Source organism: Medicago truncatula, chromosome 5 (genome assembly GCF_003473485.1).
Source record: "Medicago truncatula cultivar Jemalong A17 chromosome 5, MtrunA17r5.0-ANR, whole genome shotgun sequence".
NCBI classification, from domain to species: domain Eukaryota; kingdom Viridiplantae; phylum Streptophyta; class Magnoliopsida; order Fabales; family Fabaceae; genus Medicago; species Medicago truncatula.
In genome coordinates, this window is record NC_053046.1 from 26,786,388 (window position 1) to 26,858,476 (window position 72,089).

The following is a 72,089-nucleotide window of genomic DNA, read 5'->3' on the forward strand; positions in this document are numbered from 1 at the left end:
TCCTTTGGGAAACAAGACGGTTCCATATGATTATGGTGCAGCTGATAAGAAATCAGACTCTGGAAAAGCTCCAAAGTTCAATGGAGATCCTGAAGAGTTCTCTTGGTGGAAAACCAACATGTACAGCTACATCATGGGATTGGATGATGAGCTGTGGGATATTCTTGAAGATGGAGTTGATGATCTGGACCTGGATGAGGAAGGAACTGCTATTGACAGAAAGATACACACTCCTGCTCAAAAAAAGTTATACAAAAAGCATCACAAGATCAGAGGAATCATTGTTGCTTCTATACCGCGCACTGAATATATGAAGATGAGTGATAAATCTACTGCTAAGGCAATGTTTGCTTCACTCTGTGCAAACTACGAAGGTAGCAAGAAGGTTAAAGAAGCAAAGGTACTTATGCTAGTTCATCAGTATGAGCTGTTCAAAATGAAGGATGATGAGAGTATAGAAGAGATGTACTCAAGATTTCAAACTTTAGTATCTGGACTACAAATACTGAAGAAGAGTTATGTTGCTTCTGATCATGTGAGCAAGATATTGAGAAGCTTGCCTTCTAGATGGAGACCTAAAGTGACTGCCATTGAGGAAGCTAAGGATCTAAACACTTTGAGTGTTGAATATCTTGTCAGTTCCCTCAAGGTTCATGAAATGAGCCTGAATGAGCATGAATCCTCAAAGAAGAATAAATCTATTGCTCTACCATCTAAAGGAAAGCCATCTAAATCATACAAGGCTAGTGAATCTGAAGCAGAATCTCCAGACGGAGATTCTGATGAAGATCAATCTATAAAGATGGTCATGCTTTCCAACAAGCTTGAATATCTAGCAAAGAAGCAGAAAAAGTTTTTGAGCAAGAGAGGTAGCTATAAGAACTTCAAAAAGGAAGATCAGAAGGGATGCTTCAACTGCAAGAAGCCTAGTCATTTCATTGCTGAATGCCCTGATCTTCAGAAGGAAAAGTCAAAGAGTAGAACAAAGAAACCAAGTTTCAGCTCAAGCAAATTCAGAAAGCAGAGCAAGAAGAGTTTGATGGCAACCTGGGAAGATCTGGATAGTGAGTCTGGTTCTGAGAAAGAAGAAGCAGATGATGATGCAAAAGCAGCCATGGGGTTAGTGGCAACAGTGTCATCAGAAGCTGTATCAGAATCTGAATCAGATTCAGAAGATGAAAATGAGGTATATTCCAAAATTCCCAGACAAGAACTCGTTGAGTCTCTCAAGGAACTTTTATCATTGTTTGAACACAGAACCAATGAGTTGGTTGATTTAAAAGAAAAATATGTTGATTTAATGAAACAACAAGAATCAACTCTATTGGAACTGAAAGCTTCTGAAGAAGAACTCAGAGGGTTCGACTTCATATATACCACATATGAAGACAGACTCAAGATTCTTTGTCAGAAGCTACAGGAAAAGTGTGATAAAGGTTCTGAAAACAAACATGAAATTGCTTTAGAAGATTTCATAATGACTGGTATTGATAGAAGCAAGATAGCCTCCATGATTTACAGCATCTACAAGAACAATGATAAAGGGATGGGATACTCTGAAGGGAAACCTAAAGAGTATAGTCTCAAAAACTATTGTGATTGTATCAAGGATGGATTGAAATCCACCTTTGTGCCTGAAGGTGCTTGATGAGATAAAACCGCAAGTGCACGGTCTTACCGAAGTAGTATGAAAAGAGTATCGTTCCGACAGGGAGTAGTTTAATTCAATTAACCTTTGAAAATGATTAGAGGAGAAAAGGATTGTAAGTTGGGATTTTCAAGCGTTTGAAAGATAATAATAAAAGGAGCCTTGGGATCGTTGGTTTCATCCAAATAACAAGTCCTTCACAAACCAAACTAAAAGCTTATAATGTTATGTTAGACCTAATTTCTCAAGACAGTTTCTCTTATGTTCCTCTAGCAACCAAGCCTATTTCGGTGACTTGATTACTATTAGATTCTGGTTCCTCTAACAACCAAGCCTATTTCGCTGACTTGATTATTATTAGTTCCCTTGAAGATCAAAACTATATGTCTCAAAGACTGCAAAGACTATTTCGCTGCCTTTGCAATCCTTGTCTAAATTCACTTGTTCGAATATCAAAGCTCCACTTTCGTTTGATGAATTGATATTTGGAATAATGGATAAAAAATTATCAAACCCTCCACTTTCGTTTCCACAGTTTGATAATGGTTGATCCATGTTTAAGCGGTGAATTTAGATAAGAAATTAGGGTTACATAAGATTAAGGCTTAGAGCTTGGCTTGATTAGGATTATGTCATTTAGACTTATCCAACAATCCCAAGACAAGGAGAAGTCTACTCACTCATGTTCATCGTAGACATGGGGGAGAAGAGAGAAAGCATAAAGATAAATGACATGAAAATAAAGGAAAAGAAAAGAACTTTAATTAGAAAAGCAATTGTCACTTATTGAATTCCAAGTAAAGATGAATATTTGTGATGGATGGCTACTCTATTTATAGCATACATTCGACTTAAAATCTAAGCAATTACATTCGGGCTAAAAATAGAGTAGCTTAAAATCTAAGCAAAAGCAGCAAAAGACACTCTGGAGGGTGGCACGGCCGTGCCAATGCTAGCACGGGCCGTGCCAAGCTTCTGACTTTGGGGAGACATATTTTTGTCTCTCAATCTTCATATTTTCAAATTCAATCAGCTCCAAGTCCCTTTCTTTTGCTCCAAGACTCAATCCATCCAATATTCATTCCTGAAATAAAATAAAATGCAATTTGTAGTAAACTATTCTAAAAAGGAAATAATACTAATATAAAATAAAATAAAATCTAGGCTTAATTGCACTTTTCCCCCCTATCTTTTGCCAATTGTGTGATTTTGCACCCCCTTTTTTTTTTTGAGCGATTTTGCACCCCATCTTTTTGCCCCCTTTCTGATTTTGCACCCCATCTTTGTGTTCAATTGCACTTTTGCCCCTTATCATTTTGCTAATTGTGCGATTTTGCACCCTCACTTATATTTTTTGAGCGATTTTGCACCCTATCTTTTGCCCATTTTCCCCTCTTTTAATGATGATTTTGAACAAAACACAGTTGGCAAAAGATAGGGTGCAAAATCGCTCAAAAAAAAAGAGGGGGTGCAAAATCGCACAATTAACAAAAGATAGGGGGGAAAAGTGCAATTAAGCCTAAAATCTAAATAAAACTAAACTAAAAAGCATATAAAAATAAGCAATAAATGACTCATCAAACTCCCCCACACTTGAATCTTTGCTTGTCCTCAAGCAAAAGGCATGGACATGGCAGCAACAAAAAAGGATTAATATATGACAATTCAAATAAAAGCTTATGTCTCCCTCGAGGTTTCATTTCAATGTACACTAATCACAACTTCAAGTATTCCTTGTGAACTTATTCAACCCAACAACAAGTCTTAAATGAGCGTACGTGTGTGTAGTCCAACCCTTTTCTTGCTCCTGTATAAGATAGATATTGTGAGGAACAGGTCCTAACCTTAACACTAAAGTGACCGAGAAAAATCTTTTCTTCATTTCATATAAGAGAGATGGGAGTTAGCTCAGACAATTTAGATACTTGGGGGCTTGTAGATGCCTAGGGGCTATCATTTCACATTGGAAGTCTGCGAGGGGGTATCCTTTCCTCCAAGTTTCCATGATCACCCTAAGTAGTGCTACAACTTATTCATCTTCACTTAAGAAGTTCCTCTTTTTAGAGGGTTTAATTTAAGCACAATTTGTTTGAGAAGTCATCACCACATTTAGGAAGTCAGAGAGGGGGTATCCTTTCCTCCACATGCTGGTGATATTCTTCTGCCCCATTTTGATTTACACATTACAGCACATTATAATTATTCCCACACAAACTTATACTACTTTTACTTTGAATATTTTTAAAGGTCCAGGTTACCATTAAAGTTAGAACGTGTTCCTTAAAATACTTATTCATACACTTACTCAAGAATTGCAACTAGGTGCTTTTCTCATTGGAGAATTTTCACGATAAAACTTGATGTGGGTATAGCAAGAACACTTACAACACAAGAAATCACTTTCATGTACAAGAAACGACCATTGAAGAGACAACAAAAATTTATGTCATAATAAAACAATAAAAACAAGCTGCTTATTCTTGCCTTTTACAATAAAACAAAACAAAAGAATAAAGTTTAAGGGAGTTTGGAAACACAACGACTAAAGACACTTTATTAGGCTCCCCCCACACTTAGGAGAAGCATTGTCCTCAATGATTCAAGATAGAAGAAAAAAGAAGAAGGAGAGGAAGAAGAAGAAGAAGAAGAAGGAGGAGGAGAAAGAAGGGAAGAAAGGAAGAGGAAAGCTCACATTTTTATCATTGAGGTCCATAGGGAGGACCTTGGAGGTGAAAGTGGTGCATCATGTTCCGAAGCATTTGGTTATTTTCTTCGGATATGCGGTTGCCCCGTTGGACATCATTCCTTAGTCCCATTAATTCAACACCTTGCCTTTGTTACTCGGTGCTTATCCTCCCGACCTCAATATGCATCCATGCCCATCTTGCATTTTCATTTGTTTCACCTTCATCATGGTCATGGTGCTTCTCATCATTGTGCAATTGTGCACCTTCCTCTTCTTGGTGCAATTGTGCACCTTCCATGTCTTCATTGTTCTGTTCTACATGCACCTGTGGGTCATCATTAACATACAACAAATTTTCTTCCACCTCGGTGTTAGTCCGAGATGGGTTAGGCAGTAATATCAAAGTGGGCACGTTGAGTTTGAGTGTATAAACAAAGGGGATTCGAGGTTTTATGAAATTCATAGAGATAAGGGTGTCTATGTTTAGCCTATTGTTTCCCTCAATCTTGTTTATCTCTTGGTCTTCACTCACTCCTAGTTTCCTAGCTATGTATGTTATGATACCACCAACTACTATTTCTCCCCTACTATCGGACCTATTTCCTATATGGGAAAGGTAGTCAAGCAAGTAAAAACAAGTGTTGACGGGGTGGTTGTGCAGCATAGCCCAAAGCATGAAGAGTTCATCACTCCTAGTGTTCCCTAATTCACTCCTTCCCCAAATAGTACAAGCCATAACCCTTTGAAGGTACCTAAGTACAGGGTTGTGAATGTTGCTAGCTTTGTTGGCACCTGTGTTAAACTGGTCAAGACCGGTAATTCGCTCCCAAAAGGCGGCGGGTTGATAGTCAACCGGCTTTAAATTTTGATTCCAAGAGTCGTGGATGAACCCCGCGTTTGCGAAGCCCATCTCATCACAGAAGTGTTGAAGAGACATCTCATAATCAATATTCATAAGCCGGAAAGAAACTCTATGGTTAGGGTTATCAAAATTCAACCTATCTTTCGTAAAGACAATATAACTTAAATATTCGTAGGTGAAATTCTCATACCCTCTCATAGGTCTCAACATATCAACCCATCCTAACCTTTCTAGCAGATTAAACACATTGTCTTTAAGTCCTAGCTTATTCAAGTCATGGTTATCAGGGTACCTGCAAGGATGTAAAGGTTTAGAGATTAGAATTTGTACCTATCTCTTTGCTTGTTGTCCCTGAAGGTGATGCCATGATTCTTGGCTTGTGTGTTCTTCTTTGGGGGAGGGCCCCCTGATGAGCTTGCAACTTCTTTTCCACTTCTCTTTGAAGCCATTGCCTTGACCTTGCTTTTGGTGTGGTGGCAGTGATGGTTTGTCTTTGGGTTGTTTTTGTGGAAAAGGTTGGTTTAGTGGTGTGGTGAAGGTTTAAGTGAGTTTTAGGGGTTGGGTTATGGAGATTGGTGGAGAATTTCTGGTTTTTGGGTTAGGTTAAGGAGGGTTACAAATTTGGGCGATGTTGGTTTGGATGGATGAAAGTTGTTTTTAAATGGGGGTTTATGAGTGGAATGGTGTTTGTGATTGATTGGGTGGAGAAATTTTGTGAATTGGTGAGGTTTTGGGGTAGAAATGGAGGTTTAAGGTTTTGTGGTTATGGAGGTTTTAGAGAGAAGTTTGAAGGTGGAGAGATGTTTGTGGTTGAGAGTGAAGGAAGAAGAAGGCCAAAAGATGTGCATATGCAAACCTGATGGTCGGGCACGACCGTGCCAACCTTAGCACGGGCCGTGCCAACTTCCTGGAATGTGGGGGGGTTTGGCTTTGCAGGATCTGGCACGGCCGTGCCAGTGAGAGCATGGGCCGTGCCAAGGTTCTGGATAGATTGCCTTAAAAATTTTCCGTTTTCTTGAATCATACTCGGACAATTACCTACAAAATAATTAAAAACAAAACAAAAAAACAAAACAAAAGCAGGTAAATGCGTGGGTTGCCTCCCACGAAGCGCTTCTTTATAGTCATTAGCTTGACGTTAAAGAAAGCGTCCATTAGAAAGGGTCAAAGATATTGTATTGTGTAGATGACGCTAAAAAGCGTTCTTTCACATCATGTTCTTTGACCATATTGCAATAATAAAGGGCGGGACCTTCCGTAATATTTTCGAACTCAAATCCTACCATGTCGTCACTTACTTGAAAAACCATCCTACCACTTTTAACATCAACTATAGCACCCGCAGTGGCGAGGAAGGGTCTTCCTAGAATCATAGGGCAATCATGGTCTTCCTCGATGTCAACAACCACAAAGTCAGTTGGGATGTATATCCCTTCTATCTAACGGGGATGTCTTCAACATATCCAACTATGGGGATAACAGAACTATCGGCTAACTTTAATGTCATCTCGGTAGGTTTCAACTCTCCTATTCCCATCTTTTTAAAGAGGGATAGAGGCAACAAACTAACACTGGCTCCTAAGTCGCACAAGGCTTTGTCTACGGTTTCTTTCCCAATCACACAAGGGATGGCAAAACTACCTGGATCTCTAAGCTTTTGGGGTTGCTTCTTGATGATTGCACTACTTTCCCTAGTTAAAGCTATTGTCTCTTTGTGATCTATAGCCTTTTTCTTTGAAAAAATTTCTTTTATAAACTTGGCATATAGAGGCATTCAAGACAAAGCTTCCGCAAGGGGAATCTTAATGCAAATTTTTTAAAGTGTGTTGACGAACTTATCGAATTGAGCCTCCAATTTAAGTTTAGTAAGCCTTGATGGGTTAAGGGCTTTGTTCTTATCAAGCGGTTTCTCACTTTCTATCACACTTTTCTTACCAAAAATACTAACACTCTCTCCCTTAATTCTTTTGGATTTAGCAATTGTCTCTTCCAGCTTACTACCCCCCCAAGAAATGGCATTGACATGAGCTTTGGGGTTTGTTTCGGGTTGACCGGGAAATACTCCCGATGTTTGGGAAGAGGTGGCTACTTGTTGAGCCTCTTGGGAGATTTGGGTTTCGAGCATTTTGGTGTGTGTGGCGATAGAATCAACCTTGGTAGTGAGTTTGGAGAGAGAGTCGTTCAGAAATCTTGTTTGGTTTTTTAGTTCTTGGAGCTGTTTATTCTGATTCATCATGCAATTTTCCAATAGAATTTCCAAACTAGACCTCTGAGCCACCCTCTGGTTGTTTGTATAGCGAGGTGGTGCTACTTGCCCATAGGAACCTTGAGGGTTTTTATAAAAGTTTTGATTTGGCCTCGTTCCTTGGTTGTATTGAGCATAGTTTAATTGCTCAATACTGTTAGTAGCACTACCTAACTGACAATCAACACCAATATGACCAAATATACCACAGATTTCACAAGGAGGAGATGTAGGAGAAGGTGTGACTACATTAACATTAAGTTTTTCAAATTTTTCAGTTAAGGCATCAACCTTAGCAGCGAGGTGATCATAATCGGAGACCTCGTACATACCTGCCTCCTTTTTGGAGGGTGTAGAGGCGGTGATGGCCCTTTCGTTGGTCCATTGATAGTGATTTTGAGCCATGTCTTCAATCAATGCGTAAGCCTCCGTATAATTCTTGTTCATTAGCGCTCCACCTGCAGCTGCATCAACAGACATCTTAGTGGTATATGTTAGGCCATTATAAAAAGTGTGGACTATGAGCCACTTTTCCAAACCATGGTGGGGACAAAGTCTAAGCATTTCCTTGAAACGCTCCCACGCATCATAGAGAGACTCCCCATCATTTTGGTTGAACCGCGTGATTTGGTCTCTTAGTTTGGCGGTTTTAGAAGGGGGAAAGAATCGGGCAAGGAATGCTCGCCTCATTTGATCCCATGAAGTGATGGAACCGACTTCTAGGGAATGGAACCAAGCGCTAGCTCTATCCCTTAAGGAAAAGGGAAAGAGATGACGTCTTACGGCTTCTTGGTTCTCTTTTATAGTGCCACTGAGTCTAAGGAAGGAAGAAATATGGAGATTTGGATCCTCAGTGGGTGATCCAGAAAACTGATTTTGCTGCACCAAATTGAGTAGTGCAGGCTTGATTTCGAAGTTGTTACCCTCAACCGTTGGATACACGATAATAGCTTGTGGCTCTTCCGTTGAAGGAGTAGCATACTCTTTGAGAGTGCGTTCAGCCATAGCAGTATTATTTTGTGCCTCTCTCTTTTTCTTATGCAAATATCTTTCGATCTCAGGAATAAATTCTCCGAGACTTTTACTTCTTCGCATAAGAAATCGAGAACCCAAGAAGGAGTTCTAATCACAAAGAAAAAGTTAATTAAATTAGTTTACTCCCCGGCAGCGGCGCCAAAAACTTGATGAGATAAAACCACAAATGCACGGTCTTACCGAAGTAGTATGAAAAGAGTATCGTTCCGACAGGGAGTAGTTTAATTCAATTAACCTTCGAAAATGATTAGAGGAGAAAAGGATTGTAAGTTGGGGTTTTCAAGCGTTTGAAAGATAATAATAAAAGGAGCATTGGGATCGTTGGTTTCATCTAAATAACAAGTCCTTCACAAACCAAACCAAAAGCTTATAATGTTATGTTAGACCTAATTTCTCAAGACAGTTTCTCCTATGTTCCTCTAGCAACCAAGCCTATTTTGCTGACTTGATTACTATTAGATTCTGGTTCCTCTAACAACCAAGCCTATTTCGCTGACTTGATTATTATTAGTTCCCTTGAAGATCGAAACTATATGTCTCAAAGATTGCAAAGACTATTTCGCTGCCTTTGCAATCCTTGTCTAAATTCACTTGTTCGAATATCAAAGCTCCACTTTCGTTTTATGAATTGATATTTGGAATAATGTATAAACAATTATCAAACCCTCCACTTTCGTTTCCACAGTTTGATAATGGTTGATCCATGTTTAAGCGGTGAATTTAGATAAGAAATTAGGGTTACATAAGATTAAGGCTTGATTAGGATTATGTCATTTAGACTTATCCAACAATCCCAAGACAAGGAGAAGTCTACTCACTCATGTTCATCGTAGACATGGGGGAGAAGAGAGAAAGCATAAAGGTAAATGATAAGAAAATAAAGGAAAAGAAAAGAACTTTAATTAGAAAAGCAATTGTCACTTATTGAATTCCAAGTAAAGATGAATATTTGTGATGGATGGCTCCTCTATTTATAACATACATTCGACTTAAAATCTAAGCAATTACATTCGGGCTAAAAATAGAGTAGCTTAAAATCTAAGCAAAAGCAGCAAAAGACACTCTGGAGGGTGGCACGGCCGTGCCAATGCTAGCACGGGCCGTGCCAAGCTTCTGACTTTGGGGAGACATATTTTTGTCTCTCAATCTTCATATTTTCGCATTCAATCAGCTCCAAGTCCCTTTCTTTTGCTCCAAGACTCAATCCATCCAATATTCATTCCTGAAATAAAATAAAATACAATTTGTAGTAAACTATTCTAAAAAGGAAATAATACTAATATAAAATAAAATAAAATCTAAATAAAACTAAACTAAAAAACATATAAAAATAAGCAATAAATGACTCATCAGTGTTGAAGCTAAAACTGTTGTTCAGTCAGAACCTAAAGCTTCTAGTTCTAAGGCTAAGATTACATCAAAGCCAGAAAACTCCAAGACCAAGGTTATTGCAAAGTCTGATCCTAAGACTACAAAGATCAAAATTCTGAAAAGGTCAGAACCTGTTCCTCAGAGTCTGATCAAACCAGAACCTGGAATCCTGAAGTCAAAGGGTCAGAAGAACAAAACAGTTGCTGCTTCTGAGAAAACAATACCTAAAGGTGTTAAAACTAAAGTGTTGAATGATCAGAAGCTACTTAGCATTCAGCCCAAGGTACAAGGGAGGAAAAGTAAAACCTCCAGAACTAACCCCAAAGGACCCATGAAGATATGCGTACCTAAGTTTGAATTAATCAATACTGTAGGAGTGCCTAAGGGCAAAAGAGAAACAAAGGTCCTGGTACCTGGACAACGGATGCTCAACCCACATGACAGGAGAGAAAGAAGGATGAGGGAAGTTTGTGTTTGAGAATGAGGGAAGAAGAAGAAAAGTGAAAAAAAAATGGTAAAAGAGGGTCTGGGACCATGGCACGGCCGTGCCACTACAGGCACGGGCCGTGCCAACTCTCTGGAAGTTGGTGAACTATGGCTAGGTTACAGGCACGGCCGTGCCATCACTAGCACTGGCTGTGCCAAGCTTCTGGACATGCAAAGCTCAATTTTCTTAATTTTTTCGCATCATATTTGGACAAATACCTACAAAACAAATTAAAACAACACAAAACAAACAAAATAAAAGCAATTAAACTCGTGGGTTGCCTCCCACAAAGCGCTCTTTTAGAGTCATTAGCTTGACGATTAGAAGGTTTCTCTACCCAATACCCAATCTTTCCCAAAGGGATAGTGGCATCAAACTGACATTCTCTCCCAAATCACACATGGTTTTCTCAATGACCTATCGGACCTAAACCAAATCACACATGGTTATAAAACATTATAAAATTAAGTCTATTACTCATATCACACGTGGTTTTCAGTCTATTACTCTCCCAAATCACACATGGTTTTCTCAAGTCATATGTATGTGTGAAACAGAAGATCAGATACCCACATAACACAAACCCTAACGTTTATTTGAATAAAACTAACAGAAAGGACTAAATATAGCAACATTGAGAAGCTTAGAGGACCGAAATAAATCAATTTTTAGTTAGAGGACCAATCCGATACCAATTAAATAGTTAGAGGACCAAAAAGGTAATTAAATCTAATTTATATGGGTAATGCTTCACAAGAATATCCCAAAATATGGGGAGAGAGGGAAATATTTATAACTTATGTTGAGATAGGTTAAAAAATTGCTTCATAAACATTATAAAACAAAAGACTGAAAAGTCTTGCATGTCTGCGTGCGTGTACATCCATACGAGTTTACATAGATCAATAATTTTGTTGCAATCACTTTGTTTGTCATTTCTGTTAGCAAGGGTTAGTTTTTATCCCTTAAGTCTTTACTTTCTGCTTGCATAAATAGCTTTGTTTTTTTTCTTCTTGAATCTTCATTCTGTTATATTACTCATATCAGTCAATAAAATAGAAATTTCATAAGACCACTTTTTGAATGATCAACATAACTATAAAAATGTATCTTTAAGAAAGAGCAATTTCTTGAAAATATAGTAGTCATCTCATATCTCATAAACATCAAAGAAAGCAATACAAATAGCTCAATCCCGTTTCATAAATTACCAGCTTGTGCATTCCACTCAAATACAAATGAGTTTAGAAACTCGGTTTGAACTTGAAATTTAACTCATTGTTGCGTTAAGTGAATGAATTGAATGCTTAGTGTATGAATATGGTACTGAAATTTCTGATTGTATCTAGCTTCTCAAAATCATCAGAAGAAAGTTTGATGTGAACTCAGAATGCAGATCTAGCTACTAAATCTTAACCCTGCAAGCGAAGAAGATATTTTCAAATTTTGAACCTGTAATCCCCGTGTAATAAGACAACATGCATGTGTTATTTATATTGTTTGTTCGGAAGAGGCTTCTGCACTTGAAACCTGAAATCTTTAATGATTATGCATGTAAAACTGAAAGCGCATGGGCCGGGTTGCCACACTATCCTTTAGGTTCGATTCTCCCCCACCAATAACTGTATATTGGATGCAATAGGAGTTACCGGCGAATCCCCTTCAGGATACTATGAGTTCCTTGACGTTTATTGCACAACCATACCAAGCGTATCTCCAAACAATATTTTACAGATTTCTAGCAATTCACTAATACATTAGAGAATTGATGGATGATTTAGAGTAAGAGAATGGTGAAGAAATATGTTGTTAACCATTACTTAGTAAGTTAAGTTTTCGCTCATTCCCAAATAGTATGGTAAAAAGAAACTTCGGTACCGTTGATAAAGAAACTTGTAAAATGACACATTAAGAAGGCCTTGTGTCATTTATCCCTTTTCATGAGAAAGTCAAGCCCTTAAACTCCATGAAGTGGCCAAACATCATTCTCACATAGGTAGACTATATCAGGAAACATGATTCTAAATAATGCTACCAAAATAGTTATAGATCTAACTTGAAATTTTACATATATCAATCCCACAAATATGGCATATAGCCTAACAAATAATATATAATTCTTCATATAACTTCTTATAATTGTATTTTTTTCTTCTTTCAAGCTGCTACTCATTCTTATTTCAAGCTTCACAACGAGAAGAAACACAATTTTCAAAATATATACCCATTAAACTCGTATCGATAAAGTGTCCCTTCAAAAAATAAGAATGATCTTGAGAATATAGTTTTTTTGTTTTTTTTTGTTTTATGCAAATGGAGAAGTTAGAGGCTAGTGTGGTGGAAACACCATATTAGTGTGGTCCTCGTACCATATTAAAGTGAGCTTAGTACCATAATACAATGATATCAATACCATGTTTGTCTGCTGCCACGTAGGATTAATGAAGTGATCGTGCCATGATTGGATCGTAACGTGGCACGATGATGGGCTTTTCTGAAACCAAAAAATTCGTTCTATATAAAGCTAGATGCAGCCAAGGATTAGGGCACCGATTATTATTGCAATTTTGAGCATAGAAGACACCAGGAGACCAAAGAACAAGCCCTGAATCTCATACCAACTCATAGTTGGTCCGGATTTATGTATGTTTACTCTTGTTTATGCTTATGATTGTTTAGTTATGAGTGGTTAAACTCTTAGTTTGATTGAGCCATGATGAACCTATTGTAATATATGAATCAGTAGTTGATACTCTCTTTGTTATTAATATTATTCAATCTTTATTTAGAAATACTTGTGTTCATTGCTTTTTATATGATTGTTTTATATGACTAATAACCCTAGCTTCTTGCAATCACATAAATTGATTTTAGGAATTGAATGACTATTAACCCTAGCTTTTAATCCTAAAATACTAGCTCTGTTTAATTCATCATAGGAACCTAGAGATAGGAAAATGAGGCTTATGATATATGAATTAACGTTCTGTTGTCGCTTCCGCGATTATTCATTCGATTTAAGAGATTAAAAGGTTATAACTTAGGAAAGGGTTTTGAGTCATATAGTTAATTTGTCGTAAAGATTGAATAGTGATTAAGAATAAAGGGAGGTAAACTACTCATATAGGGCAATAGCGGATTCACCAGCTTAAGCGGATTCACCAGCTTAAGCGTTCATCTCCAATTCATCTTTCAAACCAACTTTTATTTACTTTTTTTTCCAGTCAAATTTACTGCCTAGGGCAAACAAAATAACCTTTACACATCCTAACGAATAACGTACGTGCTATAATTAAAATTAATACAGTCCTTTTGGAACGATATTTATTACTACTTCGATAGTTTTGGTACACTTGTCAAATATCTATCAACATACATAGTGTATAATTTCGAAACTTATAAAGTTGAGGAATCAACACATATGAATTTGTGACGACAATGAGCTTGACAATGAAATGTCAGAGCTAGTTGAGAGTCTTGCAGGTTTACAAATTTTTGAAGATGTCTATACAAGCATCTGGGCAAGCTTCTGAAGTCTAAGAACCTGATGATGCATCTGATGTACCAAAAGCTGATGTACCCTCTGAAGCACATCCAGATGATGAATGAGCTTAGATATGATAAAAAGTTGATCCAATTTTAAAGAAACAATGTCTGAGATCTTGTTGACAAGCCACATCAAAAGAACATTATTGGAACAAAATGGATTCTCTGAAACTAACCTAAGAAGCAAAATGGATCAGAACTTATGCATAGGTATGATAAGCTTCTTATTTCATCTAGAAGCTCCAAGGCCTTATAAATCTCAGAGTCTGATGGCATTCAGAAGCTATTTTAATCAGAGCATCTGAATGAGTGACTCTAATAAAGGTCACCATCTGAGACATCAGAACCTCTGAAGCATCAGACTCAGATTAACCGACTCAGATGTTTTATATAAGTGGAAAGGTTTTATAACTGCTTTATTAACACTTGTCCCACTTATTTGGAATGAAGTTTGGAAGTTCATCAGATGTGGATCTTAACTGTTGGGTATTAACCATTTTTGACAATGATTGTTTACTTTGAATGTGTCTCGTGTCCCCTGAAGCGTTAACTTTTGCCTTAGCTCAAAATTATATGTGAAATGTTTTGATAAAACTTTATATTCACTCTTTCACACACTTGACTCACATACCACACTTTAGTTCTCTAGCCTTCTCCGAAAAACAATCGCTTTAAAAAAACAAACCCTAAAAACCAAATCTCCATAATCATCATGGCTTCTTCATCTTCTCATTTTCCCATTCAGATAGGTTATGGTGAAAACATGATCATGAAGCCTATAATGATGCCTATTCCAGAAGATAAACTAAAAGTTTCTCCAGAATTAATTTTACGTATATCACATTGTATTATTATTGTATTGAATGCAATTAAATTGTTATGTTAACAAAATATATAAAATGCTTGTAACTATAGATATAATACCTTATGTATACATTATTTTTCTCTAAGGAGAAAACAATTAAATATATTACAAATTAATTTTCATTAAAAAAATATTAGTCATATTTTGTTAAGCTTTGAATATACACACATATTCAAAATTCATTACGTAGTAGTAATTAATATATCTATTACATGTAAACTATATAAATATTTTTTTTTATGAATCAAAAGCAATGGAAGACAACAAGAGACGTCAAGACATCCCTTCTAAATTGGCACCCCAAGAACGCCTCCACCTCTGCCACAATGCTCAAAAAAAATTTGAAAAAAAGGAAAACTATAAGCAGGGGGACCAAACCAGAACCCGCAAAATAGAAACAAAAAATCAGAAAGAAAAAAAAAATCTAAAGACCTAAGGATCGGAGTCCAACCCGGTCTCTAAAAAATTGTGACCATGCCCAATCCAAAAAAATAACTTCATTGAGAAATGGTATGAGGATCACCCTTGGAGAGGGTATTGTATGCCGACCTATTAAGGGCTTTATGTTGCTTCTTTGTCAAAATTAGCCTAAAAGGAGCATTATTTTCATCTTTTTGTTTCAAAACTTGTTTCAGCAAATCGAGATCTTTATGAAGTATAGGAAAAATATCACCAGTGTTTAACTTCACAATTTGCGTCACCGAAGTCGAACTCGCAGGAGAAGTGAAAGTGTTACTCCTCTCGGCAATCATCTCTTTCTCCAAAGGTGTGACACGTTCCAAAATAGGCATTTCTATTAGAGCAACCATATCAAAACAGGACCACACAATCTCTTCTGAAACATTCGCTAAAGCAACGTGAAAAGAAGTGTCTTCCTTTTGTGTATGTGTTTCCTGAACTACCTCGACTACGTCTACACTATTCTTCAAGTCAATAATTTTTGGAGACTCCTTGGGAACTTCTGCGATAGTCGCTGGAATAACAGCTCAGTCACGCTGTATTTGTTATGCACCAACAGATGTACCCACGGGACTTGTGGTTGGTGTCTCCTCTCATCAATATGTTATGCTGGTTACTCAAAATGAGTAAATGGTACATTAGTGCTTGCCTTATCTATTTCTCCGTCTGCAAAATCAGTCCCATGATATGCGTGCACTTCCTTCTGATGAGGATGAGGACTATCTAGTGTTGTAGCATCAAAAGCTTTGGATGAGCCAATATTGGATAGATTATCCTTTGATTTCCATCCTTGTGTAGACTGCGTCTAATAATGCTCAGTTTTTTCCCTTTGTCAACTAGATGAATCTTCTCTAGTTTGTCTGATCTGTTCGGATGTAACCACCAACAAGATTTTACACTATGGCCAATACTTTTACAATGAATGCAAAACTCAGGCAGTCCCTCGTATTCAATTTCTGCTGGAAATGCATAACCTTTATGTTCTGGAAAGGTCTAAGTCCACAAACACCTTGGCATAGTGACCAAACAACCTGTTCTTAGTAACATTATCGACTAACAACGGTGTCCCGATAGCTCTTGCTATTTCATACAATGTTCTCTCCACCCAATATTCCTGTGGTAATTCCCATAGTCGAATCCAAGCTTGAGTATGTGTGTGACGTTTTGTATGAGCATTAAATTCCTTCGTCCATTCAAATAGACGCATCACACTCGGCTTCAAATTGACCATGCCTAGTGCCCATACTTCCCGCAAGTCTTCATAGGTAGCAAAACATAACTCATAATACCCATGGCCTAGGGAACTCATAAACTATATAAATATAAAATTAGTCTATGTGTTTAAGACTCTTTCAAAATTACTATACGTTAATTACTTTTTAACATGAATCAAAAGTAATTTTTTTATTATAATATTTATTATTTATTTAAAAAAATTGTGTCATTGTTTCATGATTAATTGAATGATAATTTTTAAAAATCAACATACATTTTTGACAAATTATGACACTAAACTCTTCCAAAGTGAAACATCGGCAATTTTTTTCGCATAAACAATTTTTTACATACATTCTTCAAACAGTGTCCCGATTGCCTCTGCAATTTCATACAATGTTCTCTCTATTCTTGCGGTAATTCCCACAGTCGAATCCAAGCTTGAGTATGTGTCTGATATTGTGTATGAGCATTAAATTCTTTTGTCCATTACGCATCACACCCGACTTCAAATTGACCATGCCTAGTGCCCATACTGCTCGCAATTCTTCATAGGTAGCAAAAGAGAACTCATAATACCCACGGCTCAGGGAACTCATAAGTTATATAAATATAAAATCAATCTATGTGTTTAAGACTCTTTCAAAATTACTATACGTTGGTTAAAAAATTACTTTTTAACCTGAATCAAAAGTAATTTTTTATTATAATATTTACTATTTATTTTAAAATATTGTGTCATTGTTTCATGATTAATTGAATGATAATTTTGAAATTTAAAAAGCAAATTATGACACTAAACTCTTCCAAAGTGAAATATCGGCAATTTTTTTACATAAGTCAAGTGTATTTGGTCTAAATTTAGACTACATACATTTGACTTTCGAATTCATTTTAAAAAATAAAAAGGTGATGTCGTTTTTAGATGGAACTATTTAATACACAAAGAACAGTTTTGATTGATTACTGAAATTTCACTATTTTATTGGAACTTGGACCAGATACTTAGACCTAGTAAACATTAATGAATAATTCAGAATGTACATACAATAAAAAAAAACTATTAAGACATAAATTTTTTATTATAATTGACATTTATGAAATTTTATATTTTAAAAATTATTAAATAATGACAAACATTTGTTTGACTTAAAAATGACTAGTTTATTTTACTGTCTTCTTAAACATATTTCTCAGTCACATGACAATATATAATCTGTAAGACCGATATATTTTAAATTAGGAGGCATTAGTTTTACTATAGAAACCAATATATACTAAAATAAACTTAACATATATAAAGTCCATAAAAAAATTTTTTTTATTTTTTTTGAAAATTCCTTGTAACTAATATAGCCCGGGAGTGGTTATGGTGCATAAGGATTTCCTTATGCACCGTGCATAATTGCTTCCTACACCCCAAACCATTTTTGTCATACACCCCCCAAACCAAACAAAACCAAACGTAAACCAAAAGCCCAAAATCAAAATTTTGAATTGAAGAAAAACGTAAAAAACAAAAACCAGAACACGAAAACTTAACACAAAACCAAACGCTCACCATCGCCGAAAACCAAACGCTCACCGTCACCGATCAGTTGCTCACAACTCGCCGTCGCCGATCAGTTGCTCACCGTCATTTCAATTGCTCGTCGTCACTGTGTTAGAACCACCGTCACTGTGTTCATCGCCATCACCATCGCTGTCTTCATCGCCATCACCGTCACCGTAATCGTAACCGTCATTCACCATCCTTCACGCAAGCATTTTCATCATCATCACTGTGCTTAAACATCATTATCACCATTGAAACTCAACAAACAGCAAATGATGAAAACAAAACAGGTTTGAACTTATCTTGTGCTTTCAAGTAATTACAACGAGTTTTGAAAGTGTTTCTGTTAGTTGGAAATGGTTTTTGTTTAATTTGGAAAGTAATTGCATCTGTGTAACCCTAAGTTGACATTTTAATTTCGAATTGTGCTTAGGTATCAATTAAAATGTGTGGTTTGTTGGTTTTTATAGGTTTTTAAAATGGAAATTGAAATTGATTATAGGTTTAGAACACATTTGGAAATGTTGATTGATTATAGGTTTTGAAATGGTTTCATAAGTCCTATTTGAAAGCTTAAGTTGGAATTTCAGCTGTTTCGGGTATAATTTTTTGATGAACAACTTAGGAAAGATATATTAAATTGGTATCTGAGTAATTGTGAAATGATAAGCTGTTCTATTAATTTAAAAAGTGATTAAATGATGATTAAGCTGCTTTGGAAGTGCTTAAATGAGCAAAAAGTGAACTTCTGGTGCAAGGACTGAAATGGAAATTTTGTGCATGCTGGTTGATGGAGTATACCCAAACTTTCCATTAACTTATGCTCAAATTGGTGTGGGGGAGAGGATTTAGGTTGCATCATTGCATTTAACTTCGGGAAATTTAAGTTATCATCTCCATAAACCATTTCCTCAACAGATTTGTGATCATCTTTTCACAGTTCTCCCACTAACCAAGTCCATTTATCTTCTTAAAATGAATCTATATATTTATCATGCTTAGATTACAGGAATTTTACACAATTGAAAGATGATATGCCATAACATTAGGAACCCACTGAAGAGAATTGATAGGTACAGTTGAAGGAAAGGAACAATTTTATTGAATATTGAGAATAGGATGGTGACAAAACAAAACCAGACCAAAGTGTTGAATTTGGGTAAATCTAAATATACAGAACCACTGTCATTTTAGGCATGTCTAAGGGAAAATAACCATTATGTAGTAGAGTCATAAGTTCTAAGGGAAAATAACCATTATGTAGGTAGACTCATAAGTTCTAAGGGAAAAAGAAAAGAAAGAAGTTCTAGGTTGACATAACTTTTTTCTTTCTTTCATCATGTTGCATGTGCACTTTTATTTTAAGCTAAGCTTTTGTCCTCTTTTATTAGTCCCCTGCAATTTTAAACTGGATTTGTTATTTTAAGCCAAAACCAAAAACATCTGCTTTAACAAAATCAGAAAAAAAAAGATCTTAAGCCTACTGATATTATGGTTTTTCCAAAAGACTATTGCATTTTGTAGTTAACTCTGGTACTGGAGTAGCTCAAAGCCTAGCTTTCAGTTTCTTGATTCTTTACTGTTTGGAAACAAGTTACCTACTTCTATAATTGCAAAGACTACTCTTTCTTGATCCATTTTCCGGCTTAGCCTGTCTTATTAGGCCTATGGTCTAAATAAATAAAAAATATCTTTGACAAGAAATCTTAAGCTTAACTACTTCAATAAAATAAGCTTACGTATATCTTAGATTTGTAATGTCATGTTTTTTCTGCCTGCTAATTCGAGTTAGATTCACGTTGAAGTCACAATGCACTTTGTTAAATTCTCAAAACTATGCCAAAACCATTGTGATGTGGAAATGGTTTTGGTGAGTTGTACACCAAAACCATTAGATGTATTTAATGGTTTTCTTTGCTCATGCAGGTGAAAAAAACTAAAGAGCTAGAGCCATTGCCATAATTCAAAATTGGACTAACACAACTGGAAGAGGAGGAAAGGAATGTCACTGATGGTGATAAAAATAAGAAGCAAAAAACAAAAGAGGCTAAGGGCAAAGAAAAAAAACAGCACATAAAGATGAGTAAAAAAAAGAAACAAGCGAATGAAGAACAATTGGAGGAGGAGCGGAAAGAAGAGGCTAAAAGCAAAGAAAAGAATGATGGAAGTTCAGATGAGGAAAATGCAAAGCAAATAAATGTGATAAACATTTGTTTTTGGCCCAAGAATGTTCAATTTAATTTAATTTTATTAAAATTAGGGGTATGGAATACTGAAACCATACGTATGGTTTAATGGTTTTGAAAGTGTTCTATGTAAAACCAAGATAAGGGTGTAATGGTTTTAAATGAAATTATTATTGGTACATAGTTTTGAATATGTGATAGTTGATGTTGAATGACATTGTTGATTATTGATAATCATGTTGAGGTGTGATGGTGAATACTATGATTTAATTGTGTATGGGCATGTTTTCTTGATAATGCAAATGATGTGGAGATGAACAATATAATTGGGTGTCGTCCTATATATTGTGGAGAAAATTGTGTTTGTTGTCGCATTATCGAGTCCTTATACATGTCCATGCATCATAGTCGTGTTGAGATACGATGTTTTATTCGTTATAGGGCTTCGGCCTGGCAGAGATCTTTTGAGATCTAGTTTTGGACTTCGGTCTAGCTGAGATCTTTTGAGATCTGGATATGATGTTTTATTTGTTATAGGGCTTCGGCCTGGTAGAGATCTTTTGAGATTTGGATATGGGTGACGACCTTTTGGAGATTTGGTACCACATGTGTTATACCCTGATTTTGGACCTAAAAATACTCGTTCAAATTTCTTTTCTAACACTGATATTTGTCAATTCTCTGTTATTTTACTCTGAACCTTTACTCTCTTTTCAAGCGTATTTTACTGTCTCTGTCTCAAAGTACGTTCAAGCTCGATTTTCTTGCATAAAACTATTCAAAGTGTCTTTTCTTGCATTACAAGTCATTTAAAAACTCTCTGAAACATCGCATTACTTTTCGTGCGTTTTATTTCAAAAAATCATACAAAAGGGTATTTTGGTCATTTCCTGCAGTGGAACCCATTTTAGTCCCTGTGTTTGCCTCTGAGTCTTTTCAACTTGCCTGTACAAATCATTGTTGAGTCTTTGTTTAAAAATCATTTTAAAAATTGCATCTGAGTTAGTTTGGGTCAGTTTAGTCCCTAGGGACATTTTGGTCTTTTCCTGTCAAAATTTCGGCAGGGAGGTATTTTAAAATACCTCATTTTTGCAATTGGTTCATTTTAGTCCTTTGGTCAATTTTATTTTTGGTTTCACTTTACGTTTTTTCCAAATTACCAATTTTAGTCCAATTTTATTTTAATTACTTTTTTAGTCCCCGAAACAGTCCCTAAAATTTCATTTTAGTCCAATACTTTTAAAGATTGCATTTTTAGGTCCTTTTTCTTAATTACAGTCCAGCCCTCCAATTTTCTTATTTTTGCAGGAAAGTCCCTAAGTCCAAAACAGGTGTTCCTCTCCCATTGGTCCAGAATCACACATGGCAGCCTATAAAAGGCACATTCACTGCACAAGTCAGAAAAAGATCCACACAATTCAGGACACATCACCAAAAAACAAAATCACAGTTTCTCTCTCCATTCAGTTAGATCAAAACAGAAAATCATCAAGAACATTCACAAAAACCCTAACTTCCCAGAACCGAAAATCAACACAGAGTTCAAGCAAATTCGTCACAATTCTCAGAGGTTCAACACTGAATCCTCACCCTTGAATCGGCTCCTTCGCAATACAAGTGCGAATCCACCACTGTTGGTGAGGGACTCAAGCACGATCGCGAAGAAGACTTGAAGTTTGAGAGAACAGAGAAGAGGTGAAGAAGAAGAACGGAGCCGTGATGGAGCAACCGAACCGGATTTCTCCCTTTAAACCAAACCGAACCTGAGTTCGTGTAGATCGGAGCTGGATTCGCGCAAGAGAGGGAAAACGCGCTGGGTTTCGTGAAGAAATAGAGGTAGAATGTTATTCCATGTATAGATCTATTTTGCTTTTGTGTGTTTCATAAAGAAAAAGCTTCAACTTCAAACTCAGATCTACTCCGATTGAAATTCTTTTCCGAAAAACTAAGCTCAGATTCATGCATAGAAGAAAAAAGGATGTTTAAAAGTGTAAAAAAAATTTGAATCGGAGCAAATTTTTTTTTTCCGGCGGCGGTGCCGCCACCTCGCCGGAGAAGACGATCGGAATTCTAGAGAGAGGTCAGACTCTCTCTCTCTAGAATTCAAAGAAGAGAAAAGTTTTTTTTGTGGATTTTGTGTTTTTTTGTTGAATTCCCTTTTATAATACCTCGCTTTCCTACGCGCGCGCGTGTATACTATGGGATGCTCCCTCGCGTTGTGAGCCCTCAGATCCGGATCGTTCCAAGATCTGAGGGCTGCTGTGTATTTCTTTTCCTGATTGTATGTATGAGTGACCTTTGACGTTCATGTGACCTCAAGGCTAGACCGTCGGATCTCAGATCCGACGATCCGGGAGGTTCTTGGGTGCATTCATGTGTGTATAGTCATTTAAGGTCTTTTGTGTTCCTGTTTCTTTAAAAAACTCTTTGATTTGGATCATTTTGATCTAATGGCTGTGATGAGATCTTGAGGTTTAGATCTGGACCTCTGGATTCATCCAACGGTCCAGATTAAATTCTGCTGAGCCGAATTTTTTAATTGTCTTTATTTTTAAATACTATTTTTACACTTTTTTTTGACTCCTAAAAAAAACTTCCAGTATGCTTCTTAATGTATTTTTTAATATTTTTTTTTTGTGGTGTTTTACATGTCAAAAATGATCGAAATGTATGTGTATCTTTTTTTTGATAGTTTTTTCTTTCTCATGGAATTTTGTGCAATTTTTGCCATATGTTTGTTCATAATGTTTTGATATATGGTATGAGAAATTAATATGCAATCTTGTGATGAATATGCCTCTAATCATGTGTTTGTTTTGCTATTTTAAATGTGTTGTTAATTCCTTGTAGAAATAAAGTGTAAAATATTCCTAAGAATGTGTTATAACGCTTAGCTTGAATGTGTCCCTATTCTTCTCACATCATGGCTAAAAATCAAACCTCTTCAAAAAATTGCTATGGTGAGAAAATTATAGGTCATGTGTATGTCTAAGTGTTATAACAAATTATAGGTCATGTGTATGTCTAAGTGTTATAACAAATTTTAGGTATATTTTGCCCTTTTATTTCACTTCATTGCTCTTTTCTTTTTTGCTATCCTATTCAATTTTGTTTACCTTTTTTATGCCTTATATCACTAACCACTTCATTTCATGTTTCATTCATCCCATGAGCATCTCACCTCTTTCATCTCAATTTCTCATAGTTTAGACATTATTTTTCTTTTTTCTTTTTTTTTTTCTTTTTTTTTTTAATTTCTATGTTAAAATGTCATGTAATATTTTAGGTAGTTTAAATTCCCTTTTAATTTCTTGCAAGACCATAGAATGTAAACTAGGGCCAATGTAACGGACAATGGACTCTCTAATGATGTACACCGACACAAGCACCGACACGCACACACGTTGTATGCTTACCGCTTTAGATGTATGCTTAGGAAACGCGATACTTAGAAAAATATCAATTTTCCACAAAAACAAGCAAATTCCATTACTTGAAAATTTTTCCAAATAAACCTTGGAGTCAAAACTCCATTGAACTTTCTCTTTGCTTTCTTAATCAAAACCTCAACGAATTCTAACTTCTACTTAGACATTTTCTTTTTAATAATTGAACCAACTCTTCACTACTTTTTCTCATGCCTTTACGGCTTCTTTCTCTTCTTCAAAACCATTTTCCAAAAAAACTAAAATCAATCAAACACGCAAAAAACATTTTTTGAAAGAGAACTACATGGAGTTTGATCCCTTAAAAGGGTATGTAGGCATGAGGTCAAAACCTCTCCAAGTCCAATAAAATAAAACCTCAAACACTTTCTCCCCCCATTCTTAACATAAACAAACTTCCTTTTAATAAATATCATTAAAATAAAGCGTAGACATAAAACTAAGAAAACGGCTCCTATAGTCATTGCGGGTGCCTAACACCTTCCCGTAGTTAAAACGACCCCCGAACTTAGAATTTTTAAGGGTTTTCTCAATTTTGCCATTCCCAAGAAAAAAATAGAGAATATCAAAGATTGAAAGGTTCAAGCCTAATTAATGACTTGACACCCCAAAATCGTGATAACAGAAATGACGACTTCACTGGGGATTGTTTTAAGCGGGTCACGCCTAGTTTTTCGTAGTTTATGTTTACGCTTTGTTTTATTGCTTACATATGTGAATATTTGTTTATTTTCGTTTGACGTGTGGGGTCAGAATATCAAAAGTCCTATACCCGGGCTGAGTGAACTTATGAATAGGTAGAGATATAATCGACAATTCGATCCGAGGGTTGCCTCGCGTATTGGGTTATGCGATCAATCTCACATAGCTGAGGCATTTTGGAAGTAATATTGTCGGCGTGTGTTGTCATGCTTAGGCACTTTGCTTTCAATTGTTCAACGATGCTATGGACCGTAGTTACCAAACCCATCCCTGGCCTTTTTAGGACGTAGTGCGGTGGCTAAACCGAGTGTCGTCTCGAGTTTTAGTCGTCACGCGATACTACACTCAAACTAGACCTTCTTGCGAATAATCATGGAACGGACGTTGTCCCGTGCTACCATGATATACGTAAGAGAGGTTGCAGTTTGGGAACTTCATTAGAACCTTGGTTACTATTATCCTAAACCCTAGTTTACCGGACACCGTGTCCACCCGTGGCCCCTCGATTTTTGAACCTCAACCCTCCATGTGTTCTCTGTAATTGAAAAACGATCATGCATACATGCATTCATGCATAAATTTTTTTCCATGCATTCATCGAAGGATTGAACAAATTAAAAACTTTGTAAACATTACAGGTATGAGGAAGACTAAATCCTACAAGTTCAAGGAGGTTGATTTGGTTAGTTTGAGAGAATTGGCACTCAAGGTTAAGAATCAAACAAGTTTCCGACTCCGATATGGTGGTTTGCTTACTATTCTCCGGACTAATGTTGAAGAGAAGCTAGTGCACACTCTAGTGCAATTCTATGACCCGAGTTTCCGTTGCTTCACTTTCCCGGATTTCCAGTTAGTCCCTACTCTTGAGGCTTATTCCTACTTGCTAGATTCACCTATAGCTGAGAAGGCACCTTTCACCGGTCCCGGGACTTCTCTTACTCCTTTGGTTATTGCTAAGGATCTCTATCTCAAGACTTCCGACGTCTCCAATCATCTTATTACCAAGTCTCACATCCGAGGGTTCACTTCGAAGTATCTACTTGAGCGGGCTAATCTCAAAACCACTTGTCAGGACACGCTCGAGGCTATTCTTGCATTGCTTATCTATGGGCTCATTCTCTTTCTGAATCTCGACAACTTTGTGGATATGAATGCTATTGAGATTTTCCATTCCAAGAATCCGGTTCCTACCTTGCTAGCTGACACATACCATGCTATCCATGATCGAACCCTCAAAGGTCGTGGGTACATCTTTTGCTGCGTACCTCTCCTATATAGGTGGTTTATTTCTCACCTTCCGAGTTCTTTCCATGACAACTCGGAGAATTGGTCTTACTCACAGCGGAAAATTTGGTAGCTATGGAAGAGGAAAATGCTCAGCTCCGTACCGAGTTAGCTTCTTTGAGGGAAGAATTAGCTAAGGCCAATGATACCATGACTGCTCTGCTAGCCGCCCAGGAACAATCAGCTACCGCTATCCCTGTAGCCACGGCTATCCCTATAGCTACAAGTGTGATCCCAACTACATCTATTGATGCTCGCTTCGTTATGCCAACTGGGTTTCCGTATGGACTTCCACCGTTTTTCACTCCTAGTACTGCAGCAGGCACTTCTGGTACCGCTAACAATGGTCCGATTCCTGCAACAAACACTGTCTCCATCAATACCACTTTGCCTCAGACAACGGCAACTGTCACTGAGCCTCTTGTGCATGCCATATCTCAAGGTGTTAACATCAACGCACATCAACGAAGCATCCCCTTGATCAAAACCATGGAAGAAAGGATGGAGGAACTTGCTAAAGAACTCCGTCACGAAATCAAAGCTAACCGAGGGAACAGAGACTCTTTTAAGACTCATGATCTCTGCTTGGTACCAAAGGTGGACGTCCCCAAGAAGTTCAAGGTCCCGGAGTTCGACCGATACAATGGGCTGACTTGTCCCCAGAACCACATTATCAAGTATGTCCGAAAGATGGGTAACTACAAAGACAATGATTCACTCATGATTCACTGCTTCCAAGATAGCTTAATGGAAGATGCTGCAGAATGGTATACTAGCTTGAGCAAAGATGACGTTCATACCTTTGATGAATTAGCCGCTGCTTTCAAAAGCCACTATGGGTTTAATACCAGGTTGAAACCAAACAGGGAATTTCTTAGATCTCTCTCCCAAAAGAAAGATGAAAGCTTCCACGAGTATGCACAGAGATGGAGGGGGGCAGCTGCCCGCATCACTCCCGCTCTTGATGAAGAAGAGATGACTCAGACATTCCTGAAGACTCTGAAAAAGGATTATGTCGAAAGAATGATCATTGCTGCTCCAAATAACTTCTCTGAGATGGTCACCATGGGGACTCATCTGGAAGAAGCTGTCAGAGAAGGAATTATTGTATTCGAGAAAGTTGAATCCTCCGTGAATGCATCAAAGAGGTACGGTAACGGACATCATAAGAAGAAGGAAACAGAAGTAGGGATGGTATCCGCCGGAGCCGGTCAATCCATGGCTACTGTTGCTCCTATTAATGCTTCCCAATTGCCTCCGTCGTACCCATATGCGCCGTACTCTCAGCATCCTTTCTTTCCACCATTCTATCATCAGTATCCTTTGCCATCGGGTCAACCTCAGGTACTCGTTAACGCCGTCGTTCAGCAAATGCAACAACAGCCACCAGTTCAACAACAACAGCATCAACAAGCTAGACCTACCTTTTCTCCGATACCAATGTTGTATGCCGAGTTACTCCCGACTCTACTTCTCAGAGGGCACTGCACAACCAGACAGGGCAAGCCTCCACCTGATCCGTTACCTCCCAGGTTCCGTTCTGATCTCAAGTGTGATTTCCATCAAGGTGCTCTGGGTCATGATGTCGAAGGATGCTACGCTTTAAAGTACATTGTGAAGAAGCTCATTGATCAAGGAAAGTTAACTTTTGAGAACAATGTCCCTCATGTCCTCGACAATCCTCTTCCGAATCACGCTGCTGTAAACATGATTGAGGTATATGAGAAAGCCCCCAGACTTGATGTTCGTAATGTTGCAACTCCTCTGGTGCCTTTACACATCAAGCTATGCCAAGCCTTTTTGTTTGACCATGATCATGCCAGTTGCCCAGAATGCTTCTGTAATCCTTCGGGGTGCTACGTCGTTCAAGATGACATCCAGAGCTTGATGAACGACAATTATTTGACTGTCAGCGATGTCTGTGTGATTGTGCCAGTCTTTCATGATCCGCCCGTTAAGAGCACGCCTTCGAAAGAGAATGTTGAGCCTCTAGTGATAAGGTTGCCCGGACCAGTACCTTATACTTCAGAAAAGGCTATCCCTTACAAGTACAATGCTACCATGATTGAGAACGGAGTAGAAGTGCCTCTGGCATCCTTGGCCATGGTGAGCAACATCGCCGAAGGAACTTCAGCAGCCTTGAGAAGCGGAAGGGTCCGTCCACCGTTGTTCCAAAAGAAAGCAGCTACACCTACCACCCCACCCATTGACAAAGCAACTCTGACCGATGTTTCCCCTGTTACTAAGGATGCGAGCCTACCAAGCCAGTCTATAGAGGATTCCAATCTGGACGAGATTTTGAGGTTAATCAAGAGAAGTGACTACAAGATTGTAGATCAGCTGCTGCAAACCCCGTCAAAGATATCCATTTTGTCTCTGCTCCTGAGTTCTGAAGCTCACAGGAACACCCTTCTGAAAGTATTGGAACAAGCCTATGTGGATCACGAGGTCACTGTGGATCGCTTCGGCAGCATAGTGGGAAATATTACTGCTTGCAATAACCTATGGTTCAGTGAAGATGAGCTGCCTGAAGCAGGAAAATATCACAATCTGGCTTTGCATATTTCTGTGAATTGCAAGTCCGACATGCTATCGAACGTGCTAGTGGACACTGGCTCATCCCTGAATGTGATGCCTAAATCAACTCTGGATCAGTTGAGCTATCGAGAGACTCCTTTGAGAAGAAGTACTTTTCTGGTGAAAGCCTTTGACGGATCCCGTAAGAATGTTCTTGGGGAGATAGATCTGCCAATGACTATCGGTCCTGAAACCTTTCTGATCACATTCCAGGTCATGAACATCAATGCTTCTTATAGCTGTCTCCTGGGAAGACCATGGATACACGATGCTGGCGCAGTAACCTCTACCCTGCATCAGAAATTGAAGTTTGTAAAGAATGGAAAGCTTGTTACAGTCCATGGAGAAGAAGCATATTTGGTTAGCCAGCTATCGTCTTTCTCCTGCATTGAAGCTGGATCTGCTGAAGGAACTGCCTTTCAAGGTTTGACTATTGAAGGTACGGAACCTAAGAAGACTGGGACTGCTATGGCTTCTTTTAAAGACGCTCAGAAGGCTATTCAGGAAGGACAGGCTGCCGGCTGGGGCAAGTTAATCCAACTCCGTGAGAATAAGCACAAGGAAGGTCTCGGGTTTTCCCCAACATCAGGTGTCTCCACAGGAACTTTCCATAGCGCTAGGTTTGTCAATGCAATTACTGAAGAGGCGACTGGATTTGGTCCTAGGCCTGTGCTTGTTATACCAAGAGGCATTGCGAGAGATTGAGATGCCATCGACATTCCTTCAATCATGCATGTTTCCCAGTAATGTGTCTTGTTGCTTAAGTGTTTTGTTTTTCAAAATAACAATCCTCTCGCTCTGCCCGAAGCGACAGTGATATTTTCTGTAAGGGCATGTTTGTTTCGGCATCGCCGTTATTAATAAAAATTGTCGTTTCTTTCACGACTTATTATTTTTTTAGTGCTTTTTTTTTTCCTTGGAAATAATGGTAATGCCAGAAAAAACCAAAATATCTGTATTTTCTTATTAATTTAAAAAAAATCTGCATAAAAACCTCTTTCTAAAATCATCCAACCATTTTATGCAGATTGAGCTATAATAAACCCGTTGGGCACAGTAACCCTACGTTTCCTCCGAATTTTGAATTCCCGGTGTATGAAGCCGAAGATGAAGAAGGTGATGATATACCTTATGAGATCACTCGACTGCTCGAGCAAGAAAAGAAAGCCATTCAGCCTCACCAGGAAGAGATTGAGCTTATCAACATAGGTACCGAAGAGAACAAGCGAGAAATCAAGGTCGGTGCTGCTCTAGAGGAGGGGGTGATGAGTCATTTATATGTTATTTTAATATGCTTTTTAGTTTAGTTTTAATTAGATTTTATATAATTTTATATTAGTATTATTTCCTTTTTAGGATAGTTTACTTTAAAATGCAATTTATTATATTTCAGGGAAGAATATTGGATGGAGAGAGTCTTGGAGCAAAAGAAAGGGATTTGGAGCAGATTGGACACAAAAATATGAAGATTGGGAAACAAAATATATCTCCCACAAGTCAGAAGCTTGGCACGGCCCGTGCTAGCCTTGGCACGGCCGTGCCACCCTCCAGATGCCTTTTGCTGCTTTTGCTTTGACTCCAAGCTATTCTATTTTGGCGCACAATCTACCGAGGAATATTCTAGGAATATACTTGCTTAGATTTTAAGTCAATTGTGTACTATAAATAGAGTAGCTAGCCATCACTAAATATTCATCTTTACTTGGAATACAATAAGTGACAATTGCTTTTCTAAATAAAGTTCTTTTCCTTTCCTTTATTTTCCTGTCTTTTACTTTCATGCTTTCTCTCTTCTCCCCCATGTCTACGATGAACATGAGTGAGTAGACTTCTTCTTGTCTTGGGATTGTTGGATAAGTCTAAATGACATAATCCTAATCAAACCAAGCCCTAAGCCTTAATCTTATGTAACCCTAGTTTCTTATCTGAATTCACCGTCTTAACATGGATTAACCATTATCAAACTGTGGAAACGAAAGTGGAGGGTTTGATAATTGTTCGTCCATTATTCCAAATATCAATTCATAAAACGAAAGTGGAGCTTTGATATTCGAACAAGTGAATTCAGACAAGGATTGCAAAGTCAGCGAAATAGGCTTTGCAATCTTTGAGACATATAGTTTCGATATTCAAGGGAACTAATAACAATCAAGTCAGCGAAATAGGCTTGGTTGTTAGAGGAACCAAAATCCAATAGTAATCAAGTCAGCGAAATAGGCTTGGTTGCTAGAGGAACTTAAGAGAAACTGTCTTGAGAAATTAGGTCTAACATAACATTATAAGCTTATGGTTTTGGTTTGAGAAGGACTTGTTATTTAGATGAAATCAACGATCCCAAGGCTCTTTTATTATATTGCTTTTAACCGTTTAAAAACCCCCAATCTACAATCTCTTCTCTCTTCTAATCATCTCTAAAGGTTAATTAAATTGAACTACTCCCTGTCGGAACGATACTCTTTTATACTACTTTGGTAAGACCGTGCACTTGCGGTTTTATCTCATCAGGGGGTTAAAAGGAAGATTATCCAGCTCCTCCGAGAGTATCCGGATATTTTTGCATGGTCGTATGAAGATATGCCAGGTCTAGATCCTAAGATTGTGGAACATCGGATCCCCACAAAGTCTGAATGTCCTCCCGTCAGGCAGAAATTGAGAAGGACTCATTCAGATATGGCTCTCAAGATTAAGAGTGAGGTTCAAAAGCAGATTGATGCGAGTTTTCTCATGACAGTCGAGTATCCTGAATGGGTTGCCAATATTGTACCTGTGCCAAAGAAGGATGGTAAAGTCCGGATGTGTGTTGACTTCAGAGACTTGAACAAAGCCAGTCCAAAAGACAACTTCCCATTACCTCATATTGATGTGCTTGTTGACAATACTGCTCAGTCCAAGGTGTTCTCCTTCATGGACGGCTTCTCCGGTTACAATCAGATCAAAATGTCCCCTGAAGATAGAGAAAAGACATCTTTTATTACCCCATGGGGTACTTTCTGCTACAAAGTGATGCCATTCGGCCTAATAAATGCTGGTGCTACCTACCAAAGAGGAATGACTACTCTGTTTCATGACATGATTCACAAAGAAGTCGAAGTATATGTGGACGATATGATTGTAAAGTCAACAGATGAGGAGCAACATGTGGAATACTTGACAAAAATGTTCGAAAGGTTGAGAAAGTACAAGCTTCAATTGAACCCTAACAAATGTACGTTCGACGTCAGATCCGGAAAGTTACTAGGCTTCATTGTCAGCCAAAAGGGCATTGAAGTCGACCCTGATAAAGTCCGGGCCATCCGAGAAATGCCAGCCTCGCAGACCGAGAAACAAGTCAGAGGTTTCCTCGGACGATTGAATTACATCTCCCGATTCATATCTCACATGACTGCAACCTGCGGGCCAATCTTCAAGCTACTCAGGAAGAATCAGCCTATTGTATGGAACGATGACTGCCAAGGAGCTTTTGATAGCATCAAGAATTACCTGCTGGAACCACCTATCCTTGTCCCACCCGTGGAAGGAAGGCCTTTGATTATGTACTTGTCAGTGTTTGATGAATCCATGGGATGCGTACTTGGTCAACAAGATGAGACGGGAAAGAAAGAACATGCTATATACTATCTAAGCAAGAAGTTCACCGACTGTGAAACTCGGTATACAATGCTTGAGAAGACTTGTTGTGCTCTGGCCTGGGCCGCTAAACGCCTGCGTCATTTTTTGGTGAATCATACAACTTGGTTGATATCCAGAATGGATCCGATAAAGTATATCTTTGAGAAAGCTGCTGTTACTGGGAAGATTGCACGCTGGCAGATGCTCTTGTCTGAATATGATATTGTGTTCAAAACTCAAAAGGCAATCAAAGGTAGCATTCTTGCCGATCATCTTGCCTACCAACCTCTTGATGATTATCAACCAATTGAGTTCGATTTCCCCGATGAAGAGATCATGTATTTGAAATCAAAAGACTGCGAAGAACCGTTGATTGGTGAAGGTCCAGATCCCAATAGCAAGTGGGGTTTAGTCTTTGATGGTGCTGTCAATGCTTATGGTAAAGGAATCGGGGCAGTCATTGTATCCCCGCAGGGGCATCACATTCCTTTTACCGCTCGGATTCTGTTCGAATGTACAAACAATATGGCCGAGTACGAAGCATGTATCTTTGGGATCGAGGAAGCAATTGACATGAGAATCAAACACCTCGACATCTATGGAGATTCTGCACTCGTCATCAACCAGATAAAGGGTGAATGGGAGACCCACCATACCAAGCTGATTCCTTACCGTGATTACGCGAGACGTTTGCTGACATATTTTACAAAGGTTGAGTTGCACCATATTCCTCGGGATGAGAACCAAATGGCTGATGCTCTTGCTACTTTATCCTCCATGTTTCTAGTAAATCATTAGAATGATGTGCCAATAATCAAAGTACAACGCCTTGAAAGACCTTCTCATGTGCTTACTATTGAAGATATGATCAGTCGGGCTGATGAAAATGTGGTTGACAATAAACCCTGGTATTACGACATCAAGCAGTTCTTGCTAAGTCGTAAGTATCCACCGGGTGCTTCCAACAAAGACAAGAAGACCCTGAGAAGATTGGCTAGTAAATTCCTGCTAGATGGAGATATTCTGTACAAGAGAAACTACGACATGGTATTGTTAAGATGTGTTGATGAACACGAAGCAGAGCAGTTAATGCATGATGTACATGACGGTACCTTCGGGACCCATGCTACAGGGCATACTATGTCAAGGAAGTTGTTACGAGCAGGTTACTACTGGATGACCATGGAGCATGATTGCTACCAGCATGCCAGAAAGTGCCACAAATGTCAAATCTATGCTGATAAGATCCATGTGCCTCTGCACACTCTCAATGTTATTTCATCCCCATGGCCATTCTCAATGTGGGGCATCGACATGATTGGAAGAATTGAACCAAAGGCTTCAAATGGTCATCGTTTCATCTTAGTGGCAATTGACTACTTCACCAAGTGGGTTGAAGCAGCATCTTATACCAATGTGACTAAGCAAGTGGTAGCTAAGTTCATCAAGAACAACATCATATGTCGATATGGTGTTCCTAGCAAGATCATTACCGACAATGGTACTAACCTAAACAACAATGTGGTGCAAGCTCTTTGTGAAGAATTCAAAATTGAGCATCATGACTCTTCTCCTTATAGACCTCAGATGAATGGTGCAGTTGAGGCCGCCAACAAGAATATCAAGAGGATTGTCCAGAAAATGGTAACTACCTACAAAGATTGGCATGAGATGTTGCCTTATGCTCTGCATGGCTACCGTACTACAGTGCGCAGTTCAACCGGGGCAACCCCTTTTTCTCTTGTATATGGTATGGAAGCAGTTCTTCCGTTGGAAGTGGAGATCCCATCTCTCCGCGTGATCATGGAAGCAAAGTTATCCGAGGCTGAATGGTGCCAAAGCCGGTATGATCAGTTGAATTTGGTTGAGGAGAAACGTATGGATGTCATGGCTCGCGGACAGTCATATCAAGCAAGGATGAAGATTGCCTTTGACAAGAAAGTCCATCCTCGAGAATTCAAGGAAGGTGAACTTGTATTGAAAAGGAGGATAAGCCAGCAACCCGACCCAAGGGGCAAGTGGACGCCTAACTATGAAGGTCCTTATGTTGTCAAGAAGGCCTTCTCCGGTGGTGCTTTAATTCTTACACACATGGATGGTGTAGAACTTCCAAATCCTGTGAATGCTGATATAGTCAAGAAATACTTTGCCTAAATATATGAAAAGAACAGCGTGGTAGGTCGAAAACCCGAAAGGGCGGCCTAGGCAAAATGCGCTTCCCGGTGGATCGAAAACCCGAAAGGGCGGTCCAGGCAAAAACAAGGGACAAAAAAAAAACAAATATGAAAAAGCTCGCTGAGATTGTACGCAACTCAGGCAAGAATGAGCGTCTCGATGAGCCGAAAACCCGGAAGGGAGGTTTATGCAAAAATGAGATTGAAACAAAGGCAAGTAACTATATCTGGCCAACCACCATCCCGTTGGGGCATCTACAGCTGTTAATGACCATCTTCATCAGAAGCTCCTATGTTTGCGAATTCAGAGTTTATAGGAAATGTAGTGATTGCTGTGTTCAATGTACCACCAACCAATAAAAATTACCATTTTCCAAGCTTTGTAAATCCGTGGAGTCACGCCTTCGGCTGACCACCACTCTTATACATCAATTTGAGCCTGTGCTTTTGTTTGAAACTCTATTTTCTTTTTACTTTCAAAGCTATGTACAAAAAACATTTTCTTTCTATTTTGATAATGACAAATGCTTGAAACAAACATCTTGAAAATTGAAAAAGTTTTTTTTTGTCTATTTTGAAAGCAAACCTGAACAACAGGGTACATTCAAACGAAACATGCATGAGCGAGCGTATGTTGATGTCTATTTCAATATGTGTTACAAGCAAATTCTTCCCTAGGATAAACTGTGGTCAATGGCAAGAATGAAAAAACAGAATGAAAATGCATGAAAATGAATAGGCTCGCTAAGTTGAAAACCCGAAAGGGCGACTTAGGCAAAAATGAGCACCCCGCTGGATTGACAACCCGAAAGGGCAGTTCAGGCAAAAATGGGGCAATGAAAAGAATTTATTTCCCCGGTGGATCGAAAACCCGAAAGGGCGATCCAGGCAAAAATGGGATGCAAAAAAAATGAATGAAAAAAATTGAGAAAATGACATGCAAAAAGCATTGACCACAGATGCGACATCCACGGTACACCCGGCATTGAAATGCCCGGCAGTGACGACATTATCCTCAGTAGAGTCTTCCGAGATTCTATCCCCAGCAAGTTGCATAGCTACCTGCCCTCAGCCCTGGTTCTGATACGTCTCCCGACGACGTTATCTCCAAAGAGGATTCCCAGGAATGTGTAATGTAGCACGAGCCACTACGTGCCCAATACTCCAATGTCTTGACTATCTCTGTGAAACTGTGTCTACAAACTGCCAACAGTCATGCATTACAAGCATTCATACATGCATAATCATGCATATTACGTGCCCATACATTTGATAAAACTGTTATATCATCCATGCATATTGCATTTCCAATATCAGCATCAGTCTCAATTCAATACTCATGTCAGGTTCTCTGTCAAAATCTTGTGAGCCAATAATATTGGTCAATTTCTACCTTTCAAATCAAATCGACGTCAAGTCAATTTCAATCTATATTTTGTCAAAAAACTAATCCCTAGTGAATTTGTTTCTGTTCGGTCAAGTGGCTGGTTCAAGTCCAAGAACAGCTTGTACCTGTCTATTTGTTTCTATTTGGTCAAGTGGCTAGTTCAAGTCCAAGAACAGCTTGTACCTGTCTATTTGTTTCTGTTCAGTCAAGTGGCTAGTTCAAATTCAAGAACAGCTTGCACCTGTCTGTTTGTTTTGTCTCCGGTGGAGTAACCAGTTCGCATCCAAGAGCAAGCTCGCACCTGTCTATTTGCCTTTGTTTTCAGTCGAGTGACCAGTTCGAATCCAAGAACAACTCGTACCTATCTACTTTTCCATGACCCCAGTCGAGTAACCAGTTCAAATCTAAGAACAGCTCGTACCTGTCTATGTGTCTATGATTTTAGTCGAGTGACCAGTTCGAATCCAAGAACAACTCGCACCTGTCTGTCTGCCTTTGTTCCCGGTCAAGTGCCCAGCTCAATCCAAGAGCAGCTTGTACCCGTCAATTTGCTTCTAAATTTCCTGTCTACCCTGTTATCTGTTATCTTGCCAATGTCTACCAATCCCGCAATGGATACGACATCTTTTGTTAGTTCCGACTCTCGTTTGTCTCGCATTCATAATCCAAATGTTGCATGGAATTCATGATATTTGAAAATGTGCAAGCGTTTTTTTACGTCCAAACACAGTGCAAATGTTAATATTTAAGTATCTTCGTCCCTTCAAGCCAAAGACTCCGTCCCTTGACCCTCCGGACAAAGAAACTTAAATAGGGGCAGCTGTTATACCCTGATTTTGGACCTAAAAATACTCGTTCAAATTTCTTTTCTAATACTGATATTTGTCAATTCTCTGTTATTTTACTCTGAACCTTTACTCTCTTTTCAAGCGTATTTTACTGTCTCTGTCTCAAAGTACGTTCAAGCTCGATTTTCTTGCATAAAACTATTCAAAGTGTCTTTTCTTGCATTACAAGTCATTTAAAAACTCTCTGAAACATCGCATTACTTTTCGTGCGTTTTATTTCAAAAATCATACAAAAGGGTATTTTTGTCATTTCCTGCAGTGGAACCCATTTTAGTCCCTGTGTTTGCCTCTGAGTCTTTTCAACTTGTCTGTACAAATCATTGTTGAGTCTTTGTTTAAAAATCATTTTAAAAATTGCATCTGAGTTAGTTTAGGTCAGCTTAGTCCCTAGGGGCATTTTGGTCTTTTCCTGTCAAAATTTCGGCAGGGAGGTATTTTAAAATACCTCATTTTTGCAATTGGTTCATTTTAGTCCTTTGGTCGATTTTATTTTTGGTTTCACTTTACGTTTTTTCCAAATTACCAATTTTAGTCCAATTTTATTTTAATTACTTTTTTAGTCCCCGAAACAGTCCCTAAAATTTCATTTTAGTCCAATACTTTTAAAGATTGCATTTTTAGGTCCTTTTTCTTAATTACAGTCCAGCCCTCCAATTTTCTTATTTTTGCAGGAAAGTCCCTAAGTCCAAAACAGGTGTTCCTCTCCCATTTGTCCAGAATCACACATGGCAGCCTATAAAAGGCACATTCACTGCACAAGTCAGAAAAAGATCCACACAATTCAGGACACATCACCAAAAAACAGAATCACAGTTTCTCTCTCCATTCAATTAGATCAAAATAGAAAGTCATCAAGAACATTCACAAAAACCCTAACTTCCCAGAACCGAAAATCAACACAGAGTTCAAGCAAATTCGTCACAATTCTCAGAGGTTCAACACTGAATCCTCACCCTTGAATCGGCTCCTTCGCAATACAAGTGCGAATCCACCACTGTTGGTGAGGGACTCAAGCACGATCGCGAAGAAGACTTGAAGTTTGAGAGAAGAGAGAAGAGGTGAAGAAGAAGAACGGAGCCGTGATGGAGCAACCGAACCGGATTTCTCCCTTTAAACCAAACCGAACCTGAGTTCGTGTAGATCGGAGCTGGATTCGCGCAAGAGAGGGAAAACGCGCTGGGTTTCGTGAAGAAATAGAGGTAGAATGTTATTCCATGTATAGATCTATTTTGCTTTTGTGAGTTTCATAAAGAAAAAGCTTCAACTTCAAACTCAGATCTACTCCGATTGAAATTCTTTTCCGAAAAACTAAGCTCAGATTCATGCATAGAAGAAAAAAGGATGTTTAAAAGTGTAAAAAAATTTTGAATCGGAGCAAATTTTTTTTTTTCCGGCGGCGGTGCCGCCACCTTGAGGTGGCCGGCCACCTCGCCGGAAAACTATTGCTCGCCGGAGAAGACGATCGGAATTCTAGAGAGAGGTCAGACTCTCTCTCTCTAGAATTCAAAGAAGAGAGAAGTTTTTTTTGTGGATTTTGTGTTTTTTTGTTGAATTCCCTTTTATACTACCTCGCTTTCCTACGCGCGCGTGTATACTATGGGATGCTCCCTCGCGTTGTGAGCCCTCAGATCCGGATCATTCCAAGATCTGAGGGCTGCTGTGTATTTCTTTTCCTGATTGTATGTATGAGTGACCTTTGACGTTCATGTGACCTCAAGGCTAGACCGTCGGATCTCAGATCCGACGATCCGGGATGTTCTTGGGTGGATTCATGTGTGTATAGTCATTTAAGGTCTTTTGTGTTCCTGTTTCTTTAAAAAACTCTTTGATTTGGATCATTTTGATCTAATGGCTGTGATGAGATCTTGAGGTTTAGATCTGGACCTCTGGATTCATCCAACGGTCCAGATTAAATTCTGCTGAGCCGAATTTTTTAATTGTCTTTATTTTTACACTTTTTTTTGACTCCTAAAAAAAACTTCCAATATGCATCTTAATGTATTTTTTAATATTTTTTTTGTGGTGTTTTACATGTCAAAAATGATAGAAATGTATGTGTATCTTTTTTTTGATAGTTTTTTCTTTCTCATGGAATTTTGTGCAATTTTTGCCATATGTTTGTTCATAATGTTTTGATATATGGTATGAGAAATTAATATGCAATCTTGTGATGAATATGCCTCTAATCATGTGTTTGTTTTACTATTTTAAATGTGTTGTTAATTCCTTGTAGAAATAAAGTGTAAAATATCCCTATGAATGTGTTATAACGCTTAGCTTAAATGTGTCCCTATTCTTCTCACATCATGGCTAGAAATCAAACCTCTTCAAAAAATTGCTATGGTGAGAAAATTATAGGTCATGTGTATGTCTAAGTGTTATAACAAATTTTAGGTATATTTTGCCCTTTTATTTCACTTCATTGCTCTTTTCTTTTTTGCTATCCTATTCAATTTTGTTTACCTTTTTTATGCCTTATATCACTAACCATTTCATTTCATGTTTCATTCATCCCATGAGCATCTCACCTCTTTCATCTCAATTTCTCATAGTTTAGACATTATTTTTTTTTTTTTTTTTTTAATTTCTATGTTAAAATGTCATGTAATATTTTAGGTAGTTTAAATTCCCTTTTAATTTCTTGCAAGACCATAGAATGTAAACTAGGGCCAATGTAATGGACAATGGACTCTCTAATGATGTACACTGACACAAGCACTGACACGCACACACGTTGTATGCTTACCGCTTTAGATGTATGCTTAGGAAACGCGATACTTAGAAAAATATCAATTTTCCACAAAAACAAGCAAATTCCATCACTTGAAAATTTTTCCAAATAAACCTTGGAGTCAAAACTCCATTGAACTTTCTCTTTGCTTTCTTAATCAAAACCTCAACGAACTCTAACTTCTACTTAGACATTTCTTTTTAATAATTGAACCAACTCTTCACTACTTTTTCTCATGCTTTTACGGCTTCTTTCTCTTCAAAACCATTTTCCAAAAAAACTAAAATCAATCAAACACGCAAAAAACATTTTTTGAAAGAGAACTACATGGAGTTTGATCCCTTAAAAGGGTATGTAGGCATGAGGTCAAAACCTCTCCAAGTCCAATAAAATAAAACCTCAAACACTTTCTCCCCCCATTCTTAACATAAACAAACTTCCTTTTAATAAATAGCATTAAAATAAAGCGTAGACATAAAACTAAGAAAACGGCTCCTATAGTCATTGCGGGTGCCTAACACCTTCCCGTAGTGAAAACGACCCCCGAACTTAGAATTTTTAAGGGTTCTCAATTTTGCCCTTCCCAAGAAAAAAATAGAGAATATCAAAGATTGAAAGGTTCAAGCCTAATTAATGACTTGACACCCCAAAATCGTGATAACAACATGCATTTATGTGTCAATAAGTGCATATCATGACATGAGTCATATTTGAAAATGTGATTGGTGATTATGTGTGAATAATTGTGAATTGATGTTTGACACATGTGATTGATGATTGTCTATGAAATGTGATTAATGAATGTTCATGGAATATGATTGGTGATTTTTCATGAAATGTGATTGGTGATTCTGTATGAATAAATGTGAATTGATATTTGTTCATGACACATGTGATTGGTGATTATTAATGTGAGATATTGGAGTTTTGATGTAAGTATATATATGAGAATATTATTATTGATCAAATGCATGATGTTAATTGAAATATTCATGTTAACTGTTATTTGGATTATGATAATGTAATACTTACCCCCAGTGGATCTGTTATGGACCGCCTGCCTATCTGTATGGATGGGTAGACGTTGTGCAGGATTAGATGCTTGGTGAGTTTTGTGCTTGGTGGATATCGGGAGCTTTCTCCGATATCGGTGTTTAGATGTTTAGTCGGCTCTGATCTAGGCTTCGTGGTGTCGGTCTAGATTACCTTTTCTTTCGGATTTTGTTATGTTTGGAGATTACCCTTATGTTGGGATTTTTGAGATGCATCTATATTGATATAAATTATTGATTCATGACATGTATATTTGGATTACTCTGGTTTATATTCTGCTGCGACTGTTGAGGTTTATATACATGTTTATTGGTTTTTGAATTTTGAATGTGGCGTAGCCTCTATTTCTTGAATAAATGTATTATTCGCATGTTTAATTGCTTTGATAGAAATAGGAGTGTTACACATCTCACGGTCCTTTTCAGAATCACAACCACATACACAAAATCAAATCTCCGTTGGAATCATATTACAATGGGAAAGCAATAAATTGCAAGTATGAGATTTTTTATGCTTAATGGGTTTTTGAGAAATGGATTTTGAGATTCATTTAATCAAGCATCGAGTTTTAAGATTCTCTTTTCCTTTCATTGAATCTGTCGCTGTAGAGAGATTTACTGTTGATGATGAGTTTTGAAGTGATGACGGGTTTCAAATTTCAAATGGGTTTTAAGAAATCGATTTTATTTTGTAAATGAAGAGGTGAGGAGTTAAGATGATGAGTTTTGTTTTGTTTTCTAGGTTATTTGTTGTTGATTTTCTGGGTTTATATTAATATGTTGGTGATGTTAATTCTAGATTTAAGGGTTTGATTATGTTGTATTTATTGAAATTAAATGGTTTAATTTTTTAAAGGAAAAAAATGGGTTTTTCTAATGAAGATTGATGAAGCTTTTATGAAGATGAAGATGAGGGAAGAAGATGAAGAAAAGTGGAATAAATTAGGTATTGGTGATACATGATTAGATCTCACAAACCTCCTTTATCCAACGGTCTTCTTTTTTAGGAGATTAAAATTGACGAAATAGGATTAAATTAACCGACGGAAACACATATAAAGGACCAACTTGAGACTTTTAAAAGATATGGGACCAATTTTAAAAAAAAGAATTAAGTTAAGGGACCGGAGGATCAATTAAGCCTAAAATAAACTTTGTGTAATCTTTTATGGATGCTTCAATATTAAATTTTAGTTCTTCAAGAACTATATATATCTCAAATCTTCATAAACCATGATAAAAATTTGAATGTTTGCAATCCTTTAGGGATACTTTAATCTTTTTTTTTTTTTTTTTTAATATTTCAAGAATTATATTACACATGATATTCATAATGATCAAGAATAATTCTTTTGCGCAATCCTTCAAGGATGCTTTAATATTAAAAGAAAAAATAGTTCCTTCAAGACAGTAATTATAATATCCGTTGAGATCTATCTTTGCCCGGACTCATACATGCATTATCATATATTTTATGCTTTCATCGTGCCTTTGAAATATACCTGAAAGAATTTACTAACTTTTGCTACTTCAAGAGCAAATTAGCTCTTATTTTTCATTCTTTTAAATCAATTTTGCTACTTCATTATGGTCTAAAAGCATAGTTCTTGAAGAGCTATACTACAAATCTCTATCAACAATGACCATATATATATATTTTTTTAAATCCTTGAGAATTGCTTGGGAGTAACACCATCCGCAAGACATATCTTCTTTATTGATACTAGTACCATGACTTTTTTTTTTCAAGTGATTACTCCAAAACTAGAGATACTAGTTTGTAGTAACTCCATTAGTGGAATAAATTTACTCATTTGTAATATTCACTTTATCATCAATACAAAAATTATTTAAGTTTTCTCTCATTCCCTCATTGGATATCATGTTTCCTAACAAAACATAGATCGTCAGATGCTTTATATCTACTTTCTTATATTTACAATTTGATAACAAGGCTGGTTTAACTCTTTAACAAAGTTCTTGATCAAACCAAGAATTAAAACCGTAAATAATTAAAACATGTGTCAGTAGTAGGAGAGAAAGCCACAAACTCTTCTCTAGATATTTCTTTTTGTACTATAGAATCAAATGCAAGCATAAAAACAAATCATTATAGTTTAATAGACAGATAAAAAGAAAAGGTTAGACTTAAACCTTTAAATGCAATCATTCTAAAATATATTTTAGCAAACCTGAGCATAGACAAGGACGGAGGAATTGGACTTGCTTTGAAACTTGAGTCAAATCTTTTGATCAAACTTACCTATAAGTATTTATTTATCACAACACTATAGGCTCCATTTCTATTTAAAACCCAGCTGAGAGTTTCGTGCTGATAACGTGTTATGAAATAAACTAAAAGCACTAGATCAAAGAAGAGGAAGAAGAAGAAGAAGATGATGATGATGAAAGTATATGTATTATTCTCTTCCCAAGTGTATCTTTACATCAAAACATGAGTCCTATTTATAGGATACAAATAAGCAAGTGAATGTTCACATGCAATCAAAGAGCACTAACAATTCATTCCACTAATGGGAGTTATAGAACTTGGAAGATCAAGAATGGACATCCACTAACTTTATTATTCATAACATATTCAATTTTTTATTATATTAAAATAGATCTGCAATGTTATTTTTTTTAAGTGTGGTATATTATTATTTTTTGCAAGATTTTAGAAATTAAAAAAAAAATATTGAGGGAGTAAAATGTAGATTTTAACATAAGATCGAAGGAGAGTGTAATTCAAGCATCTTTAAGAAGAGAGGAGTGTAATTTACTATATCCCAATATTAATCCCACAAATTTGTCATAATGCCTATAAAATATTATATAATTCTTCATATAACTTCTAATTGTATTTTTCTCTTCTTTCTTACCGTTAAAACATTCTTATTTCAAGCTCCACGATGTGAAGAAACACAATTTTTGAAATATATACCCATTAAACTCGTATCAAGATAAAGTGTCTCTTCGAAAAATAATAACGATCTTAAGAATAATATATATATTTTTTTTTTATGTTTTATGCACTTGGAGAAGTTAGAGGTTAGAATGGTGGTAATTACGTCATATTAGAGTGGTTCTAGTATCATATTAGAGTGGACTTAGTACCATAATAGAATGATATCAATACCATGTTTTAGTGACTTTAGTACCATAATAGAACTTATCATTTTGGGTATTAGGACTCTGATATAGTTGTACCTGGTTTGTTTTATCCTAGGCGTCATGGTTGATAGTATACTTGCACAATTTTAGGCAATGTCATAAAATGTCTTAAAGAGAGCGACCTAGTCTGCGACTCAGCCAAATAATCTCTTCGGTGACCAACAACTTTTTAACTAACTTTTTACTATTGTTCCAATAGTTCTCTCATCCATCTTTCTGCTATTACTCCCCTGTGACATTACATAACATTCAGTACACGTGTAGGTGCCACATGTACGGTTAACTGTCACGTCATATGGTGTAACAATAAAAACAAACGGAGGGGATAACCGACTAACATTTGACAATTTCATATGGATTTTTTTTGAAATTTCCTAATTGTTGGGGGTTTTTTGACGAAAATTACAATTTCAGAGGCTTTTTGTTTGTTTACTAAAAACTTCTATTAAAAAAAAAAAAAAAAAAACAATTTGGAAACATAAAAAATAATGGCAAAAATATAGGTAATTTTGTTTGGGGATAAAGTAATATATAGATATATGTCGTTTGTTGATTCCAAATCCATCGTGAAATCAACAATCTCGTTTCTTCAATCACTTCTTTGTATCAACGATACAACACTTTGCTTCAGTGCCGCCGCATAATTGCTTTTCTGTTCTATGTGAGATAATCATGATGAAGAGACAAAGGCATAACCATAACCCTAACCCTAACCCTAACCAAGACAGACTTAGCGACTTGTCTGATTGTCTTCTACTTCACATACTCTCTTTTCTAGACACCAAACATGCAGTCCAAACATGCATATTGTCCCCAAGATGGAACAATCTCTGGAAACATCTTTCATCCCTTAAATTAAGTTCTATACACTTTCCAAAAAATCTCAAGGGTTTTACCAAATTTGTTTCTCATGTTTTGTCTCTTCGCAATGACACTACCTCACTGCTAGCCCTCGATTTTCACCGTTCAGGTACAATGGACCCTCGCTTACTCAAAAGAATTTTGAAATATGCTTTCTCACATAATGTCCAACAATTACAAGTTGATGTCAAATGTGTTAATCCACAATTTTCCCCTTCCTTCTTTTCATGTCACACATTAACCACTCTTAAACTCAAAATTGACTATTATTCTCATCAAAATTTATTTCCTACTTCTCTAAATTTACCACAAATAACCAACTTGTCTTTACATCGTTTTATATTTTGTGTCGGCGATGATGGTCGTGTCAATCCCTTTTCAACGTTAAACAAATTAAATACTTTGGTCATTACCGGTTGTATAGTTCGTGATTATTTAAACCTCTGCATAGTGAATGCCACACTAGCCAATTTAAGAATACAATCTGGCTTTTCCATGTCTGAGATGAAATTTCAGTTATCCACTCCAAATCTCTGTACCTTTGTTTATCGCGGGTATGATCCTTTACAGAAACTTTGTGAGAGCAATATAAATCTCTCTTCTATCGAACATGTAAATCTTAATGTAGAAATGTGGGTAACTTACATAGAGTCTCCTTTGTTTCTACTCAACTGGCTGGTTGAGCTTGGAAATATGAAATCATTGTCAGTCACTTCAAGAACACTTAAGGTAATTTAGCGAATATTTGTTTTGAGAAAATTTAGTAATTTTAACTTTTTATTACAACATAATTTTTTCTTCCATATATGCTGATTTAGAGTCTTCTGTCACATTGATTAGGTTCTCTCCCTAGTTCCAAATTTATTGAAGGTTGAGTTCCCTACCTTGTATAACTTGAAGTCACTTAAAGTAGAAATGGGAGGTTCATCCATACCTAAGGGATTAGTGGAATTTTTGCTTCAAAATGCACCATCAGCAAAGGTTGACATCTTACCTCATTAAGGTAAATGTCCTTACAATTTGTAAAACACAATTTTTCTGGTTTGATTTTTGCCTTCTTTTATTTTTCATTTCCGTTGGCCCCCATTTACATGTTTGATAGAATGTTTACATGTTTGATAGAATGTTGATTATATTGTCTAACTCATTTGAATTTTTCCTCACACATGCTTGATAGAATGTTAAGTTGATGAGTTTTGGAATTATTTTGTTCTTATTTTCATATTGATTGGTATCAGCTTTTGTATTATTGTCTGATAAAATGAAAATGGCCTACTTATGTGAATACTATCTATTTTCTTGATTTTTGGATGTGTCTAGTAATGTTTAAATGACTTGCTTGTTGGTGTTCATGTATGGTTTCTAATATGAATTTGTGGGAAACGAATACAATTTCATACTCTTAATGGTGTTATTTTTTCAGTTGATGGGTTTTGCAGAAAAATCTGGCTGGATGATACTATCTAGTGAACGCTGAGGTGCAGTAGTTTTCACAGGAGATTAATACGAAGAATTTTTCCAAGAGAAATATTTACCTAGCTAGATAGCATATTTAAAAATAAATTATTTTCCTACGACTTAGTAAAATTTTCTTTTTATTTTTGTTTCATTTATTATACTTTAAGGGAATTTATATATTTCAATATTTTTTCCTGTGACATTGAATAGTTGTCTCCCAAGTAAGACACACAAGGGGAGAAAAAGAAATCCACTATTAACATCGTTATTAAGTTTGATCGCTTTAAACAACTAGCAGGATTCCAGCAAAGTTATGAAGGAGTTAATGGTTTTGGCAGGAATTCTTGAGCACAAAACCATCACTGAATAAGTTTGAGAAACCTAAACTCTTTTGAAGCAGCTTATCTTTAAATTCAAACAAGTTTTTGTACTGTCTAACTTACATCCAAAAATAAGTAGATTATTAACATTGTAAAAATGTTTTAATAGGCAATGAAATTCCTTTATAACTTTCACAAGCTTAATTAGACAACTGATGATAATATGTGCATTCTCAATAACTCCTCACAATTCTTTCTTCTTTCCAAAACTTACATGTTTGTCATCATCTTCGTCACAAAAAAAACTATGAATAGATTGGTAATACATTGTGAATAACAAAAAGATTGCACCATAAAAAGATTGCTTGGACTAGCTGGAAGAATTTGTGCAGACTAAGCATATGGGTGGACTTGGAGTACAAAATTAGGAGTTATTCAACGTGGCTTTGCTCACCGATATGGAGATGGAGGTACCTTTGTGAGGAGGAAGCGGTTTGGCATCCCTTATGGGAATTCCTTTGGTAATTGGGTCACTACAAGTCAGTGCAGTAATATATAGTTCAAACGTCTTACTTTGGTGTAGATATTTGAAGCTTTTAGACTGCTGCATACCAGATTGAGAGGATTGGTTTGTTAATTCGATTCGTCATCGGATAGGAGATGGGAATGACTCTCACTTCTAGCTTCAAAGATGGGTAGGTGATTTTAGTATTAAAGATAAATTTCCTAGACTTTTCTCTATCTGTGTTTCAACAGAAAATTGCAACTTTGGATGCCCTAAAGGTGAGAGGAATTATCGATTATAACATTGGCATTCCTTGTGTTTTCTGCTTAAATTATGATGAAAGTTGCAACCATCTCTTTATCTCATCTCCGTTTGCTAATTCTGATGATAGTGTCAGAGCGGTCAGGTGTGTGGATCATTTTGTTAAACATGGATGCCTTTTAAAATAGAAGCAAGGAATAATCACTACAAGAAAAGTGCCCTGTCCCTACGGCCATTTTCTAAAGCGGGGTAGTTTTTACCAACAGACATATGAAAAACCGTCACTAGCTAAAACCATTTTATTTATTTTATTATTTCTATTATATTATTATATAATTATTATTGTTATATTTCTATTTGGTGGAATTTTTTTTCACAAACACGTACCATTCACACGCTCATCAATCTCAAATCTCACAAACTCAAAATCGTTTTTTCTCGATCAAACTCAAAATTCACACTTCATCTATCTCAAATCTCACAAACTCCATTGATCTCAAACCTCACAAACCTCATCAATCTCACCTCAACAATCTTCTCAAACAAGCTCTGAATCGATTCCCTACTGTATCGATTTTCAAATCGATTTTGTTCTTCATATATTTTGTTCAAATCGATTTAGAGATCTTCAAATCGATTTTGCTCTTAATCGTTCTCAAGCTCACAAACTACATCAATCATCAAATCTCACAAACTGTATCGATCTCAATCGTCGCCTTCATCGACCGCCGATCTTCGAACTCGCTCTGGATCATTTTCAATCGTTGTGAGTAATTTTTGTTCTCTTTGTTTTAATTTTTGATATGAATGTGGTAATTAGGTATAGTGTTGTTATTCTTGAAATTAGTATACGTAGATGTGTTTTTTAACTAGATTTTGGGAAAATTTTGAAATCAGTTCATGTGTATGTATTTTTGAACTGGATTTTGGTAGAATTTTGGAATCAGTTTATGTGCGTGTGTTTTTGAACTGGATTTTGGGAAAAATTTTGAAATCAGATTATTTGTATGTGTTTTTGAACTGGATTTTGGTAGAATTGTGTTAACACTAGGATAATTGAGAATTGTGATAACATCAGGATAACTGAGATATGCTTTTTCTGCATAACTGTTTTAACATTAGAATGTGAATGTGTTTTTGAACTGGATTTTCGCAGAATTGTGTTAACATTAATTCAAACATGTATAAAGGAATCAGTATTGTGTCTTCACATACCTATAGGTATACTACATGGTTCCACTCATCTGGTTCCTTCTTTAGTTTGGATTGTATATGACCGTAGACTTTAATTCAATTCAAACATGTATAGAGGAATCAGTATTGTGTCTTCAAATATCCAATGGTTGTTCATCAAACAATTGTCTATGTATCATTTGATCGTTTGTAAGTGATATAGTCTGCAATAGATTGCTGTCCTCCAGCTCCATCAATATCAAAAGCTAAAGTAGGTTGCTAATGTTGTCATATAACTTTTTACGTTTCTATTGCAGGTTGCTAATGTTGTTCTGTGTCTGTCATAGTCTATGAGGATCACGGCAAACCAGCTTCGTTAGATTTAGCACTCAACCGTAAGTGGACTATGACTCTTTTGGATAAATAGATTAAAATACTTGGTATGATTATGTAGTGCAACTGATTTTGCATGAAGTATTACTGTTGAATTTATTACTAGCTAGCTACGAAACCTCGAGAGATTTTTGGGTTTTATAAGCTTTATTGGCTCATAAATAAGGTGCAGAGCTCACGGCTCGACTCTCTCCTGTTTTATCCAATGGATAAGAGTTGGATATCAAATAAATCTATAACTAAGGAGGAGTACATTAGAGGGGTTTAAAGTTTTATGAGTTTTGCTTTTGCTAACTCATCCAAAAATGGAAAAAAAATTTGTCCCTGCAAAAAATGTGTCAATTGCTACAAGCGTTCTCGGATGGATGTCTATGAACATGTTATCAATCATGGCTTTCTAAAAGGTTATATTCATTGGATCTTTCATGGTGAGAAAGACAACCCTTCTAACCCTCCATGTGCATCTGAAGTAATCTCGTATGGATGTACACGCACACACCCGAAATTTGCATTTCTATCTACACAACAGAATTGCATCAGTATACTCACTCTAAATTTTGAAAAGAAAAATAATGCTTGTAAGTGAAAACAATGAAGTCAGACACAACTTTTACAGAAGTTAAACTAATTTTCACTGAGTTTCTAATTGTGACTGCAGACCAATATTGCACAGATACCTCACTTGCTGCCCTGTTAATTGAGGCAACAAGTCATCTGATACAGATAAATGGTCATGCCTGGCTCCCTGCATGCCAGCTGAAAAAGTGTCAGAATCCAACCATGTTTGGTTCAAGGATCCCATTGTTGAATTAGGTAACTCTGGCATGGCAATGAAAGGGGAAGCTGGTGGTGGAGGCGGTAATTGAGGCACGGTAATTGGCGGAGAAGAATATGGAATTTGTTGGGGGGAAGAATACTGAGCATGATCTAGTGCAGTCATGTTGCAAGCTTCAACCAGCCAAGGATTGAATATGTTTGTATTTTGCAAGATTTTAGATCCATCCTAGTTAACCTATGATAAAGAGATAAAAAATGGTAAGAATCAATAGCAATCATTTGAAATATTTGATAGCTTAGTGAATATTTGTATTTACACATCAAAAGTTTCTTATCAATTGATAACATGAGTCAAAATCAAGATCCTACTTAGCAATAGGAGTGTTTACAATGAGAAATGCTTAGAAGGTTCTTAAACTTCATTACTATTTCTTAAAGAATATCACTATTGAAGCAAGTTAAGTTATACAAACAATCGATTAAGTCTATAATAACAAACAATCGTATCTAAAATGTAATCTGATTACCTAAAGTATACATTTAACATCAGTTGAAATCGACTTTTCATTATTGAAGCAAATTAACAAACAATAGATTCACTACCACAAAATACCCCCTTTAATAACATTCATTTAAAATGTAATCTGATTACCTAAAGTATACATTAAGTGTTATGAGATGTCTATCAAGTGCAAGAACAAGGGAAATAATAATGTTGGAGATGGAGACTCTAATGATTTTTTATCGCAAAATTTTAGAATTACATTTAGAACTTATTCTATACGGCACAAAGCTAGCTTACATTCCAAACAGAAGAATCTACTGTGTCTCCAAATTTTATATATCTATCTAGTTATTGTTTCAACATCTAAATTAATCATGTATCCACTTCAACATTCATATTTATCAAACAAATTATGAAATTATGGATTCATTATGCAATTAAAATAAGAAAGCATATGCACCTCAAGAATGCGCCAATTAGGGACATTACAAGAATAATTAAAGACAGTAGAGATTGTCCCCTTAGGATGATAATATGTCTTTGAATTTGAAGATTCATCTTTCTTCAAAGTAAGTTTGACTCTCATTCCAGATTCCCAACCAATCTTCATGGCATCATCTACAACCTTAGCAATTAGCATCCATCACGAAATCACACCAATTCCTAGCTGTTGGATAATACACAACTTCAAACTCCATGTTCTTGTCCGCAAATTCCACTGCATTCAAAACCGCACTCTCAGTTAAATTCCTGCCTCTTTCACCCGCTTCAGCTGCAAGGAAGTTAGTGTTCCTGCGAATTCAAACTAATATCTTTCCGGCAGAGTTTTTCATGAAAACAACAGAATCTTTGGCTACGAGTTTCTTCTCTTTCCGAAAGTGAGACCAGCCAGTACGTAGTCTACTGTTTTTCACGTAGGTGCAACCCCATTCTTGGCTTTTAAGGTCGGTGACAATGATGATTTGAGACTTCTCCAGGTCAAGCTTTGGAAAGATCAAGTCAGCGCATTCATGAGATATATTGAATACAGATTTAGTTTCAGTTGTTGTGAGAGTTTTGAAATAGGAAACAAGATTGTTTCCATCGTCGTCTTCTTGGCCGGGAACAACAGGAGGAGGAGGAGGAGGTTCTTGGGCAGTTAGCGGAGTGAGGAGCAGTTTGGCGAAAACCTCGTCAGTGAGAGCATCAACAAAGAGATTAACGGCTGAAATGATGCATGGAAGAATCTGCAACAAGAAGAACAAGAACAAAAACATTACCCCGACAACGCAGTCATGGGCAAGGCTATTGTTTCCCCACGTTCAAAAATTAATTGTCTCTTTTTCTAATCTCATATTTGCAATGCAAGGTTGCAAATTTTTCTTGAAATAATCGGTTAGTAAATTTTTCAACTTGGAATATATTATGCTTCTGATGCGATACTGTGTAGGGTGAATGAGGTTAGGAAAAAGGGTGGAGAGGCAGAAGGGACTAATTTTCTTTTTTATCAAATAAATGTGCACGTCACAAGTTTATGATACAGCTATTTAAGAGGAATACCACTATTTTGCATGCTATCAATGTCACTAACAGAAAATCTCAAACTATCCATCATGCTTAGTAAAAGGTTTTGAAACAAGGCATTGCAGGAAGGCATTGATAGAGAATGCGACCAATATCATGTAGTTTCTTCTTTTCTTCGACATAAATAGTGTTATACATCTCATAAGACGCAATGCTGTTGATAATAAAGTTGACATCCTATTTTGCACAATTAATTTAGAATGGAATATATAATTGGCTAAGTGATGTATAGGAATCAGAATTAATATGGAAGATGTTCAATAAAGAAATATATGTGAAGCGTTGAGCTTGCAGGTAGACCAGATGGATCACGCCGGTATACTCGTGCCAATGACTCGACAAATATGAAAACCAAGCATAAACAAGCTTCATAAAAAACACCTTTGGGATTACAGATTGTAAGTCATAAATTGACCATTATATTTTTACTTGGATAACTTCCCCTCTGGTTTTATACTTCATTGATTTGCAGAAGTGGAAAGATAATCTCTTATTTTCAAATACTTCTTAAAAGTCCCTTAATATTTATAGAAATGCTTTTGGGAATAATTAGTAGATCTGTGCAGCTTACGCAGAAGTCAATTTATAACCAATATTCCAGGTTATATTTGCTTCATAAACATTACTATGCCGTCTTAATTTAAAGCGATACTGAGAAACTGATTGGTAATAAATTATATATACATGGAAGTGGTAGTATGAGGAAAAAGGGTTGGTAGTTATTTCCTAAACAAAACACTTTATATGCATAGCAAATTACATATAAATTTTCAACCTATAAATTACGGATACCACTATGATTCGGCATGTTTCGGAGTCTGACATGTATCGGTGTTCGACACTGATATGATACTTGTATGATACGCGACAGACAACCTCATACCGGAGTCCCAAAGATTTGTCTTTTTTACTTCGTTTCGATACTTCTTGGATCGGTGTCCGACCCTTGTATGACACTCATTCAACATGTATCCGACAACTCTGATAGGTGTCAAAATTATTTTTCTTAGCTTAGATAGACCTTGGACACATGAGAAATATCTACAACAATAAAGATGTGTGGGAGCAATGTTGATCAATGAAGGGGTTAAAGACTTTAAATTTGTTAATGTTTTAATTGTGTTGGTAGATGGATAAAGAAAAGGACAAATACTATCCTATTTGATTTTAGAACTTGTTAAAGAAATAAATTGCTCTAAATTATGCACATTTATATATTCTTATTCTTGATTTAGATCATTTTTTTGTCCCTATAAATTTTTGAACATGAGGTTTAGTCCCTGTTAAATTACAAATTGTTTAATTATTCTTAAACTTTAAAATTTTAGAATAATTTTTTAAAGACTTATTTAAATCATTATAAAAAGTTCAGTTGCAAAAAATTAACGAAAAATTTGAATAGTTCACATAAACAATCTCACAAGTGCTTACATGAGTAAATAAGTTCAAATGAGTCAATTAAAATCAACTTAGATATAAATAGATTTTAATACTTCTCATAAACTCATGTTAATTTAAAAAGATGGATAAGATAGACTATAACTGAAAAACTCATCCAAACCAGGCCCATGCTAATCCATGCAATCATCTATAACTGAAACACTATAAATAAACTCAAGAATTTTGTAACTAACTACTTCACACACAGTTTTCACTTTTATAACTAACACTTTCATACACCCAACAATACTCTCTCTCTCTCTCTCTCTCTCTCGCTCGCTCTCTCTCTCTCAGTGCAATAGCTCCACCATGTCTCTTCCTCTGCCACCTCGTGTGGACCCCAAAATATGGCAGATATGCGTTGGCCCCGACGTCAAGATTCCGAAGATTCACTCTAAAGTTTACTACTTCCCACGAGGTCATCTGGAACATGCATGTTCTTCCCCTACTGCTGCCACAAGAACCATTCTTGATCGTTACCGTTCATCCATTCCATGCATCGTCTCTTCCGTTGATCTCTTTGTTGATCCTCACACCGACGAGGTCTTTGCCAAACTGCTCCTGACTCCCGTAACTGACCAAGAACCCCCTCCTCCTGTAGTTCCCGGCCAAGAAGACGATGATGGAGACAATCTTGTTTCCTATGTCAAGACTCTCACACAATCTGATTGTACACGAGTATTATGCGTACCTATCGAATGCTCTAACTTGATCTTTCCAAAGCTTGATTTGGACAAGTCTCAGAGCATCACTGTCACCGACCTTAAAAACCAAGAATGGAGGTACACATATACCTATTCAAATTCCAGTAGATTACATACTGGCTGGTTAAACTTTGTACGAGAGAAGAAACTCGTCGCCAACGATTCTGTTGTTTTCATCAAAAACTCTGCCGGAAAGATATCTGTCGGAATTCGCAGGAACACCAAGTTCACTACAGATGAAGCGGCTGAAGGAAGCGAGAATTTAACTGATGAGATTAAGGTTTTGGATGCAGCGGAATTGGCGGAGAAGAACACAGCATTTGATGTTGTGTATTATCCGACAGCTAGTGGTTGGCGTGATTTTGTGGTGGATGCTAAGACTGTTGACGATGCCATGAAAATTGGTTGGAAATCTGGAATGAGAGTGAAGCTTCCTTTGAAGAAATATGAATCTTCAAATTCAAAGATGACAATTTCTCAGCTTAAGGGAACAATCTCTTTTGTCTTTAACCATTCTTCTAACGTCCCTAATTGGCGCATACTTGAGGTACATATGCTTTCTTCATTTGGTCTTATTATATTTCAAGTGTTTATAGTTGAATCCATAAAAAGATTATTTGATTGATAAATATGAGTGTTGAAGTTAATACATGAAACTATAATTAGATGATACTTGATGAGACAGAAAATTGTAACAGAATCTCCATCTGCAACATTTAGAATGGATTGTTTTTATATGCAGCTGCCTACTTGACTTGGTCCACCAGTGATATTCACTAAAAAATAGTTATGAAGTTTAAGAACCTTCTAAGCCTTTCTCATTGTAAATACTCCTAATGCTAAGTAGATCTTGATTTTGGCTCAGGTTATTAATTGATAAGAAACTTTTGATGTCTAAATACACATATATACTATTTATATTTTATCAAATATTTCAAATTATTGATATTGATTCTTCCTGTTTTTTATCTTTTTATCATAGGTTAACTGGGATGGACTTGATATCCCGCAGATTCCAAACCTAGTCAATCCTTGGCAGGTTGAAGTTTACAACATACATGCACCTTCGACTTCCTCCTCCACCGTCAACAATCCTAGACTTGCTGAGAGTTCATCCCCCCAACAAATTCCATATTCAATGCCAGGGACGAGTGGTACTTTGCCTGACACATAGCCAAACCTTGGCAGTCCTAACGGTGCTGACTCGTTGCTTCATAACCATAATAGGTCCAATGAGCCAAGCACCAAGTGAGGTATCTTCATTGGCATATCTGTGCAATATTGGTCTGCAGTCACAATTAGGAACTCGGTGAAAATTAGTTTAACTTCTGTAAAAGTTTTGTCTGACTTCATTGTTTTTACTTGCAAGCATTATTTTTCTTTTCAAATTTTAGAGTGAGTATACTGATGCAATTTTGTTGTGTAGATACAAATGAAAAGTATCGTGTGCGTGCGTGTACATCCATGCGAGATTACTTATTAGGTCAATAATTCTGTTGGACTCCCTTTGTTGGTTATTTCAGTTTGCTTTTGGGTTGGTTTTTATCCCTCAAGTCTTTACTTTCAGCTTGCATAAATGCCTTTGGGCTTGTAATCATTGGAAGTATATTCTTTGTTTTTTTTTCTTGAATCTTCTTTCTGTTATATTACTCATATCAGTCAATAAAAAAGAAATTTTATATGGCCACTTTTTGAACAATCAAAATAACTATAGATTTGTATCTAATATCTCAGAAACATCAAATGAAAGCAATCCAAACAGTTCATCCTGTTTCATATGTTCCCAGCTTGTGCCTTCCACTCAAATACAAATGAGTTTAGAAACTCGATTTAAACTTGAAATTTAAATCATTGTTGTGATTTTAGTGAATGAATGTAATGCTTAGTGTATGCATATGGTACTGAAATTTCTGATTGTATCTAGCTTCTCAAAATGCATCGAAAGAATAAACTTGAAGAAATATGGAGAGCAACATTAGAAGAAAGTGTGATGTGAAGTCAGAAGGTAGAACTAGTCAATCTTAACCCTGCAAGCGAAAAAGATATTTTCAAATTTTGAACCTGTAAACCTATACAGGTACTTGAAACAACAATTATATTCATTGTTTCTCTAACAATCCTACTTTTAGTGATTTGGTGGAAAATGATCGCTAGTTAGTTATTTAGAAGGTAACTAGTCGGTCACAACGAGGAACTACATATGAGAAACAAGAACTCAGAACTAGTTATCTAGAATTACATATGGTAAACAAGAGTTCAAAACTTCAAAAATCCAATGTAGACCCTCAGCTTTGAATGATGACGAGCTAGGATCATTGCCATTGCACCTTAATAGCAGAAATTATTAGAACTTTGAATAAACACTGCTTGTCAAAGATATGGGAAGGAAACAATGACATTTGTAGAAAAATTTATGAGTATTATTTTAAATGTTGAATAGAGTGCGTATACTATTCCGTTTATATTGACTGCGCTATACTTAACAAAGCGATAAATGGGCTGAATACAATTATTACAGATAATTACAGATACATGTAAAATTGAAACCCATGAAAGATGTCAACAATTACAAGAAAGTACATACCTAAATTGACATAGAATTAAGATTCCAATTATGCAACAGCAGTAAAAAAAAAAATTATGTATTTGCAAACATTTCATCATACCCTTCAACATGCATGTTCCTACAAGAATATAAATAAACAGATGATGAATGAGCTTAGATATGATAAAAGAGATGATCCAATTTTAAAGAAACAATGTCTGAGATCTTGTTGACAAGCCACATCAAAAGAACATTATTGGAACAAAATGGATGCTCTGAAACTAACCTAAGAAGCAAAATGGATCAGAAGTTATGCAAAGGTATGATAAGCATCTTATTTTATCTAGCAGCTCCAAGACCTGATAAATCTCAGAGTCTGATGGCATTCAGAAGTTATTTTAATCAGATCATCTGAATGAGTGACTCTAATAAAGGTCACCATCTGAGACATCAAAACCTCTGAAGCATCAGACTCAGATTAACCGACTCAGATGTTTTATATAAGTGGAAAGGTTTTATAACTGCTTTATTAATGTAACGCCCACTTTCGTTTAATTATTTATTTAATCGAGTTTAAGCGATTATATTATATTTTTATAATATATGTGTGAGTTTTGTTGAATTAAGATGATTTAGGTTGATTTGGATGATTTGATGTGTTTTGATGATTTGATGAGATTATGAGACTTATTTTATTGTTAAATAAAATAAGATTTGATAAGAAAATAAAAATATTTAGTTGAGGGCTGTTTTGAGATTTTAGATAGTATTGGGGGAGAAAGTGAGATAAGATAAGATATTAGGAAGATGTATATAAGAGATAGACCTAGTTTTAGAAAAAACATTGTTGTACGTACGTTTTTGGAGAAAAGGGAGAAAAACCAAGAGAAGAGCAAGAGAGACCTTGGAGGGCTGCGATTTCTACACAATAAGGTAAGGGTGAGACTAATAATTCAGTAATGTTAATTGTTGTAGTCCTGATGATTAATTGACAAAGTTATGATTGATTTAGAAGAGTTTTGGAATTATGTCAAAACCCTACAAATTGATGATCAAACGGTAAGATTGTGTTAGATTGATGTAGAAACCGTCCCATAACCTTAGAATATGTTTAGGATGAATTCTGGATTTGAAACTAGGCTTAGAACTATGTTAGATGATTATTTTCGTGTAGAAACTGCATTCTGTCCGAGCCAAAATTCATCGCTCGCCATAGCGAGCTATGATCCTCGCCTCGCGAGTGATGATGTTCATCGCTCGCCACGCGAGCCTTAACCCTTCGCCTCGCGAGTTACTTGGTGTAGCTCGCCACGGCGAGCAACCTTACTCGCCATAGCGAGCTTGACCAGAGAGCAAGTTGTTTTCTGAGTTTTTGACTTTTGAGTTGAACCTTAGATGCCTTTGAGTACCTTTAGGTGCCTACTATTGTTTAGAGATTGATTTAGAACGAGATTGAACCTGAAACAACCTTAGTTGGAATTCTGGCTTGTACTCGCCATGGCGAGCTGATGCTCTCGCCTCGCGAGCACTTCCAGAACTGAGTGTTTTTTAGGATTGTGAGACTTGAGTTGTTTGGATTAGTTAGGAAAGGAACTTTAGGTGCTAATGAGACCTAATAATGATATTGACTGAGAACTGAGAAGTTTTATGAATTGTTAAATGATTATGAAGTGAATTATGGATTGAAATATACTTGCTTGAATTATTGTTGAATGATCAATAAACTATTGAGAATGATTTGTTATTTAACCTGATGTGATTTGATTATGCTGCAATTGTTATTAAACTAAGTTGCATGAATATGAATAAGTTGATGATGAACTCCAAATTATTGGGAGTATAAGTGATAAGTTGATTAAGGTGTTTTGTTGTTAGAGTCCATGCATTAGCATTCATTGAGCTTTGTCCTCACTATGATAGGAGCTTTGTCCTCCACACGTTTTAGGAGCTTTGTCCTCCGCACGATTAAAGTATATTAATACTTATGATGACGATTGGTACCACATGCATATAAGTGTCTAAGTTGCATTGTCGCATTGTCAAGGTTTAAAGGTGTTTATGTTATTGAGGAAGATTGAAGTTATGATTATGTGATACTTGTTTATCAAAGATGCAAAGTTGATTAAGACTAATTATGATGTTAGTTATGATTTTTTGAATTATAATGATTGATATTATTGTATTATGAAATCTCACCCCTTCTGCTTGAAAATGTTGCTCTTCGTATGAGTAACTTGCAGGTGATCGTGCTTAGTGTGCAGTTGCTGTTTGTGAGTGGCCTTGCCTCACTGTGTCGTCTAGGTCGCTCTGATACGTAACGGGATGGGGTGTTTGATATGCATGCTTCATTCTCTTACGTGAACATTTACGACAATTATGTTATTTTTGATGTTGATTAACTGTTGAAACATTTTAACGGGGCCTACGTGCCAAAAACGATTTATGCTTTATGAAACAATTTTCCGCTGCAACGTTTAAGTTATTTGGTTAAATTGTTATTTAACTATTATTGGATTATGTTAAATGTGATATCCCGTTTGTTTATGTTGTTTACTCTGATAAATGTTTAAGAAATTTTCATATTGGGAAAACGGGGTGTTACAATTAACACTTGTCCCACTTATTTGGAATGAAGTTTGGAAGTTCATTAGATGTGGGTCTTAACTATTGGGTATTAACCATTTTTGACAATGATGGTTTACTTTGAATATTGTGTCTTGTGTCCCCTAAAGCATTAACTTTTGCCTTAACTCAAAATTATATGTGAAATGTTTTGAACAAACACTTTATATTCACTCTTTCACACACTTCACTCACATACCACACTTTAGTTCTCTAGCCTTCTCCGAAAAACAACCGCTTTAAAAAAACAAACCCTAAAAACCAAATCTCCATAATCATCATGGCTTCTTCATCTTCTCATTTTCCGGTTCAGATAGGTTCTGATGAAAACATGATCATGAAGCCTATAACGATGCCTATTCCAGAAGATAAACTAAAAGTTCTTCCAGAATTAATTTTACGTATATCACATTGTATTATTATTGTATTGAATGTAATTAAATTGTTATGTTAACAAAATATATAAAATGCTTGTAACTATAGATATAATACCTTACGTATACATTATTTTTCTCTAAGGAGAAAAAAATTAAATATATTACAAATTAATTTTCATTAAAAAAATATTAGTCATATTTTGTTAAGCTTTGAATATACACACATATTCAAAATTCATTACGTAGTAGTAATTAATATATCTATTACATATAAACTATATAAATATTCTTTTTTATGAATCAAAAGCAATGGAAGACAGCAAGAGACGTCAAGACATCCCTACTAAATTGGCACCCCAAGACCGCCTCCACCTCTGCCACAATGCTCAAAAAAATTATGAAAAAAAGGAAAACTATAAGCAGGGGGGACCAAACCAGAACCCGCAAAATAGAAACAAAAAATCAGAAAGAAAAAAAAATCTAAAGACCTAAGGATCGGAGTCCAACCCGGTCTCTAAAAAATCGTGACCATGCCCAATCCAAAAAAATAACTTCATTGAGAAATGGTATGAGGATCACCCTTGAAGAGGGTATTGTATGCCGACCTATTAAGGGCTTTATGTTGCTTCTTTGTCAAAATTGGCCTAAAAGGAGCATTATTTTCATCTTTTTATTCCAACACTTGCCTCAGTAAATCGAGATCTTTACGAAGTGTAGGACAAACATCACCAGTGTTTACCTTTTCAGTTTGCGTCACCGAAGTCGAACTCGCGAGAGAAGAGAAAGTGTTACTCCTCTCGACAATCATCTCTTTCTTCAAAGGTGTGACACATTCCAAAATAGGCCTTTCAATTAGAGCAACCATATCAAAACAGGACCGCACAATCTCATCTGCAACATTTGCTAAAGCAACGTGAAAAGAAGTGTCTTCCTTATGTGCATGTGTTTCCTGAACTACCTCGACTGCGTCTACAGTATTCTTCAAGTCAATAATTTTTGGAGACTCCTTGGGAACTTCTGCGATAGTCGCTGGAACAACAACTCAGTCACATTGTATTTGTTATGCACCAGCAGATGTACCCACGCGACCTGTGGTTGGTGTCTCATCGCATCAATATGTTATCTTGGTTACTCAAAATGAGTAAATGGTACATTAGTGCTTGCCTTATCTATTTCTCCGTCTGCAAAATCAGTCCCATGATATGCGTGCACTTCCTTCTGATGAGGATGAGGACTATCTAGTGTCGTAGCATCAAAAGCTTTGGATGAGCCAATACTGGATAGATTATCCTTTGATTTCCATCCTTGTGACTGCGTCTAATAATGCTCAGTTTTTTCCCTTTGTCAACTGGATGAATCTTCTCTAGTTTGTCCGATCTGTTCGGAGTAACCACCAACAAGATTTTACATTATGGCCAATACTTTTACAATGAATGCAAAACTCAGGCAGTCCCTCGTATTCAATTTCTGCTGGAAATGCATAACCTTTCTGTTCTGGAAAGGTCTAAGTCCACAAACACCTTGGCATAGTGACCAAACAACCTGTTCTTAGTAACATATCGACTAAAAACGGTGTCCCGATAGCTCTTGCTATTTCATACAATGTTCTCTCCACCCAATATTCCTGTGGTAATTCCCATAGTTGAATTCAAGCTTGAGTATGTGTGTGACGTTTTGTATGAGCATTAAATTCGTTCGTCCATTCAAATAGACGCATCACACCCGGCTTCAAATTGACCATGCCTAGTGCCCATACTGCCCGCAAGTCTTCATAGGTAGCAAAACAGAACTCATAATACCCATGGCCCAGGGAACTCATAAACTATATAAATATAAAATCAGTCTATGTGTTTAAGACTCTTTCAAAATTACTATACGTTAATTACTTTTTAACATGACTCAAAAGTAATTTTTTATTATAATATTTATTATTTATTTAAAAAAATTGTGTCATTGTTTCATGATTAATTGAATGATAATTTTTAAAAATCAACATACATTTTTGACAAATTATGACACTAAACTCTTCCAAAGTGAAACATTGGCAATTTATTTCGCATAAATAATTTTTTACATACATTCTTCAAGCTTCCATCAAATTTCTAGCTTCCAAATCAAATCATAAGCATGAGATACAAGCCCTCAATGTAGGACACAAGGACTAAAACGAAATTGGGGTTTGATTTGTCGTTAGAATAAGTTTTCTAGTTCTAAGTGTGATGCTAGATATTGGTGATTTGGGGTTGTACTTATCTATCTCCCTTTTCATACACTATGGTTGCCTATCCTATCCTAATCTATTTTAAGTTTGAAAATTGATGCTTGAATGAGAATATGTAGAAGAATGAGATGAAAAAGGATGATGAATCATGGGGTAGTGGGAACAGAGAGAAAGTGGATAGGTTAGATGGAAGAGTGGAAAGAGAGAGAAAAATCTGTACACATTTTCTTTTTCTTTCTTTTATTATTTTTTATTTTTAAAAAAATAAAATAAAATGAAACGGTGTGTTTCAAACAGTGTCCCGATTGCCTCTGCAATTTCATACAATGTTCTCTCTATCCAATATTCCTGCGGTAATTCCCACAGTCGAATCCAAGCTTGAGTATGTGTCTAATATTGTGTATGAGCATTAAATTCTTTTGTCCATTACGCATCACACCCAGCTTCAAATTGACCATGCCTAATGCCCATACTGCTCCAAAGTCTTCATAGGTAGCAAAAGAGAACTCATAATACCCACGACCCAGGGAACTCATAAGTTATATAAATATAAAATCAATCTATGTGTTTAAGACTCTTTCAAAATTACTATATGTTGGTTAAAAAATTACTTTTTAACCTGAATCAAAAGTAATTTTTTATTATAATATTTACTATTTATTTTAAAATTTTGTGTCATTGTTTCATGATTAATTGAATAATAATTTTGAAATTTAAAAAAGGGTTAATAGTGCTTTAACCCCCCGTAATATAGGTCATTTTCGGTTTTCCACCCTGTAAAAATTTTAATTTGGTTTTCGTCCTTGTAATTTGAAGATTTTTGGTTTTGGACCTTCATGGAAAATTTCGCCCCTTGTAATTTGAGAAAATTTCGGTTTATGCCCCAAAAATTTGAGAAAAGTTTGGTTTACACCCTGTTAATTTGAGCGAATTTCGGTTTAACCCCCTGCCATATCGTCGATTTTGTACTGTCAAAATTCATGAAGGTCCAAAACCAAAAATCTTCAAATTACAAGGACGAAAACCAAATTAAAATTTTTACAGGGTGGAAAACCGAAAATGACCTATATTACGGGGGGTTAAAGCACTATTAACCCTTTAAAAAATCAAAGAACATTTTTGGCAAATTATGACACTAAACTCTTCCAAAGTGAAATATCGGCAATTTTTTTACATAAGTCAAGTGTATTTGGTCTAAATTTAGACTACATACATTTGACTTTCGGATTCATTTTAAAAAATAAAAAGGTGATTTCATTTTTAGATGTAACTATTTAATACAAAAAGAACAGTTTTGATTGATTACTAAAATTTCACTATTTTATTGGAACTTGGACCAGATACTTAGACTAGTAAACATTAATGAATAATTAAAAATGTTCATACAATAAAAAAAACTATTAAAACATAAATTTTTTATTATAATTAAATTTAATAAATTATTAAACGCATATTATAATTAACATTTATGAAATTTTATATTTTAAAAATTATTCAATGACAAACATTTGTTTGACTTAAGAATGACTAGTTTATTTTATTGTCTTCTTAAACATATTTCTCAATATAAAGTCACATGACAATATATAATCTGTAAGACCGATATATTTTAAATTATGAGGCATTAGTTTTACTATAGAAACCAATATATACTAAAATAAACTTAACATATATAAAGCCCATATAAAATTATTTTATTTTATTTTTGAAAATTCCTTGTAACTAGTATAGCCCATATGATATTGTATTTAAGTTTATAAATTGAAAATTGTTTGCGATTTTTAAATTGGGCCTCCAAAACTAAACATGGTGTAGTCAAAAGCCCAAAATGTAGGTTATATATTTCTAAGGCAAACCCTAATTACAAAGACATCTTATACCAAGTACACAAATCAGACGCCGATCTCATTTATTCTTTCTTCTTCACAAGTTGCAAGTTTTTTCATTTTTTCTTTCTTCTTTTGCTTGCAACTTTCTATGTACTTTCTTACACCTTTCTTTTCTAATTAAAAGTTTATTCTATAACAAAGTTTCGTAAGTTCAAGCAACAAAAAAAATATTAGGTGATCTCTCCAATTTATATTAATTCATGTTGTGAATTTCATCACATGCTCAAATACAAATGGATCTGTCCATCAAAATTGTACCGTACCATTAAAAAATATGGTTTTTCATATTGAATTTCACATATCAACAAATTGAATCGATGAAGTACCAAATAACTATCATCAAATTAGTTTGCAGCATTCTCTGCATCTTTTCCTTTTGATCACCACCTGTGAAGTCCATGCCAATATTAAATTGTTATGTTAACAAAGAATATAAAATGCTTGTAACTATAAGATATATTACCATATGTATACATATTTTTATTCTAAAGAGAAAACAAATTAATTTTCATTAAAACAAATATTAGTCATATTTTGTTAAGCTTTGAATATACGTACATATTTAAATTTTATTAAGTAGTAGTAATTAATATATCTATTACATATAAATTATATTAACAAAATATTTGATGAATCAAAAGAAAAGGAAGATTGCAACAGGCGTCAAAACATCCCAACAAAGTTGGCACCCCAAGACCGCCTCCACCACTGCCACCATGCTCCGAAAATTTTATTAAAAAAAGGAAAACTTTACAAGCAAGGGGATCAAACCAGAACCCTCCAAATAGAAACAAAAACAAACTGGAGACCTAAGGATCATAGCCCATCCGGGTCTCTAAATAATTGTGACCATGTCCAATCCAAAAAAATAACTTCATTGAGAAGTGGTATGAGAATCACCCTTGGAACGGGTATTGTATACCGACTTATTAAGGGCTTAAAAGGAGAATTATTTTCATCTTTTTGTTCCAAAACTTGCTTCAGCAAATCAAGATCTTTATGAAGTGTAGGACAAATATCACCAGTGTTTACCTTCACAATTTGCGTCACCGAAGTCGAACTCACGGGAGAAGCGAAAGTGTTACTCCTCTCGACAATCATCTCTTTCTCCAAAGGTGTCACACGTTCCAAAATTGGTCTTTCTAGTTGAGCAACGATATCAAAACAGGGCCGTATAATCTCATCTCAAACATTCGCCAAAGCAAAGTGAAAAGAAGTGTCTTCCTTATGTGTATGTGTTTCCTGAAATACCTCTATTGTGTCTACACTACTATTCAAGTCAATAATATTTGGAGACTCCTTAGGAACTTCTGCGATAGTCGCAGGAACAACAGCTCTGTCACGCTGTATTTGTTGTGCACCAGAAGATGTACCCACGCGACCTGTGGTTGGAGTCTCCTCCGCATCAATATCGTTTGTTGGTTGCTCAGTGTGAGTAATTGGTACATTAGTGCTCGCCTTATGTGTTTGTCCGTCTGCAAAATCAGTCCATTGATATGCGTGCACCTCCTTCTAATGAGGATAAGGAATAGAAGTCCCTCATATTCAATTTCTGCTGGAAATGCATAACCTTCCTGTTCTACAAAGGTGTACGTCCACAAAGACCCTGGCATAGTGACCAAACAACCTGTTCTTGGTAACATTATCGATTAACAACGGTGTCCCGATAGCCCATGCTATTTCATACAAAGTTCTCATCATCGAATATTCGTATGGTATTTCCCACAGTCAAATCCAAGTTTAAGTACGTGTCTAGCGTTTTGGATGACCATTAAATTCTTTTTTCCATGCAAATAGACGCATCACACCCGGCTTCAAATTGACCATGCCTAGTGCCCATACTTCTCGCAAGTCTCCATAGGTAGAAAAAGACAACATATAATACCCACGGCCCTGGGAACACATAAACTATATAATTATAAAATCAGTCTATATGTTTAAGACTCTTTCAAAATTATTATACGTTAATTACTTTTTATCATGAATCAAAGTAATTTTTTTATTATTAATATTTATTATTTATTTTATAATTTTGTGTCATTGTTTCATGATTTTTTTTTAGAGAGAATAAGAGCAGTATTATTCACTAATGTGATTGTTTCATGATTAATAGAATGATAATTTTTGAAAAATCAACAAACATTGTTGACAAATTATGACACTAAACTCTTTCAAAGTGAAATATTGGCAATTTTTTTATATAATTCAAGTGTATTTGGTATAAATTTAGACCACGTATATTTAAATTTTTTAATTCATTTTAAAAAATAAAAAGGTGATTTCAATTATAGATGTACTATTTATTACATAATGAACGGTTTAAATTGATTACTGAAATTTCACAATTTTATTGGAACTTGAACCATATATTTAGACCTAGTAATCATTAATAAATAATTCAGAATATTCATACAATAAACAAAACTATTAAAACATAAATTTTTTATTATAATTAAGTTTAATAAATTATTAAACGCATATTATAATTGACATTTATGAAATTTTATATTTTAAAAATTATTAAATGACAAACATTTGTTTGACTTAAGAATGACTAGTTTATTTTATTGTTTTCTTGACAATATATAATATGTAAGACCGATATATTTTAAATTACGAGGCATTAGTTTTACTATAGAAATCAATATATACTAAAATAAACTTAACATATATAAAGCCCATATAAATTTTTTTATTTTTTTTTTGAAAATTCCTTGTAACTAGTATAGCCCACATGATATTGATTTTAAGTTTATAAAGACCTTGAAAATTGTTTGCGATTTTTAAATTGGGCCTCCAAAACTGATCTGGTGTAGTCAAAAGCCCAAAATGTAGGTTATATATTTCTAAGGCAAACCTTAATTACAAAGACATCTTATACAAAGTACACAAATCAGCCGCCGATCTCATTTATTCTTTCTTCTTCACATGTTGCAAGTTTTTTCATTTTTTTCTTTCTTCTTTTGCTTGCAAGTTTCTGCTGTACTTTCTTACACCTTTCTTTTCTCATTAACAGTTTACTCTATAACAAAGTTTCATAAGTTCAAAAGCAACAACAGTTTATTCTATAACAAAGTTTCATAAGTTCAAAAGCAACAAAAAAAATATTGGGTGATCTCTTCAATTTATACTAATTCATGTTGTGAATTTCATCACACGCTCAAATACAAATGGATCTGTCCATCAAAATTGTGTCATACGATTCAAAAATATGGTTTTTCATATTGAATTTCACATTTCAACAAATTGAATCGACGAAGTACCAAATAACTATCATCAAATTAGTTTGCAGCATTCTCTGCATCTTTTCCTTTTGATCACCACCTAAAGTCCATGCCAATATTATATTCTTCCATCGAGTCCTTGGGAGTTTGAATCACCGCAATGGGATAACTTTAGTCCTTGTGGCGATTTTTAGTTGGTGTTATTGTTGATGTTGTTGTTGTTGGTGTTTACCATCTTTGGACCTTTTTCCTTAAAAAACGGGGATAACTTTAGTCTAGCATGAAATGGTGTGGTACTAGGTTACAGAGGTTAGTTTTGAACATTTAGGCGGTTGAGTACATATCTCCTTGTGAAATGTTTCTAAAGAATTCTCACGATTGGTTTGGTATCTGGTATCAGTGAGTTAAAGAACACTCACTCTCTTTGTCTATTTTGATAGGTTTCTGTTGCCGTGGGTTTTTTTGTCGTGTTATGTTTGTCCTTGTTTAGGTGTCTAGGTGGCCTGTTTTGATTTTAGTTGTATTGTATTACCTTTAAACTAACAACACAAAAAATTAGTTATATATCATGTCCGTAAAACAAATGTTCAATATAGTTATCAAAACACTCATAAATTTTTGAATGACATAATTTTTTTTTGTAAATCTCAATAAATGTTTAATATTTTTATTTATAGTTTATCTTTACCCTTAATGAAAATATTCTTTTACGTATATCACATTGTATGTTTATTGTATTGAATGTAATTAAATTGTTATGTTAAAAAAGAATATAAAATTCTTGTAACTATAAGATATATTACCATATGTATACATATTTTTGTTCTAAAGAGAAAACAAATTAATTTTCATTAAAACAAATATTGGTCATATTTTGTTAAGATTTGAATATACGCACATATTTAAAATTTATTACGTAGTAGTAATTAATATATCTATTCTGTATAAACTATATAAAAATAAATTTGATGAATCAAAAGCAAAGGAAGACAGCAACAGGCCTCAAAACATCTCAACAAAGTTGGCACCCCAAGATCGCCTCCACCTCTGCCACCATGCTCCGAAAATTTTATTAAAAAAGGGAAAACTTTACAAGCAAGGGAATCAAACCAAAACCCTCAAAATAGAAACAGAAAGAAACTGGAGACCTAAGGATCAAAGCCCATTCGGGTCTCTAAATAATTTTGACCATGTCCAATCCAAAAAAATAACTTCATTGAGATGTGGTATGAGAATCACCCTTGGAACGGGTATTGTATGCCGACTTATTATGGGCTTAAAAGGAGAATTATTTTCATCTTTTTGTTCCAAAACTTGCTTCAGCAAATCGAGATCTTTATGAAATGTAGGACAAATATCACCAGTGTTTACCTTCACAATTTGCGTCCCCGAAGTCGAACTCACGGGAGAAGCGAAAGTGTTACTCCTCTCGACAATCATCTCTTTCTCCAAAGGTGTCACATGTTCCAAAATTGTCCTTTGTAGTTGAGCAACGATATCAAAACAGGGCCGCATAATCTCATCTAAAACATTCGCCAAAGCAAAGTGAAAAGAAGTGTCTTCCTTATGTGTATGTATTTCCTGAACTACCTCTATTGTGTCTACACTACTATTCAAGTCAAAAATATTTGGAGACTCCTTAGGAACTTCTGCGATAGTCGCTGGAACTATAGCTCAGTCACGCTGTATTTGTTGTGCACCAGCAGATGTACCCACGCGACTTGTGGTTGGAGTCTCCTGCGCATCAACATGGTTTGTTGGTTGCTCAGTGTTAGTAATTGGTACATTAGTGCTTGCCTTATGTGTTTGTCTGTCTGCAAAATATGTCCTTTGATATGCGTGCACCTCCTTTTGATGAGGATAAGGAATAGAAGTCCCTCGTATTCAATTTCTGGTGAAAATGCATAACCTTCCAGTTCTAGAAAGGTCTAAGTCCACAAAGACCAAGGCATAGTGACCAAACAACCTGTTCTTGGTAACATTATCGATTAACAACGGTGTCCCGATAGCCCATGCTATTTCATACAAAGTTCTCTCCATCCAATATTCCTATGGTAATTCCCACAGTCAAATCCAAGTTTAAGTACGTGTCTAACGTTTTGGATGACCATTAAATTCTTTTTCCATTCAAATATACGCATCACACCCAGCTTCAAATTGACCATGCCAAGTGCCCATACTTCTCGCAAGTCTCCATAGGTAGCAAAAGACAACACATAATACCCACGGCCCAGGGAACTCATAAACTATATAATTATAAAATCAGTCTATATATTTAAGACTCTTTCAAAATTATTATACGTTAATTACTTTTTTATCATGAATCAAAGTAATTTTTTTATTATTAATATTTATTATTTATTTTATAATTTGTGTCTTTGTTTCATGATTAATAGAATGATAATTTTTGAAAAATCAACAAACATTGTTGACAAATTATGACACTAAACTCTTTCAAAGTGAAATATTGGCAATTTTTTTATATAAGTCAAGTGTATTTGGTCTAAATTTAGACTACGTATATTTGAATTTTTGAATTCATTTTAAAAAATAAAAAAGTGATTTCATTTATAGATGTACTATTTATTACATAATGAACGGTTTTAATTGATTACTGAAATTTCACTATTTTATTGGAACTTGAACCATATATTTAGACCTAGTAAACATTAATAAATAATTCAGAATGTTCATACAATAAACAAAACTATTAAAACGTAAATTTTTTATTATAATTAACTTTAATATATTATTAAACGCATATTATAATTGACATTTATGAAATTTTATATTTTAAAAATTATTAAATGACAAACATTTGTTTGACTTAAGAATGACTAGTTTATTTTATTGTTTTCTTAAACATATTTCTCAATATAAAGTCACATGATAATATATAATCTGTAAGACCGATATATTTTAAATTATGAGGCATTAGTTTTACTTTAGAAACCAATATATACTAAAATAAACTTAGCTTATATAAAGCCCATATAAATTTTTTATTTTATTTTTTGAAAATTCTTTGTAACTAGTATAGCCCATATGATATTATTTTTAAGTTTATAAAGACATTGAAAATTGTTTGCGATTTTTAAATTGGGCCTCCAAAATTGATCATGGTGTAGTCAAAAGCCCAAAATGTAGGTTATATATTTCTAAGGCAAACCCTAATTACAAAGACATCTTTTTCTTGCAACTTTCTACTGTACTTTCTTACACCTTTCTTTTTCCATGAACAGTTTATTCTATAACAAAGTTTCATAAGTTCAAAAGCAACAAAAAAAAATATTGGGTGATCTCTCCAATTTATATTAATTCATGTTGTGAATTTCATCAGATGCTCAATTACAAATGGATCTGTCCGTCAAAATTGTGTCGTACCATTCAAAATTATGGTTTTTCATATTGAATTTCACATATCAACAAATTGAATCGACGAAGTACCAAATAACTATCATCAAATTAGTTTGCAGCATTCTCTGCATCTTTTCCTTCTGATCACCACCTGAAGTCCATGCCAATATTATATTCTAACATCGAGTCCTTGGGAGTTTGAATCACCACAATGGGATAACTTTAGTCCTTGTGGCGATTTTTAGTTGGTGTTATTGTTGATGTTGTTGTTGTTGGTGTTTACCATCTTTGGACATTTTTCCTTACAAAACGGGGATAACTTTAGTCTAGCATGAAATGGTGTGGTACTAGGTTACAGAGGTTAGTTTTGAACAATTAGGCGATTGAGTACATATCTCCTTGTGAAATGTTTCTAAAGAATTCTCACGATTGGTTTGGTATCTGGTATCAGTGAGTTAAAGAACACTCACTCTCTTTGTCTATTTTGATAGGTTTATGTTGACATGGGTTTTTTTGTCGTGTTATGTTTGTCCTTGTTTAGGTGTCTAGGTGGCCTGTTTTGATTTTAGTTGTATTGTATTACCATTAAACTAGCAACACAAAAAATTAGTTATATATCATGTCCGTAAAACAAATGTTCAATATAGTTATCAAAACACTCATAAATTTTTGAATGACATAATTTATTTTTGTAAATCTCAATAAATGTTTAATATTTTTATTTATAGTTTATCTTTACACTTAATGAAAATATTCTTTTACGTATATCACATTGTATGTTTATTGTATTGAATGTAATTAAATTGTTATGTTAACAAAGAATATAAAATGCTTGTAACTATAAGATATATTACCATATGTATTCATATTTTTGTTACAAAGACATCTTATACCAAGTACACAGTTCAGCCGCCGATCTCATTTATTCTTTCGTCTTCACATGTTGCAAGTTCGTTCATTTTTTCTTTCTTCTTGTTTTACTTGCAACTTTCTACTCTACTTTCTTGCACCTTACTATTCTCATTAATAGTTTATTCTATAAAATAAAACTTTATATGATCTAAAGAAAAAAAAATATAGGGTGATATGTCCAATTTTTATTATTTCATGTTGTGAATTTCATCACAAGCTCAAATACAAAAGGATCTGTCCATCACAATTGTGACGTACCATTTACAAATATGGTTTACATATTGAATTTCACATATCATCAAATTGAATCGACGAAGTACCAAATAAGTATCATCAAATTAGTTTGCAACATTCTCTGCATCTTTTCCTTCTTACATCGAGTCATTAGGAGTTTCAATAACCACAATGGGATAACTTTAGTCCTTTTGGCGATTTTTAATTGGTCTTATTGTTGATGTTGTTGGTGATGGTGTTTATCATCTTTTATCCTTTTTCCTTACAAAACGGAGATAACTTTAGTCTAGCATGAAATTGTGTAGTACTAGGAACTGTGCTATCTTCACACTTACGGAGGTTAGTTTTGACCAATTGGGAGGTTGAGTTCATATTTCCTTGTGAAAAATTTCTAAAGAATTCTCATGATATGTTTGGTATCACGTATCAGTGAGTTAAAGAACACTCAATCTCTTTGTCAATTTTAATAGGTTCATGTTGTTGTGGGTGTTTGTCGTATCAGCCTGTTTTTAGCTAGAATTATTTTAACTATTTATTATATGTGTTTATGTGTGTTTACATGTGCTTATTTTTCTTTGTGTGGTTTTATTTGTGATTAGTCGATTTTTTTCTAGAAGGGTATTTTAGTCATTTTCAAGCTAAGGGGTATTTTGGTCATTTTACCAGTAAAGGTATACGAAGGTTATTTTTAACGTTTTAGTGAGAATAATTATTTTTACTAAATTACTAGTGAGTTGAGGTAATTATTTAGAGATGGTGTAATTATTTAGTATTTTAGCAGATAAAGTGAGAAGTAACTTTTGAGAATTAGTTAGTAAGGATATTAAGCCCATTATGACAATTAGAAACCTAGCCCAATAAGAAGGTGGTATATATACTTAACTCTTATGACAAAACTAGGTTAAACCCTTCATTATTTCATTTCACACACTTTACAGGTAGAGAGAGAAAGGAAAATGTGGTGGCGGATGCTTTGAGTAGGAAATTGTTGCATATGTCTGCATTGATGGTTAAGTTGATTGAGCAGTTTCAGGATTTGAGTTTGGTGAGTGAGCTGACTCCGAGTGGTGTGAAGTTGGGAATGTTGAAGTTGACAAGTAACATTTCGGAGGAAATTAAGGAAGGTCTGAAAGAGGATTTGGAACTTGTGGATTGTGTGGTGTTGGTTAATCAAGGTAAAGGTATGGACTTTATATTGGATGAGAATGGGGTTTGAAGTTTCGTGATTGAGTTTGTATACCGAATGTACCTAAACTTAAGAAGCGGATTTTAGAAGAGGGTCACATGAGTAGTCTGAGTATTCATCTAGGAGCGACGAAGATGTATCAAGATTTAAAGATGTTGTTTTGGCGGCCTGGAGTGAAGAAGGATATAAATGAGTTTGTGCATGCTTGTTTGATTTGTCAGAAGTCTAAGATTGAACATCAGAAGTCATCGGGTTTGATGCAACCGTTGTTTGTGCTAGAGTGGAAGCGGGATCTTATTTCTATAGATTTTGTCGCAGCGTTGCCGAAGGCTGTGAAGGGAAGTGATTCAATTCGGGTGATTGTTGATCGATTGACAAAGTCGGAGCATTTTATTCCTATCAAGATCGGTATGTCTAT

The 72,089-nt window shown here is 35.6% G+C and overlaps 1 protein-coding gene, 1 long non-coding RNA gene and 1 other non-coding gene across 3 annotated transcripts; all 3 read left to right on the top strand.

Annotated features, from left to right (window-relative positions):
- The first annotated feature begins 7,976 nt into the window (after positions 1 to 7,976).
- On the top strand, positions 7,977 to 8,083 carry LOC112422254 (small nucleolar RNA R71). The gene has a single exon (XR_005646512.1). It is a non-coding gene; the product is annotated as a small nucleolar RNA R71 (small nucleolar RNA).
- Positions 8,084 to 46,938: 38,855 nt separating this feature from the next.
- On the top strand, positions 46,939 to 49,253 carry LOC112421887 (uncharacterized). The gene is made up of 3 exons (XR_003012259.2): positions 46,939 to 47,315; positions 48,040 to 48,117; positions 48,774 to 49,253. It is a non-coding gene; the product is annotated as an uncharacterized lncRNA (long non-coding RNA).
- A 3,456-nt stretch (positions 49,254 to 52,709) lies between these two features.
- LOC11435441 (auxin response factor 17) lies at positions 52,710 to 54,278 on the top strand. The gene is made up of 2 exons (XM_024784878.1): positions 52,710 to 53,651; positions 54,087 to 54,278. The coding sequence occupies exons 1-2, from the start codon at positions 52,710 to 52,712 to the stop codon at positions 54,276 to 54,278; spliced, it is 1,134 nt and encodes a 377-aa protein (XP_024640646.1).
- The last annotated feature ends 17,811 nt before the right edge of the window (positions 54,279 to 72,089 follow it).

Bases quoted from the DNA above. Each gene is read 5' to 3' on its own strand.
- LOC11435441 (XM_024784878.1), top strand. From the start codon at position 52,710: ATGTCTCTTCCTCTGCCACCTCGTGTGGACCCCAAAATATGGCAGATA. The intron at 53,652-54,086 runs GTACATATGCTT...TTTTTATCATAG, and splicing joins CTAATTGGCGCATACTTGAG to GTTAACTGGGATGGACTTGA.